At 46.3% G+C, this 69,890-nt stretch overlaps 20 non-coding genes and 4 pseudogenes across 20 annotated transcripts; all 24 read left to right on the forward strand.

Moving 5' to 3' along the window:
• The first annotated feature begins 20,523 nt into the window (after positions 1-20,523).
• LOC134986346 (U1 spliceosomal RNA) lies at positions 20,524-20,687 on the forward strand. Its single transcript, XR_010192241.1, has one exon. It is a non-coding gene; the product is annotated as a U1 spliceosomal RNA (small nuclear RNA).
• A 152-nt stretch (positions 20,688-20,839) lies between these two features.
• On the forward strand, positions 20,840-20,991 carry LOC134986400 (U1 spliceosomal RNA; annotated as a pseudogene).
• A 682-nt stretch (positions 20,992-21,673) lies between these two features.
• Positions 21,674-21,837, forward strand: LOC134986506 (U1 spliceosomal RNA). The gene has a single exon (XR_010192375.1). It is a non-coding gene; the product is annotated as a U1 spliceosomal RNA (small nuclear RNA).
• A 152-nt stretch (positions 21,838-21,989) lies between these two features.
• Positions 21,990-22,152, forward strand: LOC134986411 (U1 spliceosomal RNA). The gene has a single exon (XR_010192297.1). It is a non-coding gene; the product is annotated as a U1 spliceosomal RNA (small nuclear RNA).
• Positions 22,153-22,823: 671 nt separating this feature from the next.
• On the forward strand, positions 22,824-22,987 carry LOC134986494 (U1 spliceosomal RNA). The gene has a single exon (XR_010192363.1). It is a non-coding gene; the product is annotated as a U1 spliceosomal RNA (small nuclear RNA).
• Positions 22,988-23,139: 152 nt separating this feature from the next.
• LOC134986424 (U1 spliceosomal RNA) lies at positions 23,140-23,291 on the forward strand (annotated as a pseudogene).
• A 682-nt stretch (positions 23,292-23,973) lies between these two features.
• LOC134986507 (U1 spliceosomal RNA) lies at positions 23,974-24,137 on the forward strand. Its single transcript, XR_010192376.1, has one exon. It is a non-coding gene; the product is annotated as a U1 spliceosomal RNA (small nuclear RNA).
• A 152-nt stretch (positions 24,138-24,289) lies between these two features.
• LOC134986406 (U1 spliceosomal RNA) lies at positions 24,290-24,452 on the forward strand. Its single transcript, XR_010192292.1, has one exon. It is a non-coding gene; the product is annotated as a U1 spliceosomal RNA (small nuclear RNA).
• A 671-nt stretch (positions 24,453-25,123) lies between these two features.
• LOC134986495 (U1 spliceosomal RNA) lies at positions 25,124-25,287 on the forward strand. Its single transcript, XR_010192364.1, has one exon. It is a non-coding gene; the product is annotated as a U1 spliceosomal RNA (small nuclear RNA).
• Positions 25,288-25,439: 152 nt separating this feature from the next.
• On the forward strand, positions 25,440-25,602 carry LOC134986433 (U1 spliceosomal RNA). Its single transcript, XR_010192314.1, has one exon. It is a non-coding gene; the product is annotated as a U1 spliceosomal RNA (small nuclear RNA).
• Positions 25,603-26,276: 674 nt separating this feature from the next.
• Positions 26,277-26,440, forward strand: LOC134986350 (U1 spliceosomal RNA). The gene has a single exon (XR_010192244.1). It is a non-coding gene; the product is annotated as a U1 spliceosomal RNA (small nuclear RNA).
• A 152-nt stretch (positions 26,441-26,592) lies between these two features.
• LOC134986410 (U1 spliceosomal RNA) lies at positions 26,593-26,755 on the forward strand. Its single transcript, XR_010192296.1, has one exon. It is a non-coding gene; the product is annotated as a U1 spliceosomal RNA (small nuclear RNA).
• Positions 26,756-27,427: 672 nt separating this feature from the next.
• On the forward strand, positions 27,428-27,591 carry LOC134986489 (U1 spliceosomal RNA). The gene has a single exon (XR_010192358.1). It is a non-coding gene; the product is annotated as a U1 spliceosomal RNA (small nuclear RNA).
• Positions 27,592-27,743: 152 nt separating this feature from the next.
• Positions 27,744-27,906, forward strand: LOC134986469 (U1 spliceosomal RNA). Its single transcript, XR_010192341.1, has one exon. It is a non-coding gene; the product is annotated as a U1 spliceosomal RNA (small nuclear RNA).
• Positions 27,907-28,577: 671 nt separating this feature from the next.
• Positions 28,578-28,741, forward strand: LOC134986343 (U1 spliceosomal RNA). Its single transcript, XR_010192238.1, has one exon. It is a non-coding gene; the product is annotated as a U1 spliceosomal RNA (small nuclear RNA).
• A 956-nt stretch (positions 28,742-29,697) lies between these two features.
• Positions 29,698-29,861, forward strand: LOC134986362 (U1 spliceosomal RNA). The gene has a single exon (XR_010192255.1). It is a non-coding gene; the product is annotated as a U1 spliceosomal RNA (small nuclear RNA).
• Positions 29,862-30,817: 956 nt separating this feature from the next.
• LOC134986503 (U1 spliceosomal RNA) lies at positions 30,818-30,981 on the forward strand. The gene has a single exon (XR_010192372.1). It is a non-coding gene; the product is annotated as a U1 spliceosomal RNA (small nuclear RNA).
• Positions 30,982-31,133: 152 nt separating this feature from the next.
• LOC134986422 (U1 spliceosomal RNA) lies at positions 31,134-31,296 on the forward strand. The gene has a single exon (XR_010192307.1). It is a non-coding gene; the product is annotated as a U1 spliceosomal RNA (small nuclear RNA).
• Positions 31,297-33,922: 2,626 nt separating this feature from the next.
• Positions 33,923-34,077, forward strand: LOC134986457 (U1 spliceosomal RNA; annotated as a pseudogene).
• Positions 34,078-34,229: 152 nt separating this feature from the next.
• On the forward strand, positions 34,230-34,371 carry LOC134986446 (U1 spliceosomal RNA; annotated as a pseudogene).
• Positions 34,372-35,065: 694 nt separating this feature from the next.
• LOC134986376 (U1 spliceosomal RNA) lies at positions 35,066-35,229 on the forward strand. Its single transcript, XR_010192269.1, has one exon. It is a non-coding gene; the product is annotated as a U1 spliceosomal RNA (small nuclear RNA).
• A 152-nt stretch (positions 35,230-35,381) lies between these two features.
• Positions 35,382-35,544, forward strand: LOC134986460 (U1 spliceosomal RNA). Its single transcript, XR_010192333.1, has one exon. It is a non-coding gene; the product is annotated as a U1 spliceosomal RNA (small nuclear RNA).
• Positions 35,545-36,215: 671 nt separating this feature from the next.
• Positions 36,216-36,379, forward strand: LOC134986391 (U1 spliceosomal RNA). Its single transcript, XR_010192283.1, has one exon. It is a non-coding gene; the product is annotated as a U1 spliceosomal RNA (small nuclear RNA).
• Positions 36,380-36,531: 152 nt separating this feature from the next.
• LOC134986477 (U1 spliceosomal RNA) lies at positions 36,532-36,694 on the forward strand. The gene has a single exon (XR_010192348.1). It is a non-coding gene; the product is annotated as a U1 spliceosomal RNA (small nuclear RNA).
• The last annotated feature ends 33,196 nt before the right edge of the window (positions 36,695-69,890 follow it).

The following is a 69,890-nucleotide window of genomic DNA, read 5'->3' on the forward strand; positions in this document are numbered from 1 at the left end:
ATGGTTTTTCACCTATTACTAAATTAAATTTGCTTCATTGGAAAGGCAGCAAGATGCATCCTCATTTCAATGTCTACTGAAATAATACGGGTTGACACCAGGAAACATTAACGCCACTGCATCCTTGCTGCTTTCTCATGTGGAAGTCTGTTTAATGTGAAAACAAGGTGATATCTAATTAGCACACAGGTAAGGAATTAAGAAAATCTTTATTTAAGGGTGAAGATGTTGCTAACAAAATCGTTGCCCCAATGCATCATTGAAATTCAAGCTGGAAAGATGATTTTAATATATCACTTGTACATTTTGTATTGCTCTTCTGGTGACAATGTAGTTTGTTTTTTGTCAATTACCATTTTACTAATAGGGTAAAGAAAATTAAGTGGATTTTTGAAAGAAAACAATACTGTCAATATACTATTAAAACAAATTAAAATGGTAAAAGTTATTGTACTTTAAGTAAAAATAAAAGAACCAAAATATCAATCCCAGTTTTGGATTACTTTAATTAACAAAAAAAAAATGCATATAGCAGAGGATAGTTTCAATCTGCCTACCTCTGGGTTATGGGCCCAGCATGCTTCCATTGCAGTACTCTGCTGCACATGTAAGTGCAAGAGAACCTGAAGCACTCACTCATCATGGAAAAGTACCAATGTGTTTCTTCGTTGGTTGATGGAAGAAACATCTTACAAAAACTCTCCAGATTATTGACTTTTTAAAGTTTTTCTAGGAAACGTTCTAGATAAATGCTTATTAGCCTTTGTCAGTATGGACTTTTTGCAAAGTGTCTCTGTGGCGCAATCGGTTAGTGTGTTCGGCTATTAACCAAAAGGTTGGTGGTTCAATCCCACCCAGGGACGTAATTGACCTTGTGATCAGATTTTGGTGATCTTTAAGTAGACAAGTCAAAATTTCAAACCCCCTGTTATGGTGTAGGGTACCTGGCCTTCTCTGATGTAATCAGAGTTAGATTTGATTCAGTGATTTTATAAAAACAGCTAGGAAGCACAATTTAGCAGTGGGTTGCAGAGAAAAAGAAATATGCTGGCAAAAAAATCCAATTGAGTGATTAAACAGCTCTTCATTTTCTGGCTTTACTTTTATGCTAACAAAGTTGTTCTCTGAAAAGTGTCCACAAAGCCAAGTCTCTGATTAACACCTTTGTAGGGATGGTTTTTCACCTATTACTAAATTAAACTTGCTTCATTGGAAAGGCAGTAAGAAACACTAGACTAATTGGAGGTGCGCCCTAAAGCAAATTACAATGTTAGGATTAGGGGGTTCGGAAAGACCTCTAGTGTATACTGTCACGATCCGGGTATCTGGACGCCATAACTTACCTTTCAGATGCCTCCTAAGGCTGGCTCAGCGCTCCAGGACCGGATCCCATCTGTTATTCTGATGTCCCCATTCCTGCCTCCTCTCCTGTCACTCTGAGACGCTGTCACAGCGGCGCCATGTTACATCTTGAATGGCATCTCCCGCGGCCTCCGCCGCCATCCCTGAGTTTCTGCATGCAGGATGTCAGAGTGGCGCTTATGTCAGCCGCGGCCTCCGCTGTTGCCCGCGTGGTTCAAATGTGCACTCATCAGTCTGGCGTCTCCTGTTTACTGTGGCCGGCGCCGCCATTGCTGTTAAAGTTCCCACATGGATTATCAAACCAATCTTCCCTCCAAGTGTCTGCATGGGCGCAGCCATGTTGGATTCTGTCACCTGTTCATTTCCACCAATCCGCTGTTTCCATTGTAATCTGCATAATTGCCTAGCCAATCCCTTCCTTGCTGCAGGTATAAGTATTCTGTGCCTGAGCAAGGAAGGCGTCAGTGATTTGGTTGTCAAACCTAGTTCCAGTTTGTCTCTCTCCCGTGGTTGTTTTCCAGGTTCCAGTTACCATCTCCAAACCTCCACTAAAGAGACCCGCTCTAGTCTACCACCTGCGGTGCAGCCTGACTCTCCAGTCCTCTGGGACTCATCTGTTTCCAGTTACAGATTTACCTGCTTCCAGCCTAGCTTCCAGCAGAGATCAGCTCTTCTTAAAGTGCCGGTATCATTTCCGCAGATTACCACTCACCACCGGCACTATTATTTCACCGCTCTCAAACGCCATATATCAATCATATTTCATCGCTCTCAAGCTTCATTTATTATTTGGCTGGTTCCATCCAGCAATCCACTCCGTGCTTACATCAGTTTGGTTTCAGCCAGTACCCACAGCAGCCATTTTATCCACAGCAGCCCAGCTTTTCCTGGAACACCAGCTAGTATGATCCTGGGCTATCTCCATTGCTACAGTCGGGCCTGGTAAGGACTTTCCAACTAGAAGATAATAAGAACTGTCTCATACTACCAGAGCCCTGTGGTCCTTGTCCTCCTGTAGTACCCAGGAACTGTATTATTTCTCTGCTGATTTTATGTTTCTCTTTTATTACTGCTGTGATGCATGGAGTTTGTCAAAATAAACATCATTGACTTTTATCCTGGTTGTCGTGGGCACGCCTTCGGGCAATTCTTCTACATTTAACTTACATGTCCAGGGGTCTGATACAACCTCCCAGGTTCCACTACACCTCAGCCCCTACAACTGAGGCTGCCTCCAGTCAGCTCAGGCCCTCAGTTGTGACATATACACTGTATATACATTTTAAGATAGGAAGGTACAAATTACATATTCACATTGCATCTATGGGCTGGATTCAAATGTCCCTTTCCTCCCTCAATCGTGCCCGTCAGCAGCTATTCTATTCTATATAAGGAGCCACGAGTCGCCACCATTTTCACTTGTGCATTGGAGATGATAGGGAGAGGACGTGCAGCGTTTTCTCAGTTTCTGTGTTCAGTGTGCTGCAAATATCTGTGCTCAGTGTGCTTGCAAATATCTGTGCTCAGTGTGCTGAAAATATCTACGTTCTCTGCCTGAAAAATGCTCCATATCTGTGCTGCATTGTATTATATAGTATGAGGACAGGGCAGAATTTTGCTGACCACCAGTATATAATATATAGCAGTACGGTACAGTAGGCCACTGCTCTACCTACCTCTGTGTCGTCAAGTATACTATCCATCCATACCTGTGGTGTATTTTAGTAGTTGTGCGCAGTATATATAGTAGGAGGACAGGGCAGAATTTTGCTGACCACCAGTATATAATATATAGCAATACGGTACAGTAGGCCACTGCTCTACCTACCTCTGTCGTCAAGTATACTATCCATCCATACCTGTGGTGTATTTTAGTAGTTGTGCGCACTATATATAGTAGGAGGACAGTGCAAAATTTTGCTGACCACCAGACTTCTACTTAAGTCCAATGGTGTAGGATGTGCAAAGCTGTTTGGCTGTGCATTTATTGATCTAAGCATGCATTTTTATCAAAGCGTGATAAAATTGACACAACGCAGCGTTCAATCAGCGTTAATTTATCTTCAGCTGATATCGATTGTGAATTGACGTTTCTTCTCTTCTTGTCACCTACAGGTAATTACAATTGACTACAACCACCAATCTATTCTGCTGCACTATATCTATATATGCAAAGCTAATTCTGCTGGGTAATTACAATTGACTACAACCACCAATCTATTCTGCTGCACTATATCTATATATGCAAAGCTAATTCTGCTGGGTAATGCAAATTGAAACATTATTGCATAGTATGTTATTTTGAAGTACTTTTTTAAAGTTTTGAATGATATAGACCCAGTTTAATCTTTGTGGAATGCCTGGTTGTTGTTTTTAAGGTAATTTATTGCCTGGCATTTGAGGGGGTGGGGTGTGGTTACAGATTTCAATTATTGGTTTCACTTGTAATAGTCTTCTACTAAAGTCCAATGGTGTAGGCTGTGCAAAGCCATTTGGCTGTGCATTTATTGATCTAAGCGTGCATTTTTATAAAAGCGTGATAAAATTGACACATAACAGCAGTGTTCAATTAGCGTTCAATCGAAGTGAAAAAAGAAGGAAAACAGAAGCAAACCAATCTAACAAAACAAAGAAAACTGAAGAACTAATAACAAATGTGAGTCACTTACTCCTCAGATCACTCACCTCCTGATTGTTGCATCTGATTACATAGCACAGAACTACCTTACTTGGACATTTCATAAACCATCCATTTCACCTACAAATGCCTGTATCTGTATTATTGTAATTTTGTTTTTTAAGCACAGCTGCACCAATGCAATTTTACCTGCAAACACTTAAAACATCTAACATAATTACCATTGCTTCTTAAACCTCTCACAATCCTTTCATTTCTTACACTCCAAATACATTTCTGCACCCACTTTATCTACGCTTTTGACTCATTTCATACTAAATCTACACCCCTTGAGCCTACACTGCTTTTCTCACCTGCATTTCTACAATTCTTCTGCTCGGATTCCCTTACAGTCTCCTCTCCTACTTCCACTTTCCCTCAACCTATTTACCTACTTAACACTATGTGAATGCTTTCTTATACTCCCCACATCACTCAGTGTCTACCTAATAATGTATCTTTATCCTTCCCCCCTAGTCTCCTCCACCTCCTCCTCTGTCTCCCCTCCATCCCTCTGTTTCCTTCCCCCACCTTTCCTGTTACCCCACTTTCATTCACCTCTGCCCCATGGTCCTGCTACCCCACAACTCAGCCCTGCTCCCTCTCTCCCTTCCCTGTCACCTCCCCACACCCCATCCACATCACACTGACCTCCCTCCCTGCCCACCTCCTGCAGTTTCCCCTCCTATCTCAGGCACCCGTACCATCACTACTCTCTCATCCCTGCCCTCAAAGTTAATCCCACCTCATCGCTACAGCAACCCTGAAAATCTAATTCACATCTCTCCCACAAACTCATACCCCCTATCCTGTGCCCTCTGGAATGCCAGATCCGTTTGTAACAAACTGGTCCCCACTCATGACCTTTTCATTTCCAACTCCCTACACCTACTAGCCATTACTGAAACTTGGATTACGCCCTCTGACACTACTTCTGCTGCTGCTCTCTCTGCTGGGGGCCTTACATTCACACACACACCCCGACCTGGGGGTCGCCATGGGGGTGGTGTTGGGGTCCTTTTACCTTCTAGTTACTCCTACCAACTCATACCACCAGAACCATCCCTTATATTATCTACATTTGAGGTCCACTCCATATGTCTCTTCCAACCAGTCCATCTTAGAGTAGCTGTCATTTACCGCCCCCCTGGCACTGCTTCCAAATTCATCGACAACTTTGCTTCCTGGCTTCCTCACTTCCTCTCTTCTGACATTCCCACCATTATCCTAGGCGATTTCAACATCCCTATTGACATCCCCACACAATCCCCTGCCTCTAAACTCCTTAACCTCACCTCTTCACTTGGTCTCTCCCAGTGGACCTCCTCACCCTCCCATGTGAATGGGAGCTCACTGGATCTGGTCTTCACTCACCGCTGTGATATTTCTGATTTTTCCAACTCCCCATTTCCCCTCTCTGACCACCACCTGCTCTCCTTCAACCTATCTCTCTCGACTTCCCCATCTCAACCTCCTAAGGCTACCATCACTAAGCGTAACATTGAAGCTATTGACACCACATTCCTTTCCTCCCTGTTTGACTCACTTCTCTCTCCTATTCTCTCTCTCTCTCATGCCCTGAACAAGCCACTTCCACATACAATGCTTCCCTTACTTCTGCTCTTGACTCTGTTGCTCCACCAACCACTGTTCACCCTCGCAAATTAACACCTCAACCCTGGCACACCAAATGCACCAGATATCTGCAAAAATGCTCACGTACTGCTGAGCGACACTGGAGGAAATCACGCTCTAAGGCAGACTTCCTCCATTTCAAACTTATGCTCTCATCCTTCAGTGCTGCCCTTTCTCTTGCTAAACAGTCATACTTCAAGAACCTCATCTCCTCCCAGTCTTCCAACCCCCGGCGCCTCTTTGCCACTCTCAACTCACTCCTCTGCCCACCTCCACCTCATCTCCCTTCCTCACTCTCTGCTCTTGACTTTGCCACTTACTTCACATCCAAAATTGACTCCATACGTCAGGACATCACATCACACCAGACTATCAGTAACCAGCCTTCTCCCATCCCTTACCAACCCTCCCCATCCCTCGCACCAACTCTGTCATCTTTCTCCCATGCATCTGGAGAGGAAGTCATGGCCCTCATTCGTTCCTGTTCCCTCACCACCTCCCCACTTGACCCTATCCCCTCCCGCCTCCTCTGCCACATCTCTTCTTCTGCTTGTTCCCATCTTTTCCACCTTCTCAATCTCTCCCTCTCATCAGGCACTGTGCCCTCTGCCTTCAAGCACGCTCTCATCTCTCCTATTCTTAAAAAACCTACCCTTGATCCAAACTCTCTCTTTAACTACCGACCCATCTCTCTTCTCCCTTTTGCCTCCAAACTCCTTGAGCGTATTGTCTACAACCGCCTTACTTCCTTTCTTTCCTCACACTCACTGCTTGACCCATTCCAGTCTGGCTTCCGTCCTCTCCACTCCACTGAAACTGCCCTTACAAAAGTATGCAATGACCTCCATGCTGCTAAATCTAAGGGACACTACTCTCTACTTATTCTACTTGATCTCTCTGCTGCTTTTGACACTGTGGACCATCCTCTCCTACTGCAAATCCTTCACTCCATTGGTCTGCGTAACACTGCCCTCTCTTGGTTGTCGTCCTACCTTTCTGACCGTTCATTCTCTGTCTCCTCTCATGACTCCACCTCCCCCTCACTTCCACTAACTGTAGGGGTACCCCAAGGTTCTGTCCTTGGTCCTCTTCTCTCTCTATACGTCCTCACTAGGTAAGCTCATTAGTTCTTTTGGTTTCCAATATCATCTCTATGCTGATGACACTCAAATCTATCTTTCCTCTCCAGACCTCTCCCCTACTCTCCTCACTCGTATCTCCAACTGTCTCTGCTATCTCTTCCTGGATGTCCCAGCTCTTTCTTAAACTTAACATGTCTAAGACCGAGCTGATCATCTTCCCTCCCTCCCGCATAACCTCACCTCCTACAATCTCATTATCTATTGATGGCACTACTATCTCCTCTACCCCCCAAGTGCGCTGTCTTGGAGTAATCCTTGACTCCTCCCTCTCCTTCAAACCACACATTCAGCACCTCTCACAAACCTGCCGTTTTCATCTAAAAAATATTTCCAGGATCAGACCCTTTCTGACCCAGGATGCTACTAAGACTCTTATCCACTCACTGATCATCTCCAGACTGGACTACTGTAATCTCCTCCTGACTGGCATTCCTGACAAATACCTCTCTCCACTCCAATCTATCCTCAATGCTGCTGCCCGGCTAATTTTCCTCACCAAATGCACTACGTCCACCTCTCCTCTCTTACTAGTCCTTCACTGGCTCCCCTTCCCTTTCAGAATCCATTTCAAGCTTCTCACACTTGCTTACAAAACCCTCACCCACTCCTCTCCCATCTACATCTCTGATCTTATCTCGCTTTACACTCCCACCCGTCCTCTTCGCTCTGCTAATGCACGCCGACTCTCCTGCCTACGGATTACTTCCTCCCACCTCCAAGATTTTTCACGTGCTGCACCACTTCTCTGGAATTCCCTACCTCTCCCCCTCAGACTCTCCACCTCTCTACAAAACTTCAAATGGGCTCTCAAGACCCACTTCTTCACCAAACCCAGCCAAATCTCATCCTAAACCTCTGTTCCACGCTCTCTATGTACCCCATCTGTCTCACCCCTGTCTGTCTACCCCTCCCCTTTAGAATGTAAGCTCTCATGAGCAGGGCCCTCTTCCCTCATGTGCTTACTCTTTTCTTACTTTAATAATCTTCAGCTGCACCAAATCCAGCAGTCTTCTGCCACCTGATACTTATTCCAGTGTCATCTGCTGATGTAGCTATGTTTATTTACCCTGTACTTGTCCTATATTGTCATCAACTGTAAGTTGCTGTTTTCCTGTTTGATTATTTGTTTATGTACTCTGTAATTTGGTGCTGCGGAACCCTTGTGGCGCCATATAAATAAAGGATAATAATAATAAATAATATATTATATAGCAGTACGGTACAGTAGGCCACTGCTCTACCTACCTCTGTGTCGTCAAGTATACTATCCATCCATACCTGTGGTGCATTTTAGAAAAAAACATATCTCGGCAGAGCAATCTATATATCCATCATTTTTCAGACAGCAACAGTGGGTATTGTATTAGTCACCCAATCCATCACTTTTATAGGGTTACATGCATCCACATGCTACAGCCTGTCTCAATAATTTTACTGTCACGGTGTGTGTGTTTGTGTTTTTATTTGGGTATTTTTTGTTGTTGTAGAACTACAGGTACCAGCAAGCCCGTTATTTCCCCGCCTGCTGGTACTTGAGGTTCTCCAAGTACCAGCAAGTGGGGGAGGCTTGCTGGGCCTTGTAGTTCCACAACAAAAAAACAATATTCTTTTTTTACACATATGGCTATCAGCCCGGCACCGACCACACAGGGGTGCTGGGGACAGCCTCGGGCTTCACCCCTGGCCCTTGGGTGCCTCGAGGGGAGGAACCTCTTGATTTAAGGGATCCCCACTCCTCCAGGGAACCCCGGCCAGGGGTGACTAGTTGGAGGGGTAATGCCAGGGCCGCAGGGACCTACATAAAAGTGTCCCCTGGCTGTGGCATTATCTCTCTGGCTAGTGGAGCCCGGTGCTGGTTTTAAAAATATGGGGGACCCCTACATCTTTTGTCCCACATATTTTTTGGAACCAGGACCCGTCTAAGAGCCCGGTGCTTGTTGTCTAAATACGGGGAACCTCTGTCCAATTTTTCCCCCAGTATTTAAATAACCAGGACCGGCTCAAAGAGGCTGGTTATACTAAGGAGGGGGGACCGCACACATTTTTTTTAACCCATTCAGACCCTTCTCCTTTAAGTTAATGGAAGCCCTGGACAACAAAATTGCATTCATGTCCTCCTCCCTCACCCTTCCCAGTCCCAAACACTCATTTTTTTTTCTTTAAAAATTTATAATATATCACAAGAACAATGAGCAGGCAGGCAGCGGGCATTGGCGGCATCGGACTGATATAGAAATTAGTGGTGGAGGGCTGGGTCAGTTGATTGTGGGAGAGTTTGTAAGCCATTGGCGGTGGCAGTGGGTATCGGCTCAGAGGCAGTAGCGGGCATTGGCTAAGGGTCATCGGCAGGATTCGGCGGACATTATGGCTGTAGTGCCTCACTAGCCACTGACCTCACCGCACGCCACTGTGGGACAGATGTAACATGCAGAGAGAGGTAGATTTTGGGAGAAGGAATGTCCTAGCATAACTGTTAATTGCAGTGTAATACTGTAATTCAACTGTGCAGCATTTGTGGCTAAATGTCAAAGAAGCCAGTATTTACCCTGCATGCAAAACAATAAATGTATTTGCACATACCTCCAAACTAACCCAATTTTTGCAGGACAGTCACTTTTTTTGGGAATGTCCAGCTAACCCAAATACCCCCCCCCCCCCAGTGTCCCATAGTCATGGGGAAGGGGGGGGGGGTGGAAGGCTCCCTGTAGCTTGTTGCTCTGCAAATATGCACATTGTGGGTAATTCAGACCTGATCGCTAGGGTGTGTTTTTTGCATCCCTGTGATCAGGTGGTTGCCGCCTACAGCGGAAGGGAAAATTTGCTGTGCAGGTGTGTGATCACATGTGCACAAGAGCTGCACAGCTCAGCACTTACTCAGCCATTGAGGTGACGTCACAAATCCTCCCACAAAACGCCGGGTCCCTCCAGTGTTTTTCCGGACACTCCCTAGAAACATTCAGTTGCCACCCACACAAACACCCTCTTCTTGTCAATCTTCTTGTGATCTCCGGACCGTCGCACCTACGCATTGTGGCGCATACGCATGTGCAGTGCAGACCTGATTGCCCGCTGGGTGAAAATAAATTGAAGCGATCTGGTCTGAATAAGCCCCAATGTCTATTCACGGGAGACAGAGGGGCTGGGGTATGGTCAGCAGCTCACAGAGCACCTATAATGACAAAAATGGGAGACATGGCTCATGATCGCGATATACCTGCGAAGGTACGCCCTCTATTGATTGACAGGCAGAGGCATTCGCATTTTCTGCGGAGCACCCGGAGAAAATGTAGGCACATGCACAGGATGGACCCTGCGTATATGCCCCCATCCTCTTCATAGTTTTTGGGGTTGGAACGAGCAGTGTGAAAACATCAATCGATGGGGGTAATTCCAAGTTGATCGCAGCAGGAATTTTGTTAGCAGTTGGGCAAAACCATGTGCACTGCATTTACGAACAGATGATTTTTTATATAAATTTTAAAATGTTAGTAAATGTGTGTTTTTTTCAACCTGGAAGCCCAACATCGATTAAGATCGATCTTAAATAGACCCCTGGGTTTTAAGGATAACCATGGTTGAGTCCAATAATTAATTCACATTGACCGAAGTTCTAATTAAGTAGTGATGTGCACCGGAAATTTTTCGGGTTTTGGGTTCGGTTCCGCGGCCGTGTTTTGGGTTCGGACGCGTTTTGGCAAAACCTCACCGAAATTTTTTTGTCGGATTCGGGTGTGTTTTGGATTCGGGTGTTTTTTTCAAAAAACCCTAAAAAACAGCTTAAATCATAGAATTTGGGGGTCATTTTGATCCCATAGTATTATTAACCTCAATAACCATAATTTCCACTCATTTTCAGTCTTTTTTGAACACCTCACACCTCACAATATTATTTTAATTGGTATTTGGTACCGGGGACACAGTACCTCAATCAAGTCTATAGTTGGCTCTGAAATCAGCATTAAACTGGATCCACACTTAGATTATCTGTTCAATTTTTTTTTCTAGTTGAAACAAAATTATGCTAATATGTGGCAGCAAATGACAATTGACCATTTGCTCCCAAACACTGGAAAACATCAAAAAATGGTCATTTAGATAAATTGGTTAAATCCATTTCATTTAGCTAATTTATCCAAACTACCTTTATTGTATCTTTGTGGGTGAATGATGTGTGGGTCAGTGTTGAGGGTGGTGGAGGAGATGGGTAATAGGCACAGCAGGGTGTGGACAGTCAAATAGTGTGCTTAGAGGTGCAGATAAATAGGGATATCTAATAATTCACCCACTATTCTATAGAATTATTAGATATCCCTATTTATCTGCATTACTCACCTAACACTCAGCATTTATCTACATGCTGATGCTATTCATAGCACTTAGCTTGCAAGTATTTTACCCATAAGAAGACACATTAGATGTTCCCTCTCTTTTCATTAAAGACGTCCCCAGCAACCATACTGTACTATACTACAACAGGAATAATTACTGTGGGGGATTATACCATTTGATCTGGAATAAAGGGAAAATATTGTGGAAAGAGTGCTGTAAGTGTATGATATGTAGAACTATTGCCAGGTTCTGACATTTGTCAAGTGAATTACTAATATACATTCAACTAATATTACATAGTGTCCAGTAATTCAGTATCAGACTAATTGATAAAGTCAATTTGGATCAATAATAAAGACACAACACAGGTAGCGAACCTTGATATTAATAAATGTATTTCCATTTATTATATATGGTAATTACATTATACAAACTTATTGTACTTTATCTCGTGTTTAGACAATTTTAACGAATTTATTAAAAGTAAATTTTTAAATCATCATTTGTGCGCCAGCAAAAGAGACATTCTTTTCTCTTCTCCTTTCCTGCATAACATTACTTGTCTCTGGTAGCACCCCCGAACGTCCTACAATTAATATTTAATATAACTGATGGACATTTATTGGGGCCTCTTCATACAAATATTTAGAATTTAATAGCTGGTGCAGAACACATCCCCTTCCCCCCATTCCCTGTATATCTGGATTCACCAAGGAAATGCTGATACTGACTCCAAGAAGAAAGGGAGTCTCTTCCCTATGAAGGTGAAGCCTTGTTTGGCGACGGCCTAGTTAATTTGATCTCGGCAGCTCCCGCAGGTAAGTCAACCTTCTTGCACTATGTTCCCTCTCAACGGATAAAGACGCATCATTATCTGATGCAGTCATTTCGGCCCAATAGATATGCAAGAAGTTAAGATTCCCCTTTCTTTGCAGGTAGAGGAAGGAGAAGAGGGAAGAGGTCTGTAGCCTCTTCAAGATTGCAGGAGCAGAGATTGTCCTCTGCTTCTGCCAAATCCACTGCATGACGCTAGGGCTTTCTTGCAGGAGCCCGCACCAGTGGGGGCACGTCTAAAACTCTTCAGTCAGTTCTGGATTCATTCGGACCTGGACTCGTGGGTTTTATAAATAGTGTCCCAAGGGTACAAACTGGGGTTTCAAGACGTTCCCCCTCACCGATTGTTCAAATCAGCCTTAGACAGCAGGGAGAAGGTTTTTATTCAAGCCACTTCGTGGTCCCGAAGCCGGACGGCTCAGTCAGACCAATCTGAAATCTGAAATCCCTCAATTTCTACCTAAAGAAATTCAATTTCAAGATGGAATCTCTCACGGTAGTGATCTCCAGTCCGGAGGAAGGAGATTTCATGGTTTTGGTAAACTTAAAGGATGCCTACTTACATGTTCCCATTTAGCCACTGCATCAAGCTACCTGAGGTTTGCAATTCAGGATTGTCATTACTAATTTCAGACGTTGCCATTTGGTCTGTCCACGGCTCCGAGGATTTTCACCAGGGTGATGGCGGAAATGATGGTTCTCCTTCGCAAGCAAGGAGTCACAATTATACCGTACTTGGATAATAGTTTGCTGTCTGTTTCCACTTCTCTTTTCTTGAGCCGCTCCGTTCTATGCCCTTGCGCACTATCCTAACTTCTCCCGTCTGCTTACTTTGTGCCTTCCAACGCACAATGCGAACTACAGGTAGTGCTGCAGGGCCCACACCTTTTTACTTGCCTTACAGAGCAGCTCTGGAGCTGTTACAGTGCCCAGCTGCTGCAAGAAATCAGCTTGAATGCTTCAGGGGCTGGGGCATAGCCAACATGAGCCCCACACCGAAGGAGGGTGGAGGTGTTTAATGCGAACTAGGGGTCATCCAAGCGCCGCAAAAGGCCGCCATGCCCTGCATAACCCTTTTCTCTTTTCATATGCAGATGAGGGTTCCAGCCAACTTTGGCCCACTGCTTGGATGACATCACCGTATGCAAATCCGTCTTCTGCAGACCTTCTCCCAGGAATGCTTTTACTAGTTGTTGCATTTGGTTTGTTGTTTGGGGGTGCTTCAGTATTAGGCAGCCTTCTACCCTCCCATGTTCATCTCACCTGCCAGGTGAGATACTATGATCATGAAGTTGCTTCTCCCAGGGCAAGGCTCACCCATTGCCAGGCCGATGCAAGAACTGGCAGCCCGACTAGAACATCAGGAGGCTGCACAGGGCCACATCATCCGCTGTCTCCAGGATCTCTCTACTCGGCTGGATGGGATTCAGACAACTCTCCGTGGATCAGGCGCGTCTGGTGCGTCAACCACAGTGACTCCAGCTATAACCCCACCCACCTTACCCATTTCTGCTCCACGTCTTCATCTTCCAACGCCAGCAAAATTTGACGGATCTCCAAGATTCTGCAGGGGATTTCTCAACCAGTGTGAGACTGCAAGGGATATTGGACTCTTGAGTTCACGGGCCAATTTCATGGCAGTCTCGGATAGGAGGGCATTGTGGATTCACCAAGGGAATGCTGATGCTGACTCCAAGAAGAAAGGGAGTTTCTTCCCTATGAAGGTGAAGCCTTGTTTGGCGACGGCCTAGTTAATTTGATCTCGGCAGCTCCCGCAGGTAAGTCAACCTTCTTGCCCTATGTTCCCTCTCAACGGATGAAGACGCATCATTATCTAACGCAGTCATTTTGGCCCAATAGATATGCAAGAAGTTAAGATTCCCCTTTCTTTGCAGGTAGAGGAAGGAGAAGAGGGAAGAGGTCTGTAGCCTCTTCAAGATCGCAGGAGCAGAGATCGTCCTCTGCTTCTGCCAAATCCACTGCATGACGCTGGGGCTCTCTTGCAGGAGCCCACACCAGTGGGGGCACGTCTAAAACACTTCAGTCAGTTCTGGATTAATTTGGACCTGGACTCGTGGGTTTTACAAATAGTGTCCCAAGGGTACAAACTGGGGTTTCAAGACGTTCCCCCTCACCGATTGTTCAAATCGGCCTTAGTCAGCAGGGAGAAGGCTTTTATTCAAGCCTCTTCGTGGTCCCGAAGCCGGAAGGCTCAGTCAGACCAATCTGAAATCTGAAATCCCTCAATTTCTACCTAAAGAAATTCAATTTCAAGATGGAATCTCTCAGGGTAGGGATCTCCAGTCCGGAGGAAGGAGATTTCATGGTTTTGGTAGACATAAGGATGCCTACTTACATGTTCCGTTTAGCCACTGCATCAAGCTACCTGAGGTTTGCAATTCAGTATTGTCAAAACCAATTTCAGACGTTGCCGTTTGGTCTGTCCACGGCTCCGAGGATTTTCACCAGGGTGATGGCGGAAATGATGGTTCTCCTTCGCAAGCAAGGAGTCACAATTATCCCGTACTTGGATGATCTCTTGATAAAGGCGAGATCCAGGGACCAGTTGTTGCAAAACATTGCACTCTCCCTGACAGTTCTTCAACAACATGGTTGGCTCCTAAACTTGCCAAAATTGCAGTTGGTCCCAATGACGCGGTTGTTGTTTTTGGGAGTGATACTGGACACAGAAGAGGTTTTCTTCCAGTGGAAAGGCTATGGAGATCCAGAGTCTGGTCAAACAAATTCTGAAACCAGCAAGAGTGTTAATCCATCAATGCATTCGGTTGCTGGGGAAGATGGTTGCGGCCAACGAGGCCATTCAGTTTGGCAGGTTCCATGCTAGAGTGTTCCAGTGGGACCTGTTGGACAAGTTGTCCGGATCCCACCTACACATGCACCGGAGGATAATCCTGTCTTCCAAGACCAGAATATCACTCCATTGGCGGCTGCACAGTTCTCACCTCCTAGAGGGGCGATGGTTCGGGATCCAGGACTGGATCCTAGGGACCACGGATGCAACCCTCCGAGGCTGGGGAGCAGTCACACAGGGGGAAAACATCCAAGGAAGATGGTCAAGTCGGGAAAGTTGTCTCCACATAAATGTTCTGGAGTTAAGGGCCATTTAATAACTGCAGACACAGTACGCACTGGGACGGGTGCCCAGCATCCTCTACGGACTAAGAGAAAAGGATTTACCGGTAGGTATTAAAATCCTATTTTCTCTAACGTCCTAGAGGATGCTGGGGACTCTGTAAGGACCATGGGGATAGACGGGCTCCGCAGGAGACATGGGCACTTTAAGAAAGACTTTAGTTCTGGGTGTGCAGTGGCTCCTCCCTCTATGCCCCTACTCCATACCTCAGTTTGATACTGTGCCCAGTGGAAACTGTGTGCTTTTCAGGAGCTCTCCTGAGCTTTCTGACAGAAAGTATTTTGTTAGGTTTTTAATTTTCAGGGAGCACTGCTGGCAACAGACTCCCTGCATCGAGGGACTGAGGGGAGAGAAGCAGCCCTACTCTCTGAGTTGCAAGGTCCTGCTTCTTAGGCTACTGGACACCATTAGCTCCAGCGGGATTGGTACGCAGGATCTCACCCTCACCGTCCGTCCCAGAGCCGCGCCGCCGTCCCCCTCGCAGAGCCGGAAGATAGAAGCCGGGTGAGTATGAGAAGAAAAGAGACTTCAGCGGTGGCAGAAGACTTCATGATCTTCACTGAAGTAACGCACAGCACTGCAGCTGTGCGCCATTGCTCCCATACACCTCACATACTCTGGTCACTGTAAGGGTGCAGGGCGCCCTGGGCAGCAATATAAACCTCTTTTTGCAAAAATATAACATATATACAGCTGAGCACTGTATATATGTATGAGCCCCCGCCAATTTTACAGTTTAAGCGGGACAGAAGCCCGCCGCCGAGGGGGCGGGGCTTCTCCCTCAGCACTCACCAGCGCCATTTTTTCTCCACAGTACCGCTGAGGCAGCTCCCCAGACTCTCGCCTGCTGAAACCACGGTAGACAAGAGGGTTGAAAAGAGGGGGGGGGCACATAATTCGGCGCAAATTACATACAGCAGCACTACTGGGCAAACATTAAGTTACTGTGTTATTCCTGGGTTATATAGCGCTGGGGTGTGTGCTGGCATACTCTCTCTCTCTGTCTCTCCAAAGGGCCTTGTGGGGAAACTGTTTTCAGAAAAAGCATTCCCTGTGTGTGTGGTGTGTCGGTACACGTGTGTCGACATGTCTGAGGAAGAAGGCTATATTAGAGAGGAGCGGGAGCAAATTAATGTGGTGTCTCTGCGACAGCTGATTGGATGGATATGTGGAATGTTTTAAATGCTAGTGTAAACTCAGTGCACAAAAGATTAGACAAGGCTGAAGCTTCGGGACAGTCAGGGTCTCAACCCATGCCTGATCCTATGTCGCAGGGACTGTCAGGGTCTCATAAGCGCCCACTATCCCAGATTGTTGACACAGATACTGACACGGATTCTGACTCCAGAGTCGATTACGATGATGCAAAGTTACAGCCAAAATTGGCAAAATCCATTCGATATAGGATTATGGCAATAAAAGATGTTTTGCACATCACAGAGGAACCCCCTGTCCCTGACAAGAGGGTACATAAGTACAAGGGAAAGAAGCCTGAGGTAACCTTTCCCCCCTCACACGAGCTGAACGAGTTATGTGAAAAAGCCTGGGAATCTCCAGATAAAAGACTGCAGATTTCCAAAAGGATTCTTATGGCGTATCCTTTCCCATCAATGGATAGGTTAAGATGGGAATCCTCCCCTAGGGTGGACAAAGCATTAACACGCTTATCCAAGAAGGTAGCCCTCCCGTCCCAGGATACGGCTACCCTCAAAGAGTCTGCTGACCGCAAACAGGAGATAACCCTGAAGTCCATTTATACACATTCGGGTACCTTACTCAGACCGGCAATTGCGTCGGCCTGGGTGTGTAGTGCTGTAGCAGCATGGACGGATACCTTATCTGAGGGGATGGATACCCTAGATAAGGATACTATTTTATTGACCCTGGGGCATATAAGAGATGCTGTCCTATATGTGTGTATGCAAAGTACAGGTGGTGCTGCAGGGCTCACACCCTTTTACTTGTCTTGTAGAGCAACTCTGGAGCTGTTATTGGATCCATCTGCTGCAGGCCTTCCCCCAGGAATGCTTGCACTAGTTGTTGCATTTGGTTTGTTGTTTGGGGGTGCTTCAGTATTAGGCAGCCTTCTGCCCTCCCACATTCATCTGAAAATGTGTTCTCCCTGCAGTTGTTGTCCCCAGATGAGAGTTCCCTTGTGCTTCCTCAGTTGAATCTCCTTAACTTGATGGGGGTGTGCCCGAGCAGCCGCCCTCCACAGCCCTATCCCAACACATACTTATCTTGCATATGAGATCTCTTGATCATGAAGATAGTTCTCACAGGGTGAGGTTCATCCATTACATTTTAAAGTAGGAAGGTACAAATTACATATTCGAATTACATATATGTGCTGGATTCAAATGTTTTCCCCCCTTCCTTTCTCAATTGTGCCCATCAGCAGCTATTCTTATGTTGCAGCCAATGGTTGTGACACATTTTTTTCTTCTGTGGGGTACACTGGACTCCACAAGGATTCATATTGGGGTGTAGAGTAGGATCTTGATCTGAGGCACCAACAAGCTCAAAGCTTTTGACTGTTCACAAGATACTCAGCGCCCCCTCCTCTATAACCTCGCTTCCATGAACAGGGAGCTCAGTTTGTAGTTGGTGCCTTCAGTAGCAGGCCACTTAACAGGGGGCTGCCTCAGGCATCCTATTCTTAGCTATTAATTTTGACAAGAAAAGAAGAACTTTTTTAATAAGAATCTACAAGGGCTGCAGCAGGCTAGGTCTAATAGACATATTTACTGCAGCTCCATCACTCCCAGCGGCACAGTATACTCCAGTGCCCCGGTTGCTGGGTCACTGCAGCGGAGGCTCCGGTTTCTTCCTAAGGTCAGTCACACACACACCGCCCTCCGGGATCACGAGGCCGCTGATGAAAGGGTGGTAAGGGTCTTCTGTGCCCGCTTTATACTGTGATCCAGCGTGGCTGTAGGGGGCGGGCCGTGTGCGCACTGGCGTGGACACTGATTACTGGGCAGCTGCTCCACTAGCCACCAGGGACAGTTAAGGAGCACAGCTCTGGGGGTTTTTCTCCTATATTAACCCCATTTTGTACTACCCGCAGTGCATTGTGATAGGTAATAGGGCCTGATTCGGGTTGGATTGCAATCGCAATAAGCAATCCAACTGCAAAAATTGCTAAGAGCATACGCATCCGCCTGCAGATAATGCGATCGCCTCTGCCAGTCAATCGGTGCAGGGGGGGGGAGGGGGGTAAACAACACTCCATTCCCAAGTCAGAGATGGAGCGGTGCGGGGGCAGGGTTTCAATATTGGGTCGGCAACGGAGAAACAGGAGGCGTGGTCAGAGCGGCTGCATGACATCTCATGGGCCGGACTCCGCCAGTGGAGCCCCAGCGTCATGCAGTAGATTTTGTAGAGGCCGGGGAGGACTTCTGTTCCTGGGAGCTAGCTGTGTTGTGCATCTTTTTTCCTCTGCCCCTACCTCTGGCAAGAAAGGACGCACCTCACACTTTCTTGTTTCTTTGTGACCGAAAGGACTGCATTTGATAATGCAGAGCTTTCTTATGCTGTGAGGGAACATAAGGTAAAAAATTTGATTTTCCAGCTGTAGCTGTGCGTGTTAATGCTTTGTCCATCCTAGGGGAGGATTCCCATCGTAACCTATCCGTTGATGGGAAAGGATACGCCATAAGAATCCTTTTGGAAATCTGCAGTCTTTTATCTGGAGATTCCCAAGCTTTTTCACATAACTCGTTCAGCTCGTGTGAGGGGGGAAAGGTTACCTCAGGCTTCTTTCCCTTGTACATATGTACCCTCTTGTCAGGGACAGGGGGTTCCTCTGTGATGTGCAAAACATCTTTTATTGCCATAATCCTATATCGAATGGATTTTGCCAATTTTGGCTGTAACTTTGCATCAACGTAATCGACACTGGAGTCAGAATCCGTGTCGGTATCTGTGTCAACAATCTGGGATAGTGTGCACTTATGAGACCCTGACAGTCCCTGCGACATATGATCAGGCATGGGTTGAGACCCTGACTGTCCCAAAGCTTCAGCCTTGTCTAATCTTTTGTGCAATGAGTTTACACTAGCATTTAAAACATTCCACATATCCATCCAATCAGGTGTCGGCGGAGACACCACATTCATTTGCTCCCGCTCCTCTCTAATATAGCCATCTTCCTCAGACATGTCGACATACGTGTACCGACACACCACACACACACAGGGAATGCTTTTCTGAAGACAGTTTCCCCACAAGGCCCATTGGAGAGACAGAGAGAGAGAGAGTATGCCAGCACACACCCCAGCGCTATATAACCCAGGAATAACACAGTAACTTAATGTTTGTCCAGTAGCGCTGCTGTATGTCATTTGCGCCAAATTATGTGCCCCCCCTCTCTTTTCAACCCTCTTGTCTACCATGGTATAAGCAGGGGAGAGTCCGGGCAGCTTCCTCTCAGCGGTGCTGTGGAGAAAAAATGGCGCTGGTGAGTGCTGAGGGGGAAGCCCCGCCCCCTCGGCGGCGGGCTTCTGTCCCGCTTAAACTGTAAAATTGGCAGGGGCTCATACATATACAGTGCCCAGCTGTATATATGTTATATTTTTGCCAAAAAGAGGTTTATATTGCTGCCCAGGGCGCCCCCCCTGCGCCCTGCACCCTTACAGTGACCGGAGTATGTGAGGTGTATGGGAGCAATGGTGCACAGCTGCAGTGCTGTGCGTTACCTCAGTGAAGATCATGAACTCTTCTGCCGCCTCTGAAGTCTTCTTTTCTTCTCATACTCACCCGGCTTCTATCTTCTGAATCTGCAAGGGGGACGGCGGCGCGGCTCTGGGACGGACGGCGAGGGTGAGATCCTGCGTACCAATCCCTCTGGAGCTAATTGTGTCCAGTAGCCTAAGAAGCAGGACCTTGCAACTCAGAGAGTAGAGCTGCTTCTCTCCCCTCAGTCCCTCGATGCAGGGAGTCTGTTGCCAGCAGTGCTCCCTGAAAATTAAAAACCTAACAAAATACTTTCTGTCAGAAAGCTCAGGAGAGCTCCTGAAAAGCACCCAGTTTCAAATGGGCACAGTATCAAACTGAGGTATGGAGGAGGGGCATAGAGGGAGGAGCCAGTGCACACCCAGAACTAAAGTCTTTCTTAAAGTGCCCATGTCTCCTGCGGAGCCCGTCTATCCCCATGGTCCTTACGGAGTCCCCAGCATACTCTAGGACATTAGAGAAACTAGAATTTTAGTTTGGGGGTGCTTCAGTATTAGGCAGCCTTCTGCCCTCCCATGTTCATCTAAAAAAGATGTGTTCTCCCTGCAGTTGTTGTCCCCAGATGAGAGTTCCCTTGTGCTGCCTCAGTTGAATCTCCTTTACTTGACAGAGATGTGCCTGAGCAGCGGCCCTCCCCAGCCCTATCCCAAATCATACTTATTTTGCATAGGAGATACCATGGTCATGAAGATTGTTCTCCCAGGGTGAGGTTCATTCATTGCATTCTGGGTATGCTGACTCCTGTGATTTCCCCAAATGGGGGAAACTCGACTGCATTATTTGTGGTAGTGGGGGACTGTGTTTGTGCTTTCCTCTGGTCAGCTCTGGTAAAAGTCAGATTTCTTTGTCTCAGATCTTCCTCTAGCCTTGTTTTTCTTTCGAGAGTTCCCTTGTGCTGCCTCAGTTGGATCTCCTTCACTTGACAGGGGGGTGCCCGAGCAGCGACCCTCCCCAGCTCTAGCCCAACTCCTACTTACCTGCCAGGTGAGATACTATGATCATGAAGGTGCTTCTCCCAGGGCAAGGCTCACCCATTGCACTCTGGGTGTGCTGCTCCTGCGATTTCCCCAAATGTGGGAAACTTGACTGCATAATTTGTGTTTCCCGTGGTCGGATCTCGTATAATTCAGATCTCTTTGTCTCAGGTCTCTCTCCAGCCTAGTTTGCTGTCTGTTTCCACTTCTCTTTTCTTGAGCCGTTCCCTTCTATGCCCTTGCGCACGATCCTGACTTCTCCCGTATGCTTACTTTGTGCCTTCCAATGCACAATGCAAACTACAGGTAGTGCTGCAGGGCCCACACCCTTTTACTTGCCGTACAGAGCAGCTCTGGAGCTGTTACAGTGCCCAGCTACTGCAAGAAATCAGCTTGAATGCTTCAGGGGCTGGGGCATAGCCAATATGAGCCCCACACCGAAGGAGGGTGGAGGTGTTTAATGCAAACTAGGGGTCAGCCAAGCGCCGCAAAAGGCCGCCATGCCCTGCACGCCCCTTTTCTCTTTTCATATGCAGACGAGGGTTGAAGCCAACTTTGACCCACTGCTTGGATGACATCACCATATGCAAACCCATCTGCTGCAGGCCTTCCCCCAGGAATGCTTGCACTTGTTGTTGCATTTGGTTTGTTGTTTGGGGGTGCTTCAGTATTAGGCAGCCTTCTGCCCTCCCATGTTCATCTGAAAATATGTGTTCTCCCTGCAGTTGTTGTCCCCAGATGAGAGTTCCCTTGTGCTGCCTCAGTTGAATCTCCTTTACTTGACAGAGATGTGCCTGAGCAGCGGCCCTCCCCAGCCCTATCCCAAATCATACTTATTTTGCATAGGAGATACCATGGTCATGAAGATTGTTCTCCCAGGGTGAGGTTCATTCATTGCATTCTGGGTATGCTGACCTCTGTGATTTCCCCAAATGTGGGAAACTCGACTGCATTATTTGTGGTAGTGGGGGACTGTGTTTGTGCTTTCCTCTGGTCAGCTCTGGTAAAAATCAGATTTCTTTGTCTCAGATCTTCCTCTAGCCTTGTTTTTCTTTCGAGAGTTCCCTTGTGCTGCCTCAGTTGGATCTCCTTCACTTGACAGGGGGGTGCCCGAGCAGCGACCCTCCCCAGCTCTAGCCCAACTCCTACTTACCTGCCAGGTGAGATACTATGATCATGAAGGTGCTTCTCCCAGGGCAAGGCTCACCCTTTGCACTCTGGGTGTGCTGCTCCTGCGATTTCCCCAAATGTGGGAAACTTGACTGCATAATTTGTGTTTCCCCTGGTCGGCTCTCGTATAATTCAGATCTCTTTGTCTCAGGTCTCTCTCCAGCCTAGTTTGCTGTCCGTTTCCACTTCTCTTTTCTTGAGCCGCTCCCTTCTATGCCCTTGCGCACTATCCTGACTTCTCCCGTCTGCTTACTTTGTGCCTTCCAACGCACAATGCAAACTACAGGTAGTGCTGCAGGGCCCATACCCTTTTACTTGCCTTACAGAGCAGCTCTGGAGCTGTTACAGTGCCCAGCTGCTGCAAGAAATCAGCTTGAATGCTTCAGGGGCTGGGGCATAGCCAACATGAGCCCCACACCAAAGGAGGGTGGAGGTGTTTAATGCAAACTAGGGGTCAGCCAAGCGCCGCAAAAGGCCGCCATGCCCTGCATAACCCTTTTCTCTTTTCATATGCAGACGAGGGTTGAAGCCAACTTTGACCCACTGCTTGGATGACATCACCATATGCAAATCCATCTGCGGCAGGCCTTCCCCCAGGAATGCTTGCACTAGTTGTTGCATTTGGTTTGTTGTTTGGGGGTGCTTCAGTATTAGGCAGCCTTCTGCCTTCCCATGTTCATCTGAAAATATGTGTTCTCCCTGCAGTTGTTGTCCCCAGATGAGAGTTCCCTTGTGCTGCCTCAGTTGAATCTCCTTTACTTGACAGAGATGTGCCTGAGCAGCGGCCCTCCCCAGCCCTATCCCAAATCATACTTATTTTGCATAGGAGATACCATGGTCATGAAGATTGTTCTCCCAGGGTTAGGTTCATTCATTGCATTCTGGGTATGCTGACCCCTGTGATTTCCCCAAATGTGGGAAACTCAACTGCATTATTTGTGGTAGTGGGGGACTGTGTTTGTGCTTTCCTCTGGTCAGCTCTGGTAAAAGTCAGATTTCTTTGTCTCAGATCTTCCTCTAGCCTTGTTCTTTTTTCGAGAGTTCCCTTGTGCTGCCTCAGTTGGATCTCCTTCACTTGACAGGGGGGTGCCCGAGCAGCGACCCTCCCCAGCTCTAGCCCAACTCCTACTTACCTGCCAGGTGAGATACTATGATCATGAAGGTGCTTCTCCCAGGGCAAGGCTCACCCATTGCACTCTGTGTGTGCTGCTCCTGCGATTTCCCCAAATGTGGGAAACTTGACTGCATAATTTGTGTTTCCCGTGGTCGGATCTCGTATAATTCAGATCTCTTTGTCTCAGGTCTCTCTCCAGCCTAGTTTGCTGTCTGTTTCCACTTCTCTTTTCTTGAGCCGTTCCCTTCTATGCCCTTGCGCACGATCCTGACTTCTCCCGTCTGCTTACTTTGTGCCTTCCAATGCACAATGCAAACTACAGGTAGTGCTGCAGGGCCCACACCCTTTTACTTGCCGTACAGAGCAGCTCTGGAGCTGTTACAGTGCCCAGCTACTGCAAGAAATCAGCTTGAATGCTTCAGGGGCTGGGGCATAGCCAATATGAGCCCCACACCGAAGGAGGGTGGAGGTGTTTAATGCAAACTAGGGGTCAGCCAAGCGCCGCAAAAGGCCGCCATGCCCTGCACGCCCCTTTTCTCTTTTCATATGCAGACGAGGGTTGAAGCCAACTTTGACCCACTGCTTGGATGACATCACCATATGCAAACCCATCTGCTGCAGGCCTTCCCCCAGGAATGCTTGCACTTGTTGTTGCATTTGGTTTGTTGTTTGGGGGTGCTTCAGTATTAGGCAGCCTTCTGCCCTCCCATGTTCATCTGAAAATATGTGTTCTCCCTGCAGTTGTTGTCCCCAGATGAGAGTTCCCTTGTGCTGCCTCAGTTGAATCTCCTTTACTTGACAGAGATGTGCCTGAGCAGCGGCCCTCCCCAGCCCTATCCCAAATCATACTTATTTTGCATAGGAGATACCATGGTCATGAAGATTGTTCTCCCAGGGTGAGGTTCATTCATTGCATTCTGGGTATGCTGACCTCTGTGATTTCCCCAAATGTGGGAAACTCGACTGCATTATTTGTGGTAGTGGGGGACTGTGTTTGTGCTTTCCTCTGGTCAGCTCTGGTAAAAGTCAGATTTCTTTGTCTCAGATCTTCCTCTAGCCTTGTTTTTCTTTCGAGAGTTCCCTTGTGCTGCCTCAGTTGGATCTCCTTCACTTGACAGGGGGGTGCCCGAGCAGCGACCCTCCCCAGCTCTAGCCCAACTCCTACTTACCTGCCAGGTGAGATACTATGATCATGAAGGTGCTTCTCCCAGGGCAAGGCTCACCCATTGCACTCTGGGTGTGCTGCTCCTGCGATTTCCCCAAATGTGGGAAACTTGACTGCATAATTTGTGTTTCCCCTGGTCGGCTCTCGTATAATTCAGATCTCTTTGTCTCAGGTCTCTCTCCAGCCTAGTTTGCTGTCCGTTTCCACTTCTCTTTTCTTGAGCCGCTCCCTTCTATGCCCTTGCGCACTATCCTGACTTCTCCCGTCTGCTTACTTTGTGCCTTCCAACGCACAATGCAAACTACAGGTAGTGCTGCAGGGCCCACACCCTTTTACTTGCCTTACAGAGCAGCTCTGGAGCTGTTACAGTGCCCAGCTGCTGCAAGAAATCAGCTTGAATGCTTCAGGGGCTGGGGCATAGCCAACATGAGCCCCACACCAAAGGAGGGTGGAGGTGTTTAATGCAAACTAGGGGTCAGCCAAGCGCCGCAAAAGGCCGCCATGCCCTGCATAACCCTTTTCTCTTTTCATATGCAGACGAGGGTTGAAGCCAACTTTGACCCACTGCTTGGATGACATCACCATATGCAAATCCATCTGCGGCAGGCCTTCCCCCAGGAATGCTTGCACTTGTTGTTGCATTTGGTTTGTTGTTTGGGGGTGCTTCAGTATTAGGCAGCCTTCTGCCTTCCCATGTTCATCTGAAAATATGTGTTCTCCCTGCAGTTGTTGTCCCCAGATGAGAGTTCCCTTGTGCTGCCTCAGTTGAATCTCCTTTACTTGACAGAGATGTGCCTGAGCAGCGGCCCTCCCCAGCCCTATCCCAAATCATACTTATTTTGCATAGGAGATACCATGGTCATGAAGATTGTTCTCCCAGGGTTAGGTTCATTCATTGCATTCTGGGTATGCTGACCCCTGTGATTTCCCCAAATGTGGGAAACTCAACTGCATTATTTGTGGTAGTGGGGGACTGTGTTTGTGCTTTCCTCTGGTCAGCTCTGGTAAAAGTCAGATTTCTTTGTCTCAGATCTTCCTCTAGCCTTGTTCTTCTTTCGAGAGTTCCCTTGTGCTGCCTCAGTTGGATCTCCTTCACTTGACAGGAGGCTGCTCGAGCAGCGACCCTCCCCAGCTCTAGCCCAACTCCTACTTACCTGCCAGGTGAGATACTATGATCATGAAGGTGCTTCTCCCAGGGCAAGGCTCACCCACTGCACTCTGGGTGTGCTGCCCCTGCGATTTCCCCAAATGTGGGACACTTGACTGCATAATTTGTGTTTCACCTGGTCGGCTCTCGTATAATTCAGATCTCTTTGTCTCAGGTCTCTCTCCAGCCTAGTTTGCTGTCTGTTTCCACTTCTTTTTTCTTGAGCCCCTCCCTTTTATACCCTTGTGCACTATCCTGACTTCTCCTCCCGTCTGCTTACTTTGTGCCTTCCAATGCACAATGCAAACTACAGGTAGTGCTGCAGGGCCCACACCCTTTTACTTGCCTTACAGAGCAGCTCTGGAGCTGTTACAGTGCCCAGCTGCTGCAAGAAATCAGCTTAAATGCTTCAGGGGCTGGGGCATAGCCAACATGAGCCCCACACCGAAGGAGGGTGGAGGTGTTTAATGCAAACTAGGGGTCAGCCAAGCGCCGCAAAAGGCCGCCATGCCCTGCACGCCCCTTTTCTCTTTTGATATGCAGACAAGGGTTGAAGTCAACTTTGACCCACTGCTTGGATGACATCACCATATGCAAATCCATCTGCGGCAGGCCTTCCCCCAGAAATGCTTGCACTAGTTGTTGCATTTGGTTTGTTGTTTGGGGGTGCTTCAGTATTAGGCAGCCTTCTGCCCTCCCATGTTCATCTGAAAATATGTGTTCTCCCTGCAGTTGTTGTCCCCAGATGAGAGTTCCCTTGTGCTGCCTCAGTTGAATCTCCTTTACTTGACAGAGATGTGCCTGAGCAGCGGCCCTCCCCAGCCCTATCCCAAATCATACTTATTTTGCATAGGAGATACCATGGTCATGAAGATTGATCTCCCAGGGTTAGGTTCATTCATTGCATTCTGGGTATGCTGACCCCTGTGATTTCCCCAAATGTGGGAAACTCGACTGCATTATTTGTGGTAGTGGGGGACTGTGTTTGTGCTTTCCTCTGGTCAGCTCTGGTAAAAGTCAGATTTCTTTGTCTCAGATCTTCCTCTAGCCTTGTTCTTCTTTCGAGAGTTCCCTTGTGCTGCCTCAGTTGGATCTCCTTCACTTGACAGGGGGGTGCCCGAGCAGCGACCCTCCCCAGCTCTAGCCCAACTCCTACTTACCTGCCAGGTGAGATACTATGATCATGAAGTTGCTTCTCCCAGGGCAAGGCTCACCCATTGCACTCTGGGTGTGCTGCCCCTGCGATTTCCCCAAATGTGGGAAACTTGACTGCATAATTTGTGTTTCCCCTGGTCGGTTCTCATATAATTCAGATCTCTTTGTCTCAGGTCTCTCTCCAGCCTAGTTTGCTGTCTGTTTCCACTTCTTTTTTTTTGAGCCCCTCCCTTCTATACCCTTGTGCACTATCCTGACTTCTCCTCCCATCCGCTTACTTTGTACCTTACAATGCACAATGCAAACTACAGGTAGTGCTGCAGGGCCCACACCCTTTTACTTGCCTTACAGAGCAGCTCTGGAGCTGTTACAGTGCCAAGCTGCTGCAAGAAATCAGCTTGAATGCTTCAGGGGCTGGGGCATGGCCAACATGAGCCCCACACCGAAGGAGGGTGGGGGTGTTTAATGCGAACTAAGGGTCATCCAAGCGCCGTAAAAGGCCGCCATGCCCTGCATACCCCTTTTCTCTTTTCATATGCAGATGAGGGTTCCAGCCAACTTTGGCCCACTGCTTGGATGACATCACCGTATGCAAATCCGTCTTCTGCAGACCTTCCCCCAGGAATGCTTGTACTAGTTGTTGCATTTGGTTTTTTGTTTGGGGGTGCTTCAGTATTAGGCAGCCTTCTGCCCTCCCATGTTCATCTGAAAATGTGTTCTCCCTGCAGTTGTTGTCCCCAGATGAGAGTTCCCTTGTGCTGCCTCAGTTGAATCTCCTTTACTTGACAGAGATGTGCCTGAGCAGCGGCCCTCCCCAGCCATATCCCAAATCATACTTATTTTGCATAGGAGATACCATGGTCATGAAGATTGTTCTCCCAGGGTGAGGTTCATTCATTGCATTCTGGGTATGCTGACCCCTGTGATTTCCCCAAATGTGGGAAACTCGACTGCATTATTTGTGGTAGTGGGGGACTGTGTTTGTGCTTTCCTCTGGTCAGCTCTGGTAAAAGTCAGATTTCTTTGTCTCAGATCTTCCTCTAGCCTTGTTCTTTTTTCGAGAGTTCCCTTGTGCTGCCTCAGTTGGATCTCCTTCATTTGACAGGGGGGTACCCGAGCAGCGACCCTCCCCAGCTCTAGCCCAACTCCTACTTACCTGCCAGGTGAGATACTATGATTATGAAGGTGCTTCTCCGAGGGCAAGGCTCACCCATTGCACTCTGTGTGTGCTGCTCCTGCGATTTCCCCAAATGTGGGACACTTGACTGCATAATTTGTGTTTCCCCTGGTCGGCTCTCGTATAATTCAGATCTCTTTGTCTCAGGTCTCTCTCCAGCCTAGTTTGCTGTCTGTTTCCACTTCTCTTTTCTTGAGCCGCTCCCTTCTATGCCCTTGCGCACTATCCTAACTTCTCCCGTCTGCTTACTTTGTGCCTTCCAACGCACAATGCGAACTACAGGTAGTGCTGCAGGGCCCACACCTTTTTACTTGCCTTACAGAGCAGCTCTGGAGCTGTTACAGTGCCCAGCTGCTGCAAGAAATCAGCTTGAATGCTTCAGGGGCTGGGGCATAGCCAACATGAGCCCCACACCGAAGGAGGGTGGAGGTGTTTAATGCGAACTAGGGGTCATCCAAGCGCCGCAAAAGGCCGCCATGCCCTGCATAACCCTTTTCTCTTTTCATATGCAGATGAGGGTTCCAGCCAACTTTGGCCCACTGCTTGGATGACATCACCATATGCAAATCCATCTGCGGCAGGCCTTCCCCCAGGAATGCTTGCACTAGTTGTTGCATTTGGTTTGTTGTTTGGGGGTGCTTCAGTATTAGGCAGCCTTCTGCCCTCCCATGTTCATCTGAAAATATGTGTTCTCCCTGCAGTTGTTGTCCCCAGATGAGAGTTCCCTTGTGCTGCCTCAGTTGAATCTCCTTTACTTGACAGAGATGTGCCTGAGCAGCGGCCCTCCCCAGCCCTATCCCAAATCATACTTATTTTGCATAGGAGATACCATGGTCATGAAGATTGTTCTCCCAGGGTTAGGTGCATTCATTGCATTCTGGGTATGCTGACCCCTGTGATTTCCCCAAATGTGGGAAACTCGACTGCATTATTTGTGGTAGTGGGGGACTGTGTTTGTGCTTTCCTCTGGTCAGCTCTGGTAAAAGTCAGATTTCTTTGTCTCAGATCTTCCTCTAGCCTTGTTCTTCTTTCGAGAGTTCCCTTGTGCTGCCTCAGTTGGATCTCCTTCACTTGACAGGGGGCTGCTCGAGCAGCGACCCTCCCCAGCTCTAGCCCAACTCCTACTTAGTTGCTTCTCCCAGGGCAAGGCTCACCCATTGCACTCTGGGTGTGCTGTCCCTGCGATTTCCCCAAATGTGGGACACTTGACTGCATAATTTGTGTTTCACCTGGTCGGCTCTCGTATAATTCAGATCTCTTTGTCTCAGGTCTCTCTCCAGCCTAGTTTGCTGTCTGATCCACTTCTCTTTTCTTGAGCCGCTCCCTTCTATGCCCTTGTGCACTATCCTGACTTCTCCCGTCTGCTTACTTTGTGCCTTCCAACGCACAATGCAAACTACAGGTAGTGCTGCAGGGCCCATACCCTTTTACTTGCCTTACAGAGCAGCTCTGGAGCTGTTACAGTGCCCAGCTGCTGCAAGAAATCAGCTTAAATGCTTCAGGGGCTGGGGCATAGCCAACATGAGCCCCACACCGAAGGAGGGTGGAGGTGTTTAATGCGAACTAGGGGTCATCCAAGCGCCGCAAAAGGCCGCCATGCCCTGCATAACCCTTTTCTCTTTTCATATGCAGATGAGGGTTCCAGCCAACTTTGGCCCACTGCTTGGATGACATCACCATATGCAAATCCATCTGCGGCAGGCCTTCCCCCAGGAATGCTTGCACTAGTTGTTGCATTTGGTTTGTTGTTTGGGGGTGCTTCAGTTTTAGGCAGCCTTCTGCCCTCCCATGTTCATCTGAAAATATGTGTTCTCCCTGCAGTTGTTGTCCCCAGATGAGAGTTCCCTTGTGCTGCCTCAGTTGAATCTCCTTTACTTGACAGAGATGTGCCTGAGCAGCGGCCCTCCCCAGCCCTATCCCAAATCATACTTATTTTGCATAGGAGATACCATGGTCATGAAGAGTGTTCTCCCAGGGTTAGGTGCATTCATTGCATTCTGGGTATGCTGACCCCTGTGATTTCCCCAAATGTGGGAAACTCGACTGCATTATTTGTGGTAGTGGGGGACTGTGTTTGTGCTTTCCTCTGGTCAGCTCTGGTAAAAGTCAGATTTCTTTGTCTCAGATCTTCCTCTAGCCTTGTTCTTCTTTCGAGAGTTCCCTTGTGCTGCCTCAGTTGGATCTCCTTCACTTGACAGGGGGCTGCTCGAGCAGCGACCCTCCCCAGCTCTAGCCCAACTCCTACTTAGTTGCTTCTCCCAGGGCAAGGCTCACCCATTGCACTCTGGGTGTGCTGTTCCTGCGATTTCCCCAAATGTGGGACACTTGACTGCATAATTTGTGTTTCACCTGGTCGGCTCTCGTATAATTCAGATCTCTTTGTCTCAGGTCTCTCTCCAGCCTAGTTTGCTGTCTGATCCACTTCTCTTTTCTTGAGCCGCTCCCTTCTATGCCCTTGTGCACTATCCTGACTTCTCCCGTCTGCTTACTTTGTGCCTTCCAACGCACAATGCAAACTACAGGTAGTGCTGCAGGGCCCATACCCTTTTACTTGCCTTACAGAGCAGCTCTGGAGCTGTTACAGTGCCCAGCTGCTGCAAGAAATCAGCTTAAATGCTTCAGGGGCTGGGGCATAGCCAACATGAGCCCCACACCGAAGGAGGGTGGAGGTGTTTAATGCAAACTAGGGGTCAGCCAAGCGCCGCAAAAGGCCGCCATGCCCTGCACGCCCCTTTTCTCTTTTGATATGCAGACAAGGGTTGAAGTCAACTTTGACCCACTGCTTGGATGACATCACCATATGCAAATCCATCTGCGGCAGGCCTTCCCCCAGAAATGCTTGCACTAGTTGTTGCATTTGGTTTGTTGTTTGGGGGTGCTTCAGTATTAGGCAGCCTTCTGCCCTCCCATGTTCATCTGAAAATATGTGTTCTCCCTGCAGTTGTTGTCCCCAGATGAGAGTTCCCTTGTGCTGCCTCAGTTGAATCTCCTTTACTTGACAGAGATGTGCCTGAGCAGCGGCCCTCCCCAGCCCTATCCCAAATCATACTTATTTTGCATAGGAGATACCATGGTCATGAAGATTGTTCTCCCAGGGTTAGGTTCATTCATTGCATTCTGGGTATGCTGACCCCTGTGATTTCCCCAAATGTGGGAAACTCGACTGCATTATTTGTGGTAGTGGGGGACTGTGTTTGTGCTTTCCTCTGGTCAGCTCTGGTAAAAGTCAGATTTCTTTGTCTCAGATCTTCCTCTAGCCTTGTTCTTCTTTCGAGAGTTCCCTTGTGCTGCCTCAGTTGGATCTCCTTCACTTGACAGGGGGGTGCCCGAGCAGCGACCCTCCCCAGCTCTAGCCCAACTCCTACTTACCTGCCAGGTGAGATACTATGATCATGAAGTTGCTTCTCCCAGGGCAAGGCTCACCCATTGCACTCTGGGTGTGCTGCCCCTGCGATTTCCCCAAATGTGGGAAATTTGACTGCATAATTTGTGTTTCCTCTGGTCGGCTCTCATATAATTCAGATCTCTTTGTCTCAGGTCTCTCTCCAGCCTAGTTTGCTGTCTGTTTCCACTTCTTTTTTCTTGAGCCCCTCCCTTCTATACCCTTGTGCACTATCCTGACTTCTCCTCCCGTCTGCTTACTTTGTGCCTTCCAACGCACAATGCAAACTACAGGTAGTGCTGCAGGGCCCACACCCTATTACTTGCCTTACAGAGCAGCTCTGGAGCTGTTACAGTGCCCAGCTGCTGCAAGTAATCAGCTTGAATGCTTCAGGGGCTGGGGCATAGCCAACATGAGCCCCACACCGAAGTAGGGTGGAGGTGTTTAATGCGAACTAGGGGTCATCCAAGCGCCGCAAAAGGCCGCCATGCCCTGCACGCCCCTTTTCTCTTTTCATATGCAGACGAGGGTTGAAGCCAACTTTGACCCACTGCTTGGATGACATCACCATATGCAAATCCATCTGCTGCAGGCCTTCCCCCAGGAATGATTGTACTAGTTGTTGCATTTGGTTTGTTGTTTGGGGGTGCTTCAGTATTAGGCAGCCTTCTGCCCTCCCATGTTCATCTGAAAATATGTGTTCTCCCTGCAGTTGTTGTCCCCAGATGAGAGTTCCCTTGTGCTGCCTCAGTTGAATCTCCTTTACTTGACAAGGGAGGCATTTTGGATTTTTTCTTTGGGTACCCTTACACCTGATGGTCTGAATGAGAGCATCGAACTGAACAACATTGGCAGTCTCTGAAGATTTTATCTATTGATTTACCTAATATATTATTTATTGAATATCCATTTATTGTATGTTTAATAAATAAACAAAATTATTAGAAGTAGCTATTTTGGAAACAGCTTTCCTCTTAGGATGAAACTGTATAACCCTGTTGTGTGTATTTCTTTAAAGTTCCTTAGTAAAATCCACTAGTAATGATGAACATCAGATTTCTTCCTCCATCCTCTTTTTACACTTTCTCTTGGTTCTATATATATATTTTTTTTCTATTTTTATTATTTTCCCCTCCTTCTCCCAAAAGGCCCCCCTCCCTCCCCCCCCCTCCCTGTTTTAAATTTTAAAATCTTTAAATATTTAAATCTTCGAATCCTTAAATTGTCTGTTTAATATTTATTTTTTCTTCAATTCTTTTTGTTGTTTAAACAGCAATGTAATTATTCCAGGGGTTAAAATAATGAAATATAGAAATAATATTAACAAAAATTAAAGGTAAAAATGAATTGATAGAATGATCCCATTAAAAGTAAATAAATAATATTGATGTTAAGCTGAGCGGGTTGAATTCGAACATGGGACTAGCTGCATAGAATGCAGGTGATGTTTCCCCTGCGCCACAAGAACTGCTTTAGTAGTGGCCTGGATTTATGTTACCCTAAAAGGTTTTATATAAGTAAATGGGGATCCTTAGTGCTGAGTCTCTGAATTATGTATATGTGATTATAGATATGAGGTATTGATTGAAAGATTATAGGTTAATCTGTATATAGATTATATATTTTCTGTTATTTTTTAAACCACCTTGTTGCTTATTTTATTATTATTTTTAATCACCATGTTGCTTATTTTTATATTATGAAATGCCTTTATATGTGCAAATGCAATTAGAAAGTTGTTCCATATGTGAGTCATTACATGTATGCATCCAATTAGTACATGTATGTATCCAATCAACTAATTAGTAATACTATTGGTCCGGTGCATTTTAAAAAGAGCCTGCTAGGCTGCTGATGTATCCTCTGACGAAACCGCTCTTGGATAACAGCGGAGAAACGCGTAAGGAAGGTGATTACCGGACACTCTGATTGCTGAGATATAAGCCCGTTCATGAACGAGCTACATCACGGCGGACGTCTGATGTAAAGACAGCGGTGAAGGGGAAAAAGCAATTTGAGACCGAGCAAAAGGAGGTCTCTACCCACGGCAGGAAGAAATATCCCGACCGCGAGTGCCAATAAGATCCAGCCACGGTTAACGGGGGTCGTAGCATACCGCTGTGTTTCACCAACCATCACAGCGCTCTCCCCCTGTTTTCTTTCATTACTCACGTGAGTTACATATGAACTTTAACTGCAGTAAATAAGAGGCGTTGGTTACAACTGTTGCTGTTCATCCACAAGAAGGAATTTAATGTATCAATTACAATTGGAAAGTAATGATTAAATTACAACAGCTGTATCCAGGAGGATTTTTTGGACACTTTAATAAACATTCCGTTGTCATCAAGGGCAATATGAAATAGATCCTGATTACATTTAGATATGGATAGTGGTGCCTATATATGTTGACTCCATTGTATTTTATTGAATGTGGGTTTCTTCTGTCTATATATATTTTTTAAAAATAAAGAGCTTGTATATTTTATTTTTTGCGCTCCCTTGATAACAAGTGTGATTATCTTTAAAATTTGGTTTATTATTAGTAGAACAGTACTACCTATGGGAGCACCATTTTATAATATATGGTGAAAATTAATAGATGTATAAAGATTAAATAAGCAACAAATTGGTGAAATAGATAAGTTTTGATAGGAGCACTGGGTTCTATATATATATTGACATTTGGTTATATATATGTATAGACTTTATAAATTCTTGACAGAGATGTGCCTGAGCAGCGGCCCTCCCCAGCCCTATCCCAAATCATACTTATGAGATACCATGGTCATGAAGATTGTTCTCCCAGGGTGAGGTTCATTCATTGCATTCTGGGTTTGCTGACCCCTGTGATTTCCACAAATGTGGGAAACTCGACTGCATTATTTGTGGTAGTGGGGGACTGTGTTTGTTCTTTCCTCTGGTCAGCTCTGGTAAAAGTCAGATTTATTTGTCTTAGATCTTCCTCTAGCCTTGTTCTTCTATCGAGAGTTTCCTTGTGCTGCCTCAGTTGGATCTACTTCACTTGACAGGGGGGTGCCCGAGCAGCGACCCTCCCCAGCTCTAGCCCAACTCCTACTTACCTGCCAGGTGAGATACTATGATCATGAAGTTGCTTCTCCCAGGACAAGGATCACCCATTGCACTCTGGGTGTGCTGCTCCTGCGATTTTCCCAAATGTGGGAAACTTGACTGCATAATTTGTGTTTCCCCTGGTCAGCTCTCATATAATTCAGATCTCTTTGTCTCAGGTCTCTCTCCAGCCTAGTTTGCTGTCTGTTTCCACTTCTTTTTTCTTGAGCCCCTCCCTTCTATACCCTAGTGCACTATCCTGACTTCTCCTCCCGTCTGCTTACTTAGTGCCTTACAATGCACAATGCAAACTACAGGTAGTGCTGCAGGGCCCACACCCTTTTACTTGCCTTACAGAGCAGCTCTGGAGCTGTTACAGTACCCAGCTGCTGCAAGAAATCAGCTTGAATGCTTCAGGGGCTGGGGCATAGCCAACATGAGCCCCACACCGAAGGAGGGTGGAGGTGTTTAATGCGAACTAGGGGTCATCCAAGCGCCGCAAAAGGCCGCCATGCCCTGCACGCCCCTCTTCTCTATTCATATGCAGATGAGGGTTGAAGCCAACTTTGACCCACTGCTTGGATGACATCACCATATGCAAATCCATCTGCTGCAGGCCTTCCCCCAGGAATGCTTGCACTAGTTGTTGCATTTGGTTTGTTGTTTGGGGGTGCTTCAGTATTAGGCAGCCTCTGCCCTCCCATGTTCATCTGAAAATATGTGTTCTCCCTGCAGTTGTTGTCCCCAGATGAGAGTTCCCTTGTGCTGCCTCAGTTGAATCTCCTTTACTTGACAGAGATGTGCCTGAGCAGCGGCCCTCCCGAGCTCTATCCCAAATCATACTTATTTTGCATAGGAGATACCATGGTCATGAAGATTGTTTTCCCAGGGTGAGGTTCATTCATTGCATTCTGGGTATGCTGACCCCTGTGATTTCCCCAAATGTGGGAAACTGGACTGCATTATTTGTGGTAGTGAGGGACTGTGTTTGTGCTTTCCTCTGGTCAGCTCTGGTAAAAGTCAGATTTCTTTGTCTCAGATCTTCCTCTAGCCTTGTTCTTCTTTCAAGAGTTCCCTTGTGCTGCCTCAGTTTGATTTCCTTCACTTGACAGGGGGGTGCCCGAGCAGCGACCCTCCCAAGCTCTAGCCCAGCTCCTACTTACCTGCCAGGTGAGATACTATGATCATGAAGGTGCTTCTCCCAGGGCAAGGCTCACCCATTGCACTCTGGGTGTGCTACTCCTGCGGTTTCCCCAAATGTTGGACACTTGACTGCATAATTTGTGTTTCACCTGGTCGGCTCTCGTATAATTCAGATCTCTTTGTCTCAGGTCACTCTCCAGCCTAATTTGCAGTCTGTTTCCACTTCTCTTTTCTTGAGTTGCTCCCTTCTATGCCCTTGCGCACTATCCTGACTTCTCCCGTCTGCTTACTTTGTGCCTTCCAACGCACAATGCAAACTACAGGTAGTGCTGCAGGGCCCACACCCTTTTACTTGCCTTACAGAGCAGCTCTGGAGCTGTTACAGTGCCCAGCTGCTGCAAGAAATCAGCTTGAATGCTTCAGGGGCTGGGGCATAGCCATCATGAGCCCCACACCGAAGGAGGGTGGAGGTGTTTAATGCGAACTAGGGGTCATCCAAGCACCGCAAAAGGCCGCCATGCCCTGCATGCCAATTTTCTCTTTTCATATGCAGACGAGGGTTGAAGCCAACTTTGACCCACTGCTTGGATGACATCACCATATGCAAATCCATCTGCTGCAGGCCTTCCCCCAGGAATGCTTGCACTAGTTGTTGCATTTGGTTTGTTGTTTGGGGGTGCTTCAGTATTAGGCAGCCTTCTGCCCTCCCATGTTCATCTGAAAATATGTGTACCTCCTGCAGTTGTTGTCCCCAGATGAGAGTTCCCTTGTGCTGCCTCAGTTGAATCTCCTTTACTTGACAGAGATGTGCCTGAGCAGCGGCCCTCCCCTGCCCTATCCCAAATCATACTTATTTTGCATAGGAGATACCATGGTCATGAAGATTGTTCTCCCAGGGTGAGGTTCATTCATTGCATTCTGGGTATGCTGACCCCTGTTATTTCCCCAAATGTTGTAAACTTGACAGCATTATTTGTGGTAGTGGGGGACTGTGTTTGTGCTTTCCTCTGGTCAGCTCTGGTAAAAGTCAGATTTCTTTGTCTCAGATCTTCCTCTAGCCTTGTTCTTCTTTCGAGAGTTCCCTTGTGCTGCCTCAGTTGGATCTCCTTCACTTGACAGGGGGGTGCCCGAGCAGCGACCCTCCCCAGCTCTAGCCCAACTCCTTCTTACCTGGTAGGTAAGATACTATGATCATGAATGTGCTTCTCCCAGGGCAAGGCTCACCAATTGCACTCTGGGTGTGCTGCTCCTGCGATTCCCCCAAATGTGGGAAACTTGACTGCATAATTTGTGTTTCCCCTGGTCGGCTCTCGTATAATTCAGATCTCTTTGTCTCATGTCTCTCTCCAGCCTAGTTTGCTGTCTGTTTACACTTCATTTTTCTTGAGCCGCTCCCTTCTATGCCCTTGCGCACTATCCTGACTTCTCTCGTCTGCTTAATTTGTGCCTTCCAACGCACAATGCGAACTACAGGTAGTGCTGCAGGGCCCAAGCCCTTTTACTTCCCTTACAGAGCAGCTCTGGAGCTGTTACAGTGCCTAGCTGCTGCAAGAAATCAGCTTGAATTCTTCAGGGGCTGGGGCATAGCCAACATGAGCCCCACACCGAAGGAGGGTGGAGGTGTTTAATGCGAACTAGGGGTCATCCAATTGCCGCAAAAGGCCGCCATGCCCTGCACGCCCAGGGGTACAAGCTGGAATTCGAGATGTCTCCCCCCAGCCGTTTCCTAAAATATGCCTTGCTGACAACTCCCTCAGGCAGGGAGGCTGTGCTAGAGGCAATTAATAAGCGGTATTCCCAGCAGGTAATACTCAAGGTGCCCCTACTTCAATAAGGACGGGGTTACTATTCCACACGGGTTGGGGTACCGAAACCGCATGGTTCGGTGTGACCCATTTTATATTTAAAATCCTTGAACAAAAAAATTCAAGTTCAAGATGGAATCGCTCAGGGCGGTTATTCCAAGCCTGGACGAGGGGGATTACATGGTATCCTGGGACATCAAGGATGCTTACCTGCATGTCCCCATTTACCATCCTCGCCAGGAGTACCTCAGATTTGTGGTACAGGATTACCATTACCAAGTCCAGACACTGCCGTTTGGACTGTACATGGCACCGAGGGTGTTTTATTAAGGTAATGGCCGAAATGTTGATACTCCTTCAAAAAAAAGGGAGTTGTAATTATCCCGTACTTGGACAATCTCGTTATAAGGGCGAGGTCCAAGGAGCAGTTGGTAGTCGGGGTAGCACTATTTTGGAAAGTGCTACAACAGCATGGTTGGATTCTAAACAGTCCAAAGTCACAGCTGGTTCCTATGACACGTCTACTGTTCCTGGGGATGGTTCTGGACATAAACCAGAAATAGTGTTTCTCCCGGAGGAGAAAGCCAAGGAGTTGTCATCTCTAGTCAGAGACCTCCTGAAGCCAAAATAGGTAGCGGTGCATCATTGCACGCGAGTCCTGGAAAAAATGGTAGCTTCCTACGAAGCAATCCCATTAGGCAGGTTCCATACAAGAACTTTTCAGAGGGACCTGTTGGACAAGTGGTCCGGATCGCATCTTCCGATGCATAGGCTGATAACCCTGTCTCCAAGGACCAGGGTATCTCTACTGTGGTGGCTGCAGAGTGCCCATCTTCAAGAGGGCCGCAGGTTCGGCATACAGGACTAGGTCCTAGTGACCATGGATTCCAGCCTTTGAGGCTGGGAGGCAGTCACACAGGGAAGAAATTTCCAGGGACTTTGGTCAAGTCAGGTTATTTCCCTACACATAAATATTCTGGACCTGAGGGCCATTTACAATGCCCTGAGGCCGGCAAGTCCTCTGCTTCAAAACCAGCCGGTACTGATCCAATCAGACAACATCACGGCAGTCGCCCATGTAAACCAACAGGGCGGCACAAGAAGCAGGATGGCGATGGCAGAAGCCACAAGGATTCTCCGATAGGCGGAAAATCATGTGTTAGCACTGTCAGCAGTGTTCATTCCCGGAGTGGACAACTGGGAAGCAGATCTTCTCAACAGACACGACCTCCACCCGGGAGAATGGGGACTTCCTCCAGAAGTCTTCCAATAGGATTGTACACCATTGGGAAAGGCCACAGGTGGACATGATGGCGTCCCGCCTCAACAAAAAGCTATAAAAGATATTGCACCGGGTCAAGGGACCCTCAGGCGATAGCTATGGACGCTCTGGTAACACCGTGGGTGTACCAGTCGGTTTATGTGTTCTCCCCTCTGCCTCTCATACCAAAGGTACTGAGAATAATAAGAAGGCGAGGAGTAAGAACGATACTCGTGGATAGCCAAGAAGAGCTTGGTACCCAGAACTTCAAGAATTTATATCGGAGGACCCATGGCCTCTGCCACTCAGACAGGACCTGCGGCAGCAGGGGCCCTGTCTGTTCCAAGACTTACCGCGGCTGCGTTTGTCGGCATGGCGGTTGAACGCCGGATCCTGAAGGAAAAGGGCATTCCGGAGGAAGTCATTCCTACGCTTACTAAAGCCAGGAAAGAGGTTACAGCAACTCATTATCACCGCATATGGCGAAAATATGTTGCATGGTGTGAGGCCGAAAGGGCCCCAACAGAGGAATTTCAACTAGGTCGATTTCTGCATTTCCTGCAAGCAGGAGTGACTATGGGCCTTAAATTGGGTTCCATTAAGGTACAGATCTCGGCTCTGTCGATTTTCTTTCAAAAAGAACTAGCTTCAGTACCTGAAGTTCAGACATTTATAAAAGGAGTGCTGCAGAGTCAGCCCCCGTTTGTGCCTCCTGTGGCACCTTGGGATCTCAACGTGGTGTTGAGTTTCTTAAAATCACATTGGTTTGAACCACTAAAAACCGTGGATCTGAAATATCTCACGTGGAAGGTGGTTATGTTATTGGCCTTGGCTTCTGCCAGGCGAGTATCAAAGTTGGCGGCTTTGTCTTGTAAAAGCCCTTATTTGATTTTCCATATGGATAGGGCAGAATTGAGGACTCGTCCCCAGTTTCTCCCAAAGGTGGTGTCAGCGTTTCACCTGAACCAGCCTATTGTGGTGCCTAGGCTACTAGGGACTTGGAGGACTCCAAGTTGCTAGACGTTGTCAGGGCACTGAAAATATATGTTTCCAGAATGGCTAGAGTCAGAAAATCTGACTCGCTGTTTATCCTATATGCACCTAACAAGCTGGGTGCTCCTGCTTCTAAGCAGACTATTGCTCGTTGGATTTGTAGTACAATTCAGCTTGCACATACTGTGGAAGGCCTGCCACAGCCAAAATCTGTCAATGCCCATTCCACAAGGAAGGTGGGCTCATCTTGGGCGGCTGCCCGAGGGGTCTCGGCTTTACAACTTTGCCAAGCAGCTACTTGGTCAGGGGCAAACACGTTTGCAAAATTCTACAAATTTGATACCCTGGCTGAGGAGGACCTGGAGTTCTCTCATTCAGTGCTGCAGAGTCATCCGCACTCTCCCGCCCGTTTGGGAGCTTTGGTATAATCCCCATGGTCCTTACGGAGTTCCCAGCATCCACTAGGACGTTAGAGAAAATAAGAATTTACTCACCGGTAATTCTATTTCTCGTAGTCCGTAGTGGATGCTGGGCGCCCATCCCAAGTGCGGTTTATCTGCAATACTTGTACATAGTTATTGTTAACTAAATCGGGTTATTGTTGAGCCATCTGTTGAGAGGCTCTATTGTTTCATACTGTTAACTGTGTTTCATATCACGAGTTGTACGGTGTGATTGGTGTGGCTGGTATGAGTCTTACCCGGGATTCAAAATCCTTCCTTATTGTGTACGCTCGTCCGGGCACAGTACCTAACTGAGGCTTGGAGGAGGGTCATAGTGGGAGGAGCCAGTGCACACCAGGTAGTCTAAGATCTTTCTAGAGTGCCCAGCCTCCTTCGGAGCCCGCTATTCCCCATGGTCCTTACGGAGTTCCCAGCATCCACTACGGACTACGAGAAATAGAATTACCGGTGAGTAAATTCTTATTATAGTAGTGTATACACTAGAGGTCTTTCCGAACCCCCTAATCCTAACATTGTAATTTGCTTTAGGGCGCACCTCCAATTAGTCTAGTGTTTCGTATTTTCACATTAAATACTTTCTTGCATTGGTTGGTTAAAGATTAGATCGTATATTTTTCTAGATATAGCTGTGCATAGTCTACAAGGCTACATGCTTCTCCCCTAACTAGAGATGTGCAGCGGGCATTTTTCGTGTTTCATGTTTTGGTTTTGGTTTCGGATCCGCAGTTGTGTTTTGGATACGGACGCGTTTTGGCAAAACCACCCTTTTGGGTTTTGGATTCGGGTGATTTTTTTTTAAAACCTCAAACAGCTAAAATCATAGAATTTCGGGGTAATTTTGATCCTATAGTATTAAGCTCAATAACCATAATTTCTACTCCTTTCCAGTCTATTCTGAACACCTCACACCTCCCAATATTATTTTTAGTCCTAAAATTTGCACCAAGGTCCCTGGATGACTAAGCTAAGCGACCCAAGTGGGCAGCACAAACACCTGGCCCATCTAGGAGTGGCACTGCAGTGTCAGACAGGATGGCACTTAAAAAAATAGCCCCAAACAGCACATGATGCAAAGATAAATAAAAAAAGAGGCGCAAGATGAAATTGTAGTGTGTCTCTCCTGCTCAGTGTCAGTTCTCAGTAGTATCCTCATCAGTGCTCAGTATCACTACTCATTGTCTTGTGCTGCATTGTGGTGCTCAGTATACTAGAGTACATTACTAATAGTCCAGTGCTGCATCTTGCTGCTCAGTGTCAGTTCTAGTATCCTCATCAGTGCTCAGTATCACTGCTCATTGTTTTGTGCTGCATTGTGGTGCTCAGTATACTACAGAACATTACTAATAGTCCAGTGCTGCATCTGGCTGCTCAGTGTCAGTTCTAGTAATCTCATCAGTGCTCCGTATCACTGCTCATTGTCTTGTGGTGCTCAGTATACTACAGTACATTACTAATACTCCAGTGTCTTGTGCCGCATATGGCTGCTGTAGGGTGCTGTGGTAGTGTCCTGTCACTGTGCATATGTCATCATTCCAGTCACAGTGACATACCCTCCAACTGTACCTTTTTAATAGGTACAGTACCTTTTTTTCATGGTCTGTACCTATTTTTGGCTCTCCAAACTTCCATTGAAAGTATAGGAAAAGGGGCGTGACCACGCCCCCTTTACCCATGACCACGCCCCTTTTTCTAATTTGTACCAATTTTTGTGTGTAAAATGTTGGAGGGTATGCAGTGATATCTGGTATCTATCTAGTGGTATCTAATTCCAGACATTACCACCGTCTAATTCCAGATATATTACTGGCATATAATTCCACACATTAAAAAATGGAGAACAAAAAGGTGGAGGGTAAAATAGGGAAAGATCAAGATCCACTTCCACCTAGTGCTGAAGCTGCTGCCACTAGTCAAGGCAGAGACAATTCAATGCCATCAACATTATGTAATGATTATACGATACATTATATATCATATCATTGTATGGTTGTAAAATACAACTTAAAAACTTTAATGAATAAATACATAAAGTAGCTTTTATGTAACCTTTTTAAACCTATTAGCATAGACCGAATCTCATCGTGTGTATAGGCCTTTAGTTCAACAACAGCATGGGACCAGTTAGTGTGTTTTGACCACTGCACAGCACCTGGTGTTATATAGTAAGCACCACTATGGCATAGTATACAGCATTATGGGCCTGATATGAGTGTGACCAGCGGTGATGTGGAATGCAGTAGGAGGTGCTGTTTAGTAAGCACCACTTCTATATTCACCATGCAGTATATTGTGTGAATATAGAAGTGTTGGCTGTGTTATATATTAGAGTAATTATTGCAGCTCCCAGCTAAAATTGCAACAATGTAATTTAGTGACAAGCTGCAGAGATTAACCCTTTCTGTGGCTGCTGCACAACCTCTATTCATATCGCTGAATTCAATTAGGGAGATGTTCTCACCCCGCGAGCAAGCGCAGGTATATGCCACACTTATGGTAACATTGGATTTACAGATATTTTCTTGCAGGGGTGTTTCTAAACAATTTGGCTTCAAATGCGTGCCCCCCGCCACCATTGGCATTAAAAATTGTGCCCCTCCCCCATATATATATATATATATATATATATATATATATATAAAAAAACTATATTTGCGTGAGCGCTCCGGACGGGATGGGGGGGGGGCGTGACCTCGCAAAAATGGGTATGGTCTCCATAAAATGGGCGTAGCCTTGCAGGCAAAGACTACCTTACACCCCAGTTCTTGACCCTGCACCAACAGACCTCGGCCACCACAGGGAAAAAAGTACAGTAATTTCCACCATGTTAAGCCCCACACATTAATGCCCTTTGGAACATATTATGTCACTCACCACAATATCTGTGATACACTATGCCCTACAGTAAAGCTTCTAATTACTTTTACAAAAACTGCTCAATGCCAAGAGTTTCACGTGCTGGGTGTCATGCTCATTGCCAGGGGTTTCACTCTCTGGGTGTCATGCTCATTGCCAGGGGGAACGCAGTAGGAGGTGTTATATAGTAAGCACCACTATGGCATAGTATATAGCATTATATATATTGTGAGCACTGGTGATGTTGAGTGCAGTAGAGCTGCTGCTGGGTAATTACAATTGACTACAACCACCAATATATTCTGCTGCACTATATATATGCAAAGCTAATTCTGCTGGGTAATTACAACTGACTACAACCACCAATATATTCTGCTGCACTATATATTTGCAAAGCTAATTCTGCTGGGTAATTACAATTGACTACAACCACCAATATATTCTGCTGCACTATATCTATATATGCAAAGCTAATTCTGCTGAGTAATTACAATTGACTACAACCACCAATATATTCTGCTGCACTATATCTATATATGCAAAGCTAATTCTGCTGGGTAATGCAAATTGAAACATTATTGCATAGTATGTGATTTTGAAGTACTTTTTTAAAGTTTTGAATGATATAGACCCAGTTTAATCTTTGTGGAATGCCTGGTTGTTGTTTTTAAGGTAATTTATTGCCTGGCATTTGAGGGGGTGGGGTGTGGTTACAGATTTCAATTATTGGTTTCACTTGTAATAGTCTTCTACTTAAGTCCAATGGTGTAGGCTGTGCAAAGCCATTTGGCTGTGCATTTATTGATCTAAGCGTGCATTTTTATCAAAGCGTGATAAAATTGACACATAACAGCAGTGTTCAATCAGCGTTCAATCGAAGTGAAAAAGAAGGAAAACAGAAGCACACCAATCTAACAAAACAAAGAAAACTGAAGAACTAATAACAAATGTGAGTCACTTACTCCTCAGATCACTCACCTCCTGATTGTTGCATCTGATTACATAGCACAGAACTACCTTACTTGGACATTTCATAAACCATCCATTTCACCTACAAATGCCTGTATCTGTATTATTGTAATTTTGTTTTTTAAGCACAGCTGCACCAATGCAATTTTACCAGCAAACACTTAAAACATCTAACATAATTACCATTGCTTCTTAAACCTCTCACAATCCTTTCATTTCTTACACTCCAAATACTTTTCTGCACCCACTTTATCTACGCTTTTGACTCATTTCATACTAAATCTACACCCCTTGAGCCTACACTGCTTTTCTCACCTGCATTTCTGCAATTCTTCTGCTCGGATTGCCTTACAGTCTCCTCTCCTACTTCCACTTTCCCTCAACCTATTTACCTACTTAACACTATGTCAAGGTTTTCTTATACTCCCCACATCACTCAGTGTCTACCTAATAATGTATCTTTAGCCTTCCCCCCTAGTCTCCTCCACCTCCTCCTCTCTCCCCTCCTCTGTCTCCCCTCCATCCCTCTGTTTCCTTCCCCCACCTTTCCTGTTACCCCACTTTCATTCACCTCTGCCCCATGGTCCTGCTACCCCACAACTCAGCCCTGCTCCCTCTCTCCCTTCCCTGTCACCTCCCCACACCCCCATCCACATCACACTGACCTCCCTCCCTGCCCACCTCCTGCAGTTTCCCCTCCTAGCTCAGGCACCCGTACCATCACTACTCTCTCATCATCCCTGCCCTCAAACTTAATCCCACCTCATCGCTACAGCAACCCTGAAAATCTAATTCACATCTCTCCCACAAACTCATACCCCCTATCCTGTGCCCTCTGGAATGCCAGATCTGTTTATAACAAACTGGTCCCTACTCATGACCTTTTCATTTCCAACTCCCTACACCTACTAGCCATTACTGAAACTTGGATTACGCCCTCTGACACTACTTCTGCTGCTGCTCTCTCTGCTGGGGGCCTTACATTCACACACACACCCCGACCAGGGGGTCGCCATGGGGGTGGTGTTGGGGTCCTTTTACCTTCTAGTTACTCCTACCAACTCATACCACCAGAACCATCCCTTATATTCTCTACATTTGAGGTCCACGCCATATGCCTCTTCCAACCAGTCCATCTTAGAGTAGCTGTCATTTACCGCCCCCCTGGCACTGCTTCCAAATTAATCGACAACTTTGCTTCCTGGCTTCCTCACTTCCTCTCTTCTGACATTCCCACCATTATCCTAGGCGATTTCAACATCCCTATTGACATCCCCACACAATCCCCTGCCTCTAAGCTCCTTAACCTCACCTCTTCACTTGGTCTCTCCCAGTGGACCTCCTCACCCTCCCATGTGAATGGGAGCTCACTGGATCTGGTCTTCACTCACCGCTGTGATATTTCTGATTTTTCCAACTCCCCATTTCCCCTCTCTGACCACCACCTGCTCTCCTTCAACCTATCTCTCTCGACTTCCCCATCTCTACCTCCTAAGGCTACCATCACTAAGCGTAACATTGAAGCTATTGACACCACATTCCTTTCCTCCCTGTTTGACTCACTTCTCTCTCCTATTCTCTCTCTCTCATGCCCTGAACAAGCCACTTCCACATACAATGCTTCCCTTACTTCTGCTCTTGACTCTGTTGCTCCACCAACCACTATTCACCCTCACAAATTAACACCTCAACCCTGGCACACCAAATGCACCAGATATCTGCAAAAATGCTCACGTACGGCTGAGCGACACTGGAGGAAATCACGCTCTAAGGCAGACTTCCTCCATTTCAAACTTATGCTCTCATCCTTCAGTGCTGCCCTTTCTCTTGCTAAACAGTCATACTTCAAGAACCTCATCTCCTCCCAGTCTTCCAACCCCCGGCGCCTCTTTGCCACTCTCAACTCACTCCTCTGCCCACCTCCACCTCGTCTCCCTTCCTCACTCTCTGCTCTTGACTTTGCCACTTACTTCACATCCAAAATTGACTCCATACGTCAGGACATCACATCACACCAGACTATCAGTAACCAGCCTTCTCTCGTGGATGGCCAAGAAGAGCTTGGTACCCAGAACTTCAAGAATTTATATCGGAGGACCCATGGCCTCTGCCACTCAGACAGGACCTGCGGCAGCAGGGGCCCTGTCTGTTCCAAGACTTACCGCGGCTGCGTTTGTCGGCATGGCGGTTGAACGCCGGATCCTGAAGGAAAAGGGCATTCCGGAGGAAGTCATTCCTACGCTTACTAAAGCCAGGAAAGAGGTTACAGCAACTCATTATCACCGCATATGGCGAAAATATGTTGCATGGTGTGAGGCCGAAAGGGCCCCAACAGAGGAATTTCAACTAGGTCGATTTCTGCATTTCCTGCAAGCAGGAGTGACTATGGGCCTTAAATTGGGTTCCATTAAGGTACAGATCTAGGCTCTGTCGATTTTCTTTCAAAAAGAACTAGCTTCAGTACCTGAAGTTCAGACATTTATAAAAGGAGTGCTGCAGAGTCAGCCCCCGTTTGTGCCTCCTGTGGCACCTTGGGATCTCAACGTGGTGTTGAGTTTCTTAAAATCACATTGGTTTGAACCACTAAAAACCGTGGATCTGAAATATCTCACGTGGAAGGTGGTTATGTTATTGGCCTTGGCTTCTGCCAGGCGAGTATCAAAGTTGGCGGCTTTGTCTTGTAAAAGCCCTTATTTGATTTTCCATATGGATAGGGCAGAATTGAGGACTCGTCCCCAGTTTCTCCCAAAGGTGGTGTCAGCGTTTCACCTGAACCAGCCTATTGTGGTGCCTAGGCTACTAGGGACTTGGAGGACTCCAAGTTGCTAGACGTTGTCAGGGCACTGAAAATATATGTTTCCAGAATGGCTAGAGTCAGAAAATCTGACTCGCTGTTTATCCTATATGCACCTAACAAGCTGGGTGCTCCTGCTTCTAAGCAGACTATTGCTCGTTGGATTTGTAGTACAATTCAGCTTGCACATACTGTGGCAGGCCTGCCACAGCCAAAATCTGTCAATGCCCATTCCACAAGGAAGGTGGGCTCATCTTGGGCGGCTGCCCGAGGGGTCTCGGCTTTACAACTTTGCCGAGCAGCTACTTGGTCAGGGGCAAACACGTTTGCAAAATTCTACAAATTTGATACCCTGGCTGAGGAGGACCTGGAGTTCTCTCATTCAGTGCTGCAGAGTCATCCGCACTCTCCCGCCCGTTTGGGAGCTTTGGTATAATCCCCATGGTCCTTACGGAGTTCCCAGCATCCACTAGGACGTTAGAGAAAATAAGAATTTACTCACCGGTAATTCTATTTCTCGTAGTCCGTAGTGGATGCTGGGCGCCCATCCCAAGTGCGGTTTATCTGCAATACTTGTACATAGTTATTGTTAACTAAATCGGGTTATTGTTGAGCCATCTGTTGAGAGGCTCTATTGTTTCATACTGTTAACTGTGTTTCATATCACGAGTTGTACGGTGTGATTGGTGTGGCTGGTATGAGTCTTACCCGGGATTCAAAATCCTTCCTTATTGTGTACGCTCGTCCGGGCACAGTACCTAACTGAGGCTTGGAGGAGGGTCATAGTGGGAGGAGCCAGTGCACACCAGGTAGTCTAAGATCTTTCTAGAGTGCCCAGCCTCCTTCGGAGCCCGCTATTCCCCATGGTCCTTACGGAGTTCCCAGCATCCACTACGGACTACGAGAAATAGAATTACCGGTGAGTAAATTCTTATTATAGTAGTGTATACACTAGAGGTCTTTCCGAACCCCCTAATCCTAACATTGTAATTTGCTTTAGGGCGCACCTCCAATTAGTCTAGTGTTTCGTATTTTCACATTAAATACTTTCTTGCATTGGTTGGTTAAAGATTAGATCGTATATTTTTCTAGATATAGCTGTGCATAGTCTACAAGGCTACATGCTTCTCCCCTAACTAGAGATGTGCAGCGGGCATTTTTCGTGTTTCATGTTTTGGTTTTGGTTTCGGATCCGCAGTTGTGTTTTGGATACGGACGCGTTTTGGCAAAACCACCCTTTTGGGTTTTGGATTCGGGTGATTTTTTTTTAAAACCTCAAACAGCTAAAATCATAGAATTTCGGGGTAATTTTGATCCTATAGTATTAAGCTCAATAACCATAATTTCTACTCCTTTCCAGTCTATTCTGAACACCTCACACCTCCCAATATTATTTTTAGTCCTAAAATTTGCACCAAGGTCCCTGGATGACTTAGCTAAGCGACCCAAGTGGGCAGCACAAACACCTGGCCCATCTAGGAGTGGCACTGCAGTGTCAGACAGGATGGCACTTAAAAAAATAGCCCCAAACAGCACATGATGCAAAGATAAATAAAAAAAGAGGCGCAAGATGAAATTGTAGTGTGTCTCTCCTGCTCAGTGTCAGTTCTCAGTAGTATCCTCATCAGTGCTCAGTATCACTGCTCATTGTCTTGTGCTGCATTGTGGTGCTCAGTATACTAGAGTACATTACTAATAGTCCAGTGCTGCATCTTGCTGCTCAGTGTCAGTTCTAGTATCCTCATCAGTGCTCAGTATCACTGCTCATTGTTTTGTGCTGCATTGTGGTGCTCAGTATACTACAGAACATTACTAATAGTCCAGTGCTGCATCTGGCTGCTCAGTGTCAGTTCTAGTAATCTCATCAGTGCTCCGTATCACTGCTCATTGTCTTGTGGTGCTCAGTATACTACAGTACATTACTAATACTCCAGTGTCTTGTGCCGCATATGGCTGCTGTAGGGTGCTGTGGTAGTGTCCTGTCACTGTGCATATGTCATCATTCCAGTCACAGTGACATACCCTCCAACTGTACCTTTTTAATAGGTACAGTACCTTTTTTTCATGGTCTGTACCTATTTTTGGCTCTCCAAACTTCCATTGAAAGTATAGGAAAAGGGGCGTGACCACGCCCCCTTTACCCATGACCACGCCCCTTTTTCTAATTTGTACCAATTTTTGTGTGTAAAATGTTGGAGGGTATGCAGTGATATCTGGTATCTATCTAGTGGTATCTAATTCCAGACATTACCACCGTCTAATTCCAGATATATTACTGGCATATAATTCCACACATTAAAAAATGGAGAACAAAAAGGTGGAGGGTAAAATAGGGAAAGATCAAGATCCACTTCCACCTAGTGCTGAAGCTGCTGCCACTAGTCAAGGCAGAGACAATTCAATGCCATCAACATTATGTAATGATTATACGATACATTATATATCATATCATTGTATGGTTGTAAAATACAACTTAAAAACTTTAATGAATAAATACATAAAGTAGCTTTTATGTAACCTTTTTAAACCTATTAGCATAGACCGAATCTCATCGTGTGTATAGGCCTTTAGTTCAACAACAGCATGGGACCAGTTAGTGTGTTTTGACCACTGCACAGCACCTGGTGTTATATAGTAAGCACCACTATGGCATAGTATACAGCATTATGGGCCTGATATGAGTGTGACCAGCGGTGATGTGGAATGCAGTAGGAGGTGCTGTTTAGTAAGCACCACTTCTATATTCACCATGCAGTATATTGTGTGAATATAGAAGTGTTGGCTGTGTTATATATTAGAGTAATTATTGCAGCTCCCAGCTAAAATTGCAACAATGTAATTTAGTGACAAGCTGCAGAGATTAACCCTTTCTGTGGCTGCTGCACAACCTCTATTCATATCGCTGAATTCAATTAGGGAGATGTTCTCACCCCGCGAGCAAGCGCAGGTATATGCCACACTTATGGTAACATTGGATTTACAGATATTTTCTTGCAGGGGTGTTTCTAAACAATTTGGCTTCAAATGCGTGCCCCCCGCCACCATTGGCATTAAAAATTGTGCCCCTCCCCCATATATATATATATATATATATATATATATATATAAAAAAAACTATATTTGCGTGAGCGCTCCGGACGGGATGGGGGGGGGCGTGACCTCGCAAAAATGGGTATGGTCTCCATAAAATGGGCGTAGCCTTGCAGGCAAAGACTACCTTACACCCCAGTTCTTGACCCTGCACCAACAGACCTCGGCCACCACAGGGAAAAAAGTACAGTAATTTCCACCATGTTAAGCCCCACACATTAATGCCCTTTGGAACATATTATGTCACTCACCACAATATCTGTGATACACTATGCCCTACAGTAAAGCTTCTAATTACTTTTACAAAAACTGCTCAATGCCAAGAGTTTCACGTGCTGGGTGTCATGCTCATTGCCAGGGGTTTCACTCTCTGGGTGTCATGCTCATTGCCAGGGGGAACGCAGTAGGAGGTGTTATATAGTAAGCACCACTATGGCATAGTATATAGCATTATATATATTGTGAGCACTGGTGATGTTGAGTGCAGTAGAGCTGCTGCTGGGTAATTACAATTGACTACAACCACCAATATATTCTGCTGCACTATATATATGCAAAGCTAATTCTGCTGGGTAATTACAACTGACTACAACCACCAATATATTCTGCTGCACTATATATTTGCAAAGCTAATTCTGCTGGGTAATTACAATTGACTACAACCACCAATATATTCTGCTGCACTATATCTATATATGCAAAGCTAATTCTGCTGAGTAATTACAATTGACTACAACCACCAATATATTCTGCTGCACTATATCTATATATGCAAAGCTAATTCTGCTGGGTAATGCAAATTGAAACATTATTGCATAGTATGTGATTTTGAAGTACTTTTTTAAAGTTTTGAATGATATAGACCCAGTTTAATCTTTGTGGAATGCCTGGTTGTTGTTTTTAAGGTAATTTATTGCCTGGCATTTGAGGGGGTGGGGTGTGGTTACAGATTTCAATTATTGGTTTCACTTGTAATAGTCTTCTACTTAAGTCCAATGGTGTAGGCTGTGCAAAGCCATTTGGCTGTGCATTTATTGATCTAAGCGTGCATTTTTATCAAAGCGTGATAAAATTGACACATAACAGCAGTGTTCAATCAGCGTTCAATCGAAGTGAAAAAGAAGGAAAACAGAAGCACACCAATCTAACAAAACAAAGAAAACTGAAGAACTAATAACAAATGTGAGTCACTTACTCCTCAGATCACTCACCTCCTGATTGTTGCATCTGATTACATAGCACAGAACTACCTTACTTGGACATTTCATAAACCATCCATTTCACCTACAAATGCCTGTATCTGTATTATTGTAATTTTGTTTTTTAAGCACAGCTGCACCAATGCAATTTTACCAGCAAACACTTAAAACATCTAACATAATTACCATTGCTTCTTAAACCTCTCACAATCCTTTCATTTCTTACACTCCAAATACTTTTCTGCACCCACTTTATCTACGCTTTTGACTCATTTCATACTAAATCTACACCCCTTGAGCCTACACTGCTTTTCTCACCTGCATTTCTGCAATTCTTCTGCTCGGATTGCCTTACAGTCTCCTCTCCTACTTCCACTTTCCCTCAACCTATTTACCTACTTAACACTATGTCAAGGTTTTCTTATACTCCCCACATCACTCAGTGTCTACCTAATAATGTATCTTTAGCCTTCCCCCCTAGTCTCCTCCACCTCCTCCTCTCTCCCCTCCTCTGTCTCCCCTCCATCCCTCTGTTTCCTTCCCCCACCTTTCCTGTTACCCCACTTTCATTCACCTCTGCCCCATGGTCCTGCTACCCCACAACTCAGCCCTGCTCCCTCTCTCCCTTCCCTGTCACCTCCCCACACCCCCATCCACATCACACTGACCTCCCTCCCTGCCCACCTCCTGCAGTTTCCCCTCCTAGCTCAGGCACCCGTACCATCACTACTCTCTCATCATCCCTGCCCTCAAACTTAATCCCACCTCATCGCTACAGCAACCCTGAAAATCTAATTCACATCTCTCCCACAAACTCATACCCCCTATCCTGTGCCCTCTGGAATGCCAGATCTGTTTATAACAAACTGGTCCCTACTCATGACCTTTTCATTTCCAACTCCCTACACCTACTAGCCATTACTGAAACTTGGATTACGCCCTCTGACACTACTTCTGCTGCTGCTCTCTCTGCTGGGGGCCTTACATTCACACACACACCCCGACCTGGGGGTCGCCATGGGGGTGGTGTTGGGGTCCTTTTACCTTCTAGTTACTCCTACCAACTCATACCACCAGAACCATCCCTTATATTCTCTACATTTGAGGTCCACGCCATATGCCTCTTCCAACCAGTCCATCTTAGAGTAGCTGTCATTTACCGCCCCCCTGGCACTGCTTCCAAATTAATCGACAACTTTGCTTCCTGGCTTCCTCACTTCCTCTCTTCTGACATTCCCACCATTATCCTAGGCGATTTCAACATCCCTATTGACATCCCCACACAATCCCCTGCCTCTAAGCTCCTTAACCTCACCTCTTCACTTGGTCTCTCCCAGTGGACCTCCTCACCCTCCCATGTGAATGGGAGCTCACTGGATCTGGTCTTCACTCACCGCTGTGATATTTCTGATTTTTCCAACTCCCCATTTCCCCTCTCTGACCACCACCTGCTCTCCTTCAACCTATCTCTCTCGACTTCCCCATCTCTACCTCCTAAGGCTACCATCACTAAGCGTAACATTGAAGCTATTGACACCACATTCCTTTCCTCCCTGTTTGACTCACTTCTCTCTCCTATTCTCTCTCTCTCATGCCCTGAACAAGCCACTTCCACATACAATGCTTCCCTTACTTCTGCTCTTGACTCTGTTGCTCCACCAACCACTATTCACCCTCACAAATTAACACCTCAACCCTGGCACACCAAATGCACCAGATATCTGCAAAAATGCTCACGTACGGCTGAGCGACACTGGAGGAAATCACGCTCTAAGGCAGACTTCCTCCATTTCAAACTTATGCTCTCATCCTTCAGTGCTGCCCTTTCTCTTGCTAAACAGTCATACTTCAAGAACCTCATCTCCTCCCAGTCTTCCAACCCCCGGCGCCTCTTTGCCACTCTCAACTCACTCCTCTGCCCACCTCCACCTCGTCTCCCTTCCTCACTCTCTGCTCTTGACTTTGCCACTTACTTCACATCCAAAATTGACTCCATACGTCAGGACATCACATCACACCAGACTATCAGTAACCAGCCTTCTCTCGTGGATGGCCAAGAAGAGCTTGGTACCCAGAACTTCAAGAATTTATATCGGAGGACCCATGGCCTCTGCCACTCAGACAGGACCTGCGGCAGCAGGGGCCCTGTCTGTTCCAAGACTTACCGCGGCTGCGTTTGTCGGCATGGCGGTTGAACGCCGGATCCTGAAGGAAAAGGGCATTCCGGAGGAAGTCATTCCTACGCTTACTAAAGCCAGGAAAGAGGTTACAGCAACTCATTATCACCGCATATGGCGAAAATATGTTGCATGGTGTGAGGCCGAAAGGGCCCCAACAGAGGAATTTCAACTAGGTCGATTTCTGCATTTCCTGCAAGCAGGAGTGACTATGGGCCTTAAATTGGGTTCCATTAAGGTACAGATCTCGGCTCTGTCGATTTTCTTTCAAAAAGAACTAGCTTCAGTACCTGAAGTTCAGACATTTATAAAAGGAGTGCTGCAGAGTCAGCCCCCGTTTGTGCCTCCTGTGGCACCTTGGGATCTCAACGTGGTGTTGAGTTTCTTAAAATCACATTGGTTTGAACCACTAAAAACCGTGGATCTGAAATATCTCACGTGGAAGGTGGTTATGTTATTGGCCTTGGCTTCTGCCAGGCGAGTATCAAAGTTGGCGGCTTTGTCTTGTAAAAGCCCTTATTTATTTTCCATATGGATAGGGCAGAATTGAGGACTCGTCCCCAGTTTCTCCCAAAGGTGGTGTCAGCGTTTCACCTGAACCAGCCTATTGTGGTGCCTAGGCTACTAGGGACTTGGAGGACTCCAAGTTGCTAGACGTTGTCAGGGCACTGAAAATATATGTTTCCAGAATGGCTAGAGTCAGAAAATCTGACTCGCTGTTTATCCTATATGCACCTAACAAGCTGGGTGCTCCTGCTTCTAAGCAGACTATTGCTCGTTGGATTTGTAGTACAATTCAGCTTGCACATACTGTGGCAGGCCTGCCACAGCCAAAATCTGTCAATGCCCATTCCACAAGGAAGGTGGGCTCATCTTGGGCGGCTGCCCGAGGGGTCTCGGCTTTACAACTTTGCCGAGCAGCTACTTGGTCAGGGGCAAACACGTTTGCAAAATTCTACAAATTTGATACCCTGGCTGAGGAGGACCTGGAGTTCTCTCATTCAGTGCTGCAGAGTCATCCGCACTCTCCCGCCCGTTTGGGAGCTTTGGTATAATCCCCATGGTCCTTACGGAGTTCCCAGCATCCACTAGGACGTTAGAGAAAATAAGAATTTACTCACCGGTAATTCTATTTCTCGTAGTCCGTAGTGGATGCTGGGCGCCCATCCCAAGTGCGGTTTATCTGCAATACTTGTACATAGTTATTGTTAACTAAATCGGGTTATTGTTGAGCCATCTGTTGAGAGGCTCTATTGTTTCATACTGTTAACTGTGTTTCATATCACGAGTTGTACGGTGTGATTGGTGTGGCTGGTATGAGTCTTACCCGGGATTCAAAATCCTTCCTTATTGTGTACGCTCGTCCGGGCACAGTACCTAACTGAGGCTTGGAGGAGGGTCATAGTGGGAGGAGCCAGTGCACACCAGGTAGTCTAAGATCTTTCTAGAGTGCCCAGCCTCCTTCGGAGCCCGCTATTCCCCATGGTCCTTACGGAGTTCCCAGCATCCACTACGGACTACGAGAAATAGAATTACCGGTGAGTAAATTCTTATTATAGTAGTGTATACACTAGAGGTCTTTCCGAACCCCCTAATCCTAACATTGTAATTTGCTTTAGGGCGCACCTCCAATTAGTCTAGTGTTTCGTATTTTCACATTAAATACTTTCTTGCATTGGTTGGTTAAAGATTAGATCGTATATTTTTCTAGATATAGCTGTGCATAGTCTACAAGGCTACATGCTTCTCCCCTAACTAGAGATGTGCAGCGGGCATTTTTCGTGTTTCATGTTTTGGTTTTGGTTTCGGATCCGCAGTTGTGTTTTGGATACGGACGCGTTTTGGCAAAACCACCCTTTTGGGTTTTGGATTCGGGTGATTTTTTTTTAAAACCTCAAACAGCTAAAATCATAGAATTTCGGGGTAATTTTGATCCTATAGTATTAAGCTCAATAACCATAATTTCTACTCCTTTCCAGTCTATTCTGAACACCTCACACCTCCCAATATTATTTTTAGTCCTAAAATTTGCACCAAGGTCCCTGGATGACTAAGCTAAGCGACCCAAGTGGGCAGCACAAACACCTGGCCCATCTAGGAGTGGCACTGCAGTGTCAGACAGGATGGCACTTAAAAAAATAGCCCCAAACAGCACATGATGCAAAGATAAATAAAAAAAGAGGCGCAAGATGAAATTGTAGTGTGTCTCTCCTGCTCAGTGTCAGTTCTCAGTAGTATCCTCATCAGTGCTCAGTATCACTGCTCATTGTCTTGTGCTGCATTGTGGTGCTCAGTATACTAGAGTACATTACTAATAGTCCAGTGCTGCATCTTGCTGCTCAGTGTCAGTTCTAGTATCCTCATCAGTGCTCAGTATCACTGCTCATTGTTTTGTGCTGCATTGTGGTGCTCAGTATACTACAGAACATTACTAATAGTCCAGTGCTGCATCTGGCTGCTCAGTGTCAGTTCTAGTAATCTCATCAGTGCTCCGTATCACTGCTCATTGTCTTGTGGTGCTCAGTATACTACAGTACATTACTAATACTCCAGTGTCTTGTGCCGCATATGGCTGCTGTAGGGTGCTGTGGTAGTGTCCTGTCACTGTGCATATGTCATCATTCCAGTCACAGTGACATACCCTCCAACTGTACCTTTTTAATAGGTACAGTACCTTTTTTTCATGGTCTGTACCTATTTTTGGCTCTCCAAACTTCCATTGAAAGTATAGGAAAAGGGGCGTGACCACGCCCCCTTTACCCATGACCACGCCCCTTTTTCTAATTTGTACCAATTTTTGTGTGTAAAATGTTGGAGGGTATGCAGTGATATCTGGTATCTATCTAGTGGTATCTAATTCCAGACATTACCACCGTCTAATTCCAGATATATTACTGGCATATAATTCCACACATTAAAAAATGGAGAACAAAAAGGTGGAGGGTAAAATAGGGAAAGATCAAGATCCACTTCCACCTAGTGCTGAAGCTGCTGCCACTAGTCAAGGCAGAGACAATTCAATGCCATCAACATTATGTAATGATTATACGATACATTATATATCATATCATTGTATGGTTGTAAAATACAACTTAAAAACTTTAATGAATAAATACATAAAGTAGCTTTTATGTAACCTTTTTAAACCTATTAGCATAGACCGAATCTCATCGTGTGTATAGGCCTTTAGTTCAACAACAGCATGGGACCAGTTAGTGTGTTTTGACCACTGCACAGCACCTGGTGTTATATAGTAAGCACCACTATGGCATAGTATACAGCATTATGGGCCTGATATGAGTGTGACCAGCGGTGATGTGGAATGCAGTAGGAGGTGCTGTTTAGTAAGCACCACTTCTATATTCACCATGCAGTATATTGTGTGAATATAGAAGTGTTGGCTGTGTTATATATTAGAGTAATTATTGCAGCTCCCAGCTAAAATTGCAACAATGTAATTTAGTGACAAGCTGCAGAGATTAACCCTTTCTGTGGCTGCTGCACAACCTCTATTCATATCGCTGAATTCAATTAGGGAGATGTTCTCACCCCGCGAGCAAGCGCAGGTATATGCCACACTTATGGTAACATTGGATTTACAGATATTTTCTTGCAGGGGTGTTTCTAAACAATTTGGCTTCAAATGCGTGCCCCCCGCCACCATTGGCATTAAAAATTGTGCCCCTCCCCCATATATATATATATATATATATATATATAAAAAAAACTATATTTGCGTGAGCGCTCCGGACGGGATGGGGGGGGGGCGTGACCTCGCAAAAATGGGTATGGTCTCCATAAAATGGGCGTAGCCTTGCAGGCAAAGACTACCTTACACCCCAGTTCTTGACCCTGCACCAACAGACCTCGGCCACCACAGGGAAAAAAGTACAGTAATTTCCACCATGTTAAGCCCCACACATTAATGCCCTTTGGAACATATTATGTCACTCACCACAATATCTGTGATACACTATGCCCTACAGTAAAGCTTCTAATTACTTTTACAAAAACTGCTCAATGCCAAGAGTTTCACGTGCTGGGTGTCATGCTCATTGCCAGGGGTTTCACTCTCTGGGTGTCATGCTCATTGCCAGGGGGAACGCAGTAGGAGGTGTTATATAGTAAGCACCACTATGGCATAGTATATAGCATTATATATATTGTGAGCACTGGTGATGTTGAGTGCAGTAGAGCTGCTGCTGGGTAATTACAATTGACTACAACCACCAATATATTCTGCTGCACTATATATATGCAAAGCTAATTCTGCTGGGTAATTACAACTGACTACAACCACCAATATATTCTGCTGCACTATATATTTGCAAAGCTAATTCTGCTGGGTAATTACAATTGACTACAACCACCAATATATTCTGCTGCACTATATCTATATATGCAAAGCTAATTCTGCTGAGTAATTACAATTGACTACAACCACCAATATATTCTGCTGCACTATATCTATATATGCAAAGCTAATTCTGCTGGGTAATGCAAATTGAAACATTATTGCATAGTATGTGATTTTGAAGTACTTTTTTAAAGTTTTGAATGATATAGACCCAGTTTAATCTTTGTGGAATGCCTGGTTGTTGTTTTTAAGGTAATTTATTGCCTGGCATTTGAGGGGGTGGGGTGTGGTTACAGATTTCAATTATTGGTTTCACTTGTAATAGTCTTCTACTTAAGTCCAATGGTGTAGGCTGTGCAAAGCCATTTGGCTGTGCATTTATTGATCTAAGCGTGCATTTTTATCAAAGCGTGATAAAATTGACACATAACAGCAGTGTTCAATCAGCGTTCAATCGAAGTGAAAAAGAAGGAAAACAGAAGCACACCAATCTAACAAAACAAAGAAAACTGAAGAACTAATAACAAATGTGAGTCACTTACTCCTCAGATCACTCACCTCCTGATTGTTGCATCTGATTACATAGCACAGAACTACCTTACTTGGACATTTCATAAACCATCCATTTCACCTACAAATGCCTGTATCTGTATTATTGTAATTTTGTTTTTTAAGCACAGCTGCACCAATGCAATTTTACCAGCAAACACTTAAAACATCTAACATAATTACCATTGCTTCTTAAACCTCTCACAATCCTTTCATTTCTTACACTCCAAATACTTTTCTGCACCCACTTTATCTACGCTTTTGACTCATTTCATACTAAATCTACACCCCTTGAGCCTACACTGCTTTTCTCACCTGCATTTCTGCAATTCTTCTGCTCGGATTGCCTTACAGTCTCCTCTCCTACTTCCACTTTCCCTCAACCTATTTACCTACTTAACACTATGTCAAGGTTTTCTTATACTCCCCACATCACTCAGTGTCTACCTAATAATGTATCTTTAGCCTTCCCCCCTAGTCTCCTCCACCTCCTCCTCTCTCCCCTCCTCTGTCTCCCCTCCATCCCTCTGTTTCCTTCCCCCACCTTTCCTGTTACCCCACTTTCATTCACCTCTGCCCCATGGTCCTGCTACCCCACAACTCAGCCCTGCTCCCTCTCTCCCTTCCCTGTCACCTCCCCACACCCCCATCCACATCACACTGACCTCCCTCCCTGCCCACCTCCTGCAGTTTCCCCTCCTAGCTCAGGCACCCGTACCATCACTACTCTCTCATCATCCCTGCCCTCAAACTTAATCCCACCTCATCGCTACAGCAACCCTGAAAATCTAATTCACATCTCTCCCACAAACTCATACCCCCTATCCTGTGCCCTCTGGAATGCCAGATCTGTTTATAACAAACTGGTCCCTACTCATGACCTTTTCATTTCCAACTCCCTACACCTACTAGCCATTACTGAAACTTGGATTACGCCCTCTGACACTACTTCTGCTGCTGCTCTCTCTGCTGGGGGCCTTACATTCACACACACACCCCGACCTGGGGGTCGCCATGGGGGTGGTGTTGGGGTCCTTTTACCTTCTAGTTACTCCTACCAACTCATACCACCAGAACCATCCCTTATATTCTCTACATTTGAGGTCCACGCCATATGCCTCTTCCAACCAGTCCATTTTAGAGTAGCTGTCATTTACCGCCCCCCTGGCACTGCTTCCAAATTAATCGACAACTTTGCTTCCTGGCTTCCTCACTTCCTCTCTTCTGACATTCCCACCATTATCCTAGGCGATTTCAACATCCCTATTGACATCCCCACACAATCCCCTGCCTCTAAACTCCTTAACCTCACCTCTTCACTTGGTCTCTCCCAGTGGACCTCCTCACCCTCCCATGTGAATGGGAGCTCACTGGATCTGGTCTTCACTCACCGCTGTAATATTTCTGATCTTTCCAACTCCCCATTTCCCCTCTCTGACCACCACCTGCTCTCCTTCAACCTATCTCTCTCGACTTCCCCATCTCTACCTCCTAAGGCTACCATCACTAAGCGTAACATTGAAGCTATTGACACCACATTCCTTTCCTCCCTGTTTGACTCACTTCTCTCTCCTATTCTCTCTCTCTCTCATGCCCTGAACAAGCCACTTCCACATACAATGCTTCCCTTACTTCTGCTCTTGACTCTGTTGCTCCACCAACCACTATTCACCCTCACAAATTAACACCTCAACCCTGGCACACCAAATGCACCAGATATCTGCAAAAATGCTCACGTACGGCTGAGCGACACTGGAGGAAATCACGCTCTAAGGCAGACTTCCTCCATTTCAAACTTATGCTCTCATCCTTCAGTGCTGCCCTTTCTCTTGCTAAACAGTCCTACTTCAAGAACCTCATCTCCTCCCAGTCTTCCAACCCCCGGCGCCTCTTTGCCACTCTCAACTCACTCCTCTGCCCACCTCCACCTCGTCTCCCTTCCTCACTCTCTGCTCTTGACTTTGCCACTTACTTCACATCCAAAATTGACTCCATACGTCAGGACATCACATCACACCAGACTATCAGTAACCAGCCTTCTCCCAACCCTTACGAACCCTCCCCATCCCTCGCACCAACTCTGTCATCTTTCTCCCATGCATCTGGAGAGGAAGTCATGGCCCTCATTCGTTCCTGTCCCCTCACCACCTCCCCACTTGACCCAATCCCCTCCCGCCTCCTTTGCCACCTCTCTTCTTCTGCTTTTTCCCATCTTTCCCACCTTCTTAATCTCTCCCTCTCATCAGGCACTGTCCCCTCTGCCTTCAAGCACGCTCTCATCTCTCCTATTCTTAAAAAACCTACCCTTGATCCAAACACTCTCTCCAACTACCGACCCATCTCTCTCCTCCCTTTTGCCTCCAAACTCCTTGAGCGTATTGTCTACAACCGCCTTACTTCCTTTCTTTCCTCACAATCACTGCTTGTCTGGCTTCCGTCCTCTCCACTCCACTGAAACTGCCCTTACAAAAGTATGCAATGACCTCCATGCTGCTAAATCTAAGGGACACTACTCTCTACTTATTCTACTTGATCTCTCTGCTGCTTTTGACACTGTGGACCATCCTCTCCTACTGCAAATCCATCACTCCATTGGTCTGCGTAACACAGCCCTCTCTTGGTTGTCGTCCTACCTTTCTGACCGTTCATTCTCTGTCTCCTCTCATGACTCCACCTCCCCCTCACTTCCACTAACTGTAGGGGTACCCCAAGGTTCTGTCCTTGGTCCTCTTCTCTTCTCTCTCTATACGTCCTCACTAGGTAAGCTCATTAGTTCTTTTGGTTTCCAATATCATCTCTATGCTGATGACACTCAAATCTATCTTTCCTCTCCAGACCTCTCCCCTACTCTCCTCACTCGTATCTCCAACTGTCTCTCTGCTATCACTTCCTGGATGTCCCAGCTCTTTCTTAAACTTAACATGTCTAAGACCGAGCTGATCATCTTCCCTCCCTCCCGCATAATCTCACCTCCTACAATCTCATTATCTATTGATGGCACTACTATCTCCTCTACCCCCCAAGTGCGCTGTCTTGGAGTAATCCTTGACTCCTCCCTCTCCTTCAAACCACACATTCAGCACCTCTCACAAACCTGCCGTTTTCATCTAAAAAATATTTCCAGGATCAGACCCTTTCTGACCCAGGATGCTTCTAAGACTCTTATCCACTCACTGGTCATCTCCAGACTGGACTGCTGTAATCTCTTCCTGACTGGCATTCCTGACAAATACCTCTCTCCACTCCCACTATCCTCAATGCTGCTTCCCGGCTCATTTTCCTCACCAAACGCACTACGTCCACCTCTCCTCTCTTACTAGTCCTTCACTGGCTCCCCTTCCCTTTCAGAATCCATTTCAAGCTTCTCACACTTGCTTACAAAGCCCTCACCCACTCCTCTCCCATCTACATCTCTGATCTTATCTCGCTTTACACTCCCACCCGTCCTCTTCGCTCTGCTAATGCACACCGACTCCTGCCTACGGATTACTTCCTCCCACTCCTACCTTCAAGATTTTTCACGTGCTGCACCACTTCTCTGGAATTCCCTACCTCTCCCCCTCAGACTCTCCACCTCTCTACAAAACTTCAAACGGGCTCTCAAGACCCACTTCTTCACCAAACCCAGCCAAATCTCATCCTAAACCTCTGTTCCACGCTCTCTATGTACCCCATCTGTCTCACCCCTGTCTGTCTACCCCTCCCTTTTAGAATGTAAGCTCTCACGAGCAGGGCCCTCTTCCCTCATGTGCTTACTCTTTTCTTACTTTAATAATCTTCAGCTGCACCAAATCCAGCAGTCTTCTACCACCTGATACTTATTCCAGTGTCATCTGCTGATGTAGCTATGTTTATTTACCCTGTACTTGTCCTATATTGTCATCAACTGTAAGTTGCTGTTTTCCTGTTTGATTATTTGTTTATGTACTCTGTAATTGGGCACTGCGGAACCCTTGTGGCGCCATATAAATAAAGGATAATAATAATAATAAATAATATAATATATAACAGTACGGTACAGTAGGCCACTGCTCTACCTACCTCTGTGTCGTCAAGTATACTATCCATCCATACCTGTGGTGCATTTTAGAAAAAAACATGTCTCGGCAGAGCAATCTATAAATCCATAATTTTTCAGACAGCAACAGTGGGTATTGTAATAGTCACCCAATCCATCACTTTTATAGGGTTACATGCACCCACATGCTACAGCCTGTCTCAATAATTTTACTGTCACGCTGTGTGTGTTTGTGTTTTTATTTGGGTATTTTTTGTTGTTGTAGAACTACAGGTACCAGCAAGCCCATTATTTCCCCGCCTGCTGGTACTTGAGGTTCTCCAAGTACCAGCAAGCGGGGGAGGCTTGCTGGGCCTTGTAGTTCCACAACAAAAAAAACAATATTCTTTTTTTACACACATGGCTATCAGCCCGGCACCCACCACCCAGGGGTGCTGGGGACAGCCTCGGGCTTCACCTCTGGCCCTTGGGTGCCTCGAGGGGAGGAACCTCTTGATTTAAGGGGTCCCCACTCCTCCAGGGAACCCCGGCCAGGGGTGACTAGTTGGAGGGGTAATGCCAGGGACGCAGGGACCTACATAAAAGTGTCCCCCGGCTGTGGCATTATCTCTCTGGCTAGTGGAGCCCGGTGCTGGTTTTAAAAATATGGGGGACCCCTACATCTTTTGTCCCACGTATTTTTGGAACCTGGACCGTTCTAAGAGCCCGGTGCTGGTTGTCTAAATACGGGGAACCCCTGTCCAATTTTTCCCCCAGTATTTAAATAACCAGGACCGGCTCAAAGAGCCCGAGGCTGGTTATACTAAGGAGGGGGGACCTCACGCATTTTTTTTTAACCCATTCAGACCCTTCTCCTTTAAGTTAATGGAAGCCCTGGACAACAAAATTGCATTCATGTCCTCCTCCCTCACCCTTCCCAGTCCCAAACACTCATTTTTTTTTTCTTTAAAAATGTATAATATATAACAAGAACAATGAGCAGGCAGGCAGCGGGCATTGGCGGCATCGGACTGAGATAGAAATTAGTGGTGGAGGGCTGGGTCAGTTGATTGTGGGAGAGTTTGTAAGCCATTGGCGGCGGCAGCGGGTATCGGCTCAGAGGCAGTAGCGGGCATTGGCTAAGGGTCATCTGCAGGATTCGGCGGAAATTATGGCTGTAGTGCCTCACTAGCCACTGACCTCACCGCACGCCACTGTGGGACAGATGTAACATGCAGAGAGAGGTAGATTTGGGAGGGGGAATGTCCTAGCATAACTGTTAATTGCAGTGTAATACTGTAATTCAGCTGTGCAGCATTTGTGGCTAAATGTCAAAGAAGCCAGTATTTACCCTGCATGCAAAATAATAAATGTATTTGAACATACCTCCCAACTATACCAATTTTTGCAGGACAGTCACTTTTTTTGGGAATGTCCAGCTAACCCAACCCCCCCCCCCCCTGTGGGGGCCGCAGTGTCCCATAGTCATGGGGAAGGGGGGGGGGTGGAAGGCTCCCTGTAGCTTGTTGCTCTGCAAATATGCACATTGTGGGTAATTCAGACCTGATCGCTAGGGTGTGTTTTTTGCATCCCTGTAATCAGGTAGTTGCCGCCTACAGCGGAAGGGAAAATTTGCTGTGCAGGTGTGTGATCACATGTGCACAAGAGCTGCACAGCTCAGCACTTACTCAGCCATTGAGGTGACGTCACAAATCCTCCCACAAAACGCCGGGTCCCTCCAGTGTTTTTCCGGACACTCCCTAGAAACATTCAGTTGCCACCCACACAAACACCCTCTTCTTGTCAATCTTCTTGTGATCTCCGGACCGTCGCACTTACGCATTGTGGCGCATACGCATGTGCAGTGCAGACCTGATTGCCCGCTGGGTGAAAATAAATTGAAGCGATCTGGTCTGAATAAGCCTCAATGTCTATTCACGGGAGACAGAGGGGCTGGGGCATGGCCAGCAGCTCACAGAGCACCTATAATGACAAAAATGGGAGACATGGCTCATGATCGCGATATACCTGCGAAGGTACGCTCTCTACTGATTGACAGGCAGAGGCATTCGCATTTTCTGCGGGGCACCCGGAGAAAATGTAGGCACACGCACAGGATGGACCCTGCGTATATGCCCCCCATCCTCTTCATAGTTTTTGCGGTTGTAACGCGTATTACGATCCAAACTATGTCTTATATACACGAGCAGTGTGAAAATGGGGGTAATTCGATGGGGGTAATTCCAAGTTGATCGCAGCAGGAATTTTGTTTGCAGTTGGGCAAAACCATGTGTACTGCAGGGGAGGCAGATATAACATGTGCAGAAAGAGTTAGATTTGGGTGAGTTATTTTGTTTCTGTGCAGGGTAAATACTGACTGCTTTATTTTTACACTGCAAATTAGATTGCAGATTGAACACACCACACCCAAATCTAACTCTCTCTGCACATGTTAAATCTGCCTTCCCTGCAGTGCACATAGGTGGTCATTCCGAGTTGTTCGCTCGGTAATTTTCTTCGCATCGCAGCGATTTTCCGCTTAATGCGCATGTGCAATGTTCGCACTGCGACTGTGCCAAGTAAATTTGCTATGCAGTTAGGAATATTACTCACGGTTTTTTCATCGTTCTGGTGATCGTAATGTGATTGACAGGAAGTGGGTGTTTCTGGGCGGAAACAGACCGTTTTAGGGGCGTGTGGGAAAAAATGCTACCGTTTCTGGGAAAAACGCGGTAATGGCTGGAGAAACGGAGGAGTGTCTGGGCGAACGCTGGGTGTGTTTGTGACGTCAAACCAGGAACGACAAGCACTGAACTGATCGCACTGGCAGAGTAAGTCTCGAGCTACTCAGAAACTGCACAGAGATGTCTTATCGCAATATTGCAAATCTTTCGTTCGCAATTTTAAGATGCTAAGATTCACTCCCAGTAGGCGGCGGCTTAGCGTGTGCAATGCTGCTAAAAGCAGCTTGCGAGCGAACAACTCGGAATGAGGGCCCTGGGGGGTAATTCTGAGTTGATCGCAGCAGGATTTTTGTTAGCAGTTGGGCAAAACCATGTGCACTGCATTTACGAACAGATGATTTTTTATATAAATTTTAAAATGTTAGTAAATGTGTGTTTTTTTTCAACCTGGAAGCCCAACATCGATTAAGATCGATCTTAAATAGACCCCTGGGTTTTAAGGATAACCATGGTTGAGTCCAATGGTTAATTCACATTGACCGAAGTTCTAATTAAGTCACCTGTGCTCAAGCATGATATCCTTAAAATCTGGATTGCAATGACAGCATTTGGGAACTATGCCTAAGGGTTTAATTTTTACATTTATCCACTGACAATAAATCTACCTACAATATCCCTGTAACTGTTATGATTACAGTATTTCACTAAATAATGTAATTTGCTGAACCTTCTGTAAAAAGAAATATTAAGATGCTGTAATTCCCAGATGCAGCAAATTTGTTAGCTAGTGGGCAAAACCATGTGCACTGCAGGGATGGGGGGGGCAGATATAACATTTGCAGAGAGATTTAGGTGGGTTATATTGTTTGTGTGCAGGGTAAATACTGGCTGTTTTGTTTTTACACTGCAATTTAGATTTCAGTTTGAACACACCGCACCAAAATCTAACTCTCTCTGCACATATTATACACCCCCCCCCCCCTGCAGTGTACATGGTTTTAGCTAATAAATTTGCTGCTGTGATCAGATCTGAGTTAAGCCCTATGTATTTGGCACTGGCAAAGGGTTAGAGGCCTTGCTGTAGAGCTCACACCTTTCTTATCATGCATTGTAATATTTCCTATGTCCTGATGTTGTGCTCTCTGCTCCATCCAAGTAAACAGCAATGTAGCGTGGCTATCAAAGAGCGTGAAGATTGCAGATTTCCTGGGATTAATGCTAAAGAATGCTATTATAGAGGCTGCTGCTTTTATTCAAGTGTCACTGGGGTTAAATGGTGTTTTTACCTTAAAAACACAGGTAGAGTAAGAGTATACAGTAAAGTGGTAGAGTGGGAGCATGTAGTGCTATTGATTACAGATTTGATGGAGCTTAAACATGGATAAGGTCCATAGCTATAAGAGTTTATCTTGTGTATCCTTTATTCTTAGTCATGGTCAGATAAGATTAGAAAATACCATTTAAGTGGAAATTTCCTGTTAGCTGTTTTAGCTAAATTGCACCAGTTAAAAAAAAAAAAAAAAAATCTAAGCTGCTGTAATTCCTGGATGTTTCCTTACTGCATCAACAGGAAGTGACAAGAAACAATGTAATGTGGAACCGTACAGCAGAAGGGGTTGCGGCTACCCCACAATAAGTGCAGCGGAATGTAAGAAGAGGAATTGTTGCTTTGACTGCAGCATTCCCGGGGTTAACTGGTGTTTCTTCAAGTCACAAGGTATGGAGCTGCTGTATAGTTACTCGCAAGTCAGTAGTTGTATGATGCTCACACCTGTTAAGCTGGATACACACAGAATGCCCTACACAGGGGGTGAAATGAGCGCCCCCCCCACCCCCCGTACGCTCAGTACACATCACGCTGTGCTGAGCGGGGGGAGAGATGTGTGCTGAGCAGTTCGCTCAGCACACATCTCCCCAAAATCGGGCCGTGAATACGGACCTTTAAACTGGATCCACACTTAGATTATCTGTCCAATTTTTTTTTTCTAGTTGAAACAAAATTATGCTAATATGTGGCAGCAAATGACAATTGACCATTTGCTCACAAACACTGGAAAACATCCAAAAATGGTCATTTAGATAAATTGGTTAAATCCATTTCATTTAGCTAATTTATCCAAACTACCTTTATTGTATCTTTGTGGGTGAATGATGTGTGGGTCAGTGTTGAGGGTGGTGGAGGAGATGGGTAATAGGCACAGCAGGGTGTGGACAGTCAAATAGTGTGCTTAGAGGTTCAGAGTCATTGTATGAGACTCTGGCAACAGTGACTTGATGAGTCTGGTGTCCATAGGGTGGGACGCACTAACCTTTTTATGCTATTGAAATAGTTCTCCTCCTGACCGACGCAGTTCCTTGCTCCGAGGTTGGTGTATTGTCCTGTTGCAGCGCCTCTCCACTGTGGTCACAGTGAGCTGTGTGGTGTTGCTGGCGCATGCCAATCTCCCCCCAACCTCCCTCTGGCATTTCAGACCTACGTACGCATGATGGGATCTTGTATGATATGCGCGTGTGCTGTAGAGATGAAAGTGGCGGTGAGGAGGCAGATCGTGAGATGGGGAAACTTTGTGGACTGTTAGCGAAAGGGAGCACTGGGCAATCTGAGTTGCAAAGAGGGCAGCAGAAGAGGTTATTGCATGTGCACTGGTGACAGGTCCATCCTTGGTGGCTAGCCTCAGTGGTAAAGGGGTACATGAGCTAGTGTCCCTTGGTCAGCCATGTACCATGGCCACCTCCCTACCTCCTATATATTCTCCCTAATCTGTCACTTTGTTACGGTCTGCTGCTGGCACTGGTGTATCGTCCTGCAGATGCCGTCTCCGCCCATTGATGTGACTTCCCCCAGAGTTAGCCACACAGAGTGACAGATCTGGGAAAATATATAGGAGATCATTACTTTCACTTGCAGCCTACCTTATTTTTTGCAGCCTAGCATGCTCCTGACCCCTTCTCTCACTAATACTTATACAACATTCATGAACTCATCTTAAGGTTTCTTTATTATTCAGTCACACTGTCTTGGATCCAAACCATTTCCTGTGGCATTGCAGTCAAACAATTGAGCTATTTACCCTTGCATAGAAAGGTATAATCTAAGCTAGAGAATTCTATTTGGAGCTCACCTTGTACTTTGTGAAGAAATAATCAGCATTGTGGCTGAGCAGATATATGGAGTGTGTGGCTGCACACTGCATTGATCTGCTGAGTTGCAATGCTAATAATATTTTTTTGCAAAGTACCAATAGCTTCATATAATGTTCACAATTTTTATGCAGGATCAAGTAGCTCAATGGGTAGGGTGTTTGATTAGAATTCAACAGGTTATAGGTTTGAATCCTGGGTATGGTAGTTTGAGGTGTTATTTAATAAAGTGTGTTTATATATTAGTCACACATGGCTTACTTGTACAAATGGCATGTCACCAGTTAGTGCTGACTGCTGATATGCCATTTGCACAAGCAAGCCATGTGTGACTGTATATGCATTTAAGGAGGGCCCCCCGGCAATACCACAAACCATTGAGTGTCAAGTATACTAGATATATCTTCATATCTCATGTGCTTTCTCTGAGACCAATCTTGTTATGCCCCTTCCCCACGAGGCATGCGCCTTTTGTCCATATTGCAAAAATAGTGGGGGGGGGGGGCATATAATTCTCTGTCACAGGGCACTAAAAAGTCTAGTTATGGCTCTGGTATGCATTATGTAATCTGGCAGACCATCTCTCCAACACTGGCTGATTGGAATAGAAATCCGGTTATCTATGTGAGCAAATGACCATCAACGATTTACTCTCAAACACTAGAAAATGGACAAAAATGGTCCCCTAAACAAATTGGTTAAATTTTGGGTTTAACCAATTTATGTAATGACCATTTCTCTGACGTCCTAGTGGATGCTGGGACTCCGTAAGGACCATGGGGAATAGCGGCTCCGCAGGAGACAGGGCACAAGAATAAAAGCTTTAGGATCAGGTGGTGTGCACTGGCTCCTCCCCCTATGACCCTCCTCCAAGCCTCAGTTAGATTTTTGTGCCCGAACGAGAAGGGTGCAGGCTAGGTGGCTCTCCTGAGCTGCTTAGAATAAAAGTTTATTTTAGGTTTTTTATTTTCAGTGAGTCCTGCTGGCAACAGGCTCACTGCATCGTGGGACTAAGGGGAGAAGAAGCGAACTCACCTGCGTGCAGAGTGGATTGGGCTTCTTAGGCTACTGGACATTAGCTCCAGAGGGACGATCACAGGTTCAGCCTGGATGGGTCCCGGAGCCGCGCCGCCGGCCCCCTTACAGAGCCAGAAGAGCGAAGAGGTCCGGTGAAATCGGCGGCAGAAGACGGTCCTGTCTTCAGACTAAGGTAGCGCACAGCACCGCAGCTGTGCGCCATTGCTCTCAGCACACTTCACACTCCGGTCACTGAGGGTGCAGGGCGCTGGGGGGGGAGCGCCCTGAGACGCAATATAAACAGATAATACCTTAGGTTGGCAAAAGAATACATCACATATAGCTCCTGGGCTATATGGATGTATTTTAACCCCTGCCATTTTTACAGAAAAGAGCGGGAGATAAGGACGTCGTGAAGGGGCGGAGCCTATCTCCTCAGCACACAAGCGCCATTTTCCCTCACAGCTCCGCTGGAAGGACGGCTCCCTGACTCTCCCCTGCAGACCTGCTACAGAATCAGGGTAAAAAAGAGAAGGGGGGGCACTATTGGCAGCTAATAATAATAATAAACAGCAGCTATAAGGGAATAACACTTATATAAGGTTATCCCTGTATATATATATATATAGCGCTTGGTGTGTGCTGGCAGACTCTCCCTCTGTCTCTCCAAAGGGCTAGTGGGGTCCTGTCCTCTATCAGAGCATTCCCGGTGTGTGTGCTGTGTGTCGGTACGTGTGTGTCGACATGTATGAGGAGGAAAATGATGTGGAGGCGGAGCAATTGCCTGGGTTAGTGATGTCACCCCCTAGGGAGTCGACACCTGACTGGATGATCGTATTTAAAGAATTAAGTGATAATGTCAGCACTTTGCAAAAAACTGTTGACGACATGAGACAGCCGGCAAATCAATTAGTGCCTGTCCAGGCGTCTCAGACAGATACTGAGTCTAGTGTCGACGGTGAGGAGACAAACGTAATGTCCAGTAGGGCCACACGTTACATGATCACGGCAATGAAGGAGGCATTGAACATTTCTGACACTACAAGTACCACAAAGAAGGGTATTATGTGGGGTGTGAAAAAACTACCAATAGTTTTTCCTGAGTCAGATGAATTAAATGAGGTGTGTGATAAAGCGTGGGTTTCCCCCGACAAAAAACTGCTAATTTCTA

Source organism: Pseudophryne corroboree (assembly GCF_028390025.1).
Source record: "Pseudophryne corroboree isolate aPseCor3 chromosome 7 unlocalized genomic scaffold, aPseCor3.hap2 SUPER_7_unloc_3, whole genome shotgun sequence".
Lineage (NCBI taxonomy): Eukaryota > Metazoa > Chordata > Amphibia > Anura > Myobatrachidae > Pseudophryne > Pseudophryne corroboree.